This window comes from Syngnathoides biaculeatus, chromosome 2, assembly GCF_019802595.1.
Source record: "Syngnathoides biaculeatus isolate LvHL_M chromosome 2, ASM1980259v1, whole genome shotgun sequence".
Taxonomy (NCBI): Eukaryota; Metazoa; Chordata; class Actinopteri; order Syngnathiformes; family Syngnathidae; genus Syngnathoides; species Syngnathoides biaculeatus.
This window is the reverse complement of record NC_084641.1, coordinates 32,099,947-32,172,035: the sequence shown is the minus strand read 5'-3', so window position 1 is coordinate 32,172,035 and position 72,089 is coordinate 32,099,947. Positions and strand designations below refer to the sequence as shown.

The 72,089-nt window shown below is 40.7% G+C and overlaps 3 protein-coding genes, 1 long non-coding RNA gene and 1 pseudogene across 4 annotated transcripts in view; 2 read left to right on the top strand and 3 right to left on the bottom strand.

Moving 5' to 3' along the window:
- The first annotated feature begins 1,757 nt into the window (after nt 1–1,757).
- Nucleotides 1,758–9,019, top strand: LOC133507387 (uncharacterized). Its single transcript, XR_009796808.1, has 3 exons — nt 1,758–1,844; nt 4,122–4,353; nt 8,641–9,019. It is a non-coding gene; the product is annotated as an uncharacterized LOC133507387 (long non-coding RNA).
- Nucleotides 9,020–13,951: 4,932 nt separating this feature from the next.
- Nucleotides 13,952–14,941, top strand: LOC133495791 (probable RNA-binding protein 46; annotated as a pseudogene).
- Nucleotides 14,942–22,043: 7,102 nt separating this feature from the next.
- On the bottom strand, nt 22,044–38,102 carry tm9sf4 (transmembrane 9 superfamily protein member 4). The gene is made up of 18 exons (XM_061801048.1): nt 37,983–38,102; nt 34,927–35,037; nt 34,123–34,222; nt 33,883–34,039; nt 33,541–33,685; nt 32,987–33,110; nt 32,796–32,917; nt 30,790–30,901; nt 30,447–30,517; nt 30,200–30,332; nt 29,903–29,984; nt 29,725–29,800; nt 27,540–27,623; nt 26,933–27,108; nt 26,757–26,820; nt 26,481–26,600; nt 25,497–25,586; nt 22,044–24,603 (listed from the first exon to the last, which is right to left on the bottom strand). The coding sequence occupies exons 1-18, from the start codon at nt 37,998–38,000 to the stop codon at nt 24,454–24,456; spliced, it is 1,935 nt and encodes a 644-aa protein (XP_061657032.1). The 5' UTR covers nt 38,001–38,102; the 3' UTR covers nt 22,044–24,453.
- A 1,151-nt stretch (nt 38,103–39,253) lies between these two features.
- On the bottom strand, nt 39,254–61,028 carry hck (HCK proto-oncogene, Src family tyrosine kinase). The gene is made up of 13 exons (XM_061801035.1): nt 60,833–61,028; nt 53,601–53,729; nt 52,830–52,863; nt 51,460–51,553; nt 51,261–51,356; nt 50,143–50,246; nt 48,866–49,015; nt 48,439–48,591; nt 48,162–48,344; nt 44,190–44,266; nt 43,764–43,917; nt 43,417–43,548; nt 39,254–40,690 (listed from the first exon to the last, which is right to left on the bottom strand). Exons 2-13 carry the CDS (start codon nt 53,718–53,720, stop codon nt 40,488–40,490), a joined length of 1,500 nt encoding a protein of 499 aa, XP_061657019.1. The 5' UTR covers nt 53,721–53,729; nt 60,833–61,028; the 3' UTR covers nt 39,254–40,487.
- Nucleotides 61,029–64,788: 3,760 nt separating this feature from the next.
- The window catches only part of rbbp8l (retinoblastoma binding protein 8-like), a 14,819-nt gene continuing 7,518 nt past the window's right edge, over nt 64,789–72,089 (bottom strand). The window contains exons 8-16 of the mRNA XM_061810725.1: nt 70,714–70,789; nt 70,475–70,637; nt 70,338–70,406; nt 69,314–69,378; nt 67,013–67,751; nt 66,805–66,907; nt 66,682–66,734; nt 66,226–66,403; nt 64,789–66,144 (exon numbers count right to left, since the gene is read on the bottom strand). Of these exons, the coding sequence (XP_061666709.1) occupies nt 66,083–66,144; nt 66,226–66,403; nt 66,682–66,734; nt 66,805–66,907; nt 67,013–67,751; nt 69,314–69,378; nt 70,338–70,406; nt 70,475–70,637; nt 70,714–70,789 (1,508 nt within the window). The 3' untranslated portion in view covers nt 64,789–66,082. The remainder of the gene's footprint in view (nt 66,145–66,225; nt 66,404–66,681; nt 66,735–66,804; nt 66,908–67,012; nt 67,752–69,313; nt 69,379–70,337; nt 70,407–70,474; nt 70,638–70,713; nt 70,790–72,089) is intronic.

Below are 72,089 nucleotides of genomic sequence, written 5' to 3'. Positions count from 1 at the left end.
CCAAATAGTGGAGCACAGAGTTCAAAGCAAATATGGTGAAGCATATACTGTAGTTGTTATGTTGGACACAAATGGAATAAGGTAGCAGCAGAAGTCAGCCCCACGAGTGCATTTTAAATCCAGGTTTAAAACATTTCCTTTTTCTCAAGCTTTTCAAAGTATTTCCATTTTTAAATGATATTTCGTGCACTGTACGACAGTTCAATCATATTTCTATTTTTCCACCTCTATTTTAAATGTTTATAAACATTTTTTCTTGACATCAAGAGATCATTTTCTGATATCCTTGTCATAAAAAAATTGTAATTTAACAATGCCAGTTGACAGCTGGGATAGGCCCAAAACCCTGGTGAAGATAAGCGGCTAAGAAAATGGATGGATGGAAAATCATTATGTGTGTAGCCATCTTAATAATAATAATAATAATAATACTGTATACCAAAGTCAAAATCCTGATCGTTGCTTTAAGACAGCAATTGTGAGCAATTTTTGAAATAAATTCTAAATTCACACTCACTTCAAGCAGAACTAATGACAATATTTAGTCGACAATAATTTTTTTTACAGTGATGAATTATGCATATCAAATCATCTTATTTTCAAAGCCACATTGCTTCAGAAGAGCTGCTTTCAATTATCTCTGGGCAGAATCTGCATTAACTGCTTTAACAGCCACATGAGGTATACCAGCAAAAATCTCACGGGTAATGAACAGTTTAATTACATTTTTATGATTGTACACAAGCCTTATAATCCTCTGCAGTCTCTCCTTGCTCCAATTTATTTATTTATTTATTTATTTTTAAACCATTCAGGTATCTGCCATTAATTACTGCTAATCTTGGAGAGTACTTCTGACAGCAGTGCGATTTTCATCTAACTGAGGCTTTACAGGGCTTGGAAAGAACCAATATATTCCTTAATGTGTTTATTGCTTTTGAACTCAATCAATTTTAAGACACTCAGTGAATACTTAGAGAAAAAACATGCTTCATGAAGAGCAAGACCTGACATACACCCTAAATTCAAAACCACGGTGGTTTGTCATTAGTCATGCTCAGTGGACTCAAGAAAAAAAAAAACGCTAATTAGCGCCTTGCTAATATTACTACAGTACTGCTATTTTCTGGTCCATACTCTTCAGCTCTTTTTAATACAAGATGTTTATGTCATGAACAAGGTTGGACCATGGCTAAGAGGGGTGTGGCCTGGGCACCGCTTCGAGCGGTTTCATCTCTGACACCTGTCGGCGGTCACAGCTGTGTCACTGGAGGCACTGTGATTAGACAATGTATTTAAGTTGGAGTTTTGTCAGTTCATTTAGTATGCTTTCCCACGTCCAGGGATACTCCGCCACTGCGCCATTATAGCCCAGTCACCCTTTTGGTTATGCTCTTTAGTTGACTCATAGTTATCGGACATTGTTTCTTGTGTTTTGGATCCTGCCTTCTTGGACAGTGTTGTTGTGCACAACTTTCGTTTAGAATAAAACCCACAGAACATCATGTCCTCATCTTGGAGTCCTGCGTTTAAGTCCGCCCGTGCACCGTAGGTTCATGACAGTTTAAGTGTTAGATAGACCACACAACAGTCATGGAAAAGGATAATATCATAGTATTGTCATGATCCTGCTGCTCCAGCCCGGGCTGTGCGGGTGTCCGCGGTTGCTCTGATTGGGAGGTGCACACCTGCGCCTCATGCACCCTGATTATGCTGTGTATTTATATGACCCCGATGACAACTGGCCGGCGCCAGTTCGTTGACCTTCATGTCCTGTTCCAGCACTCGTATCCCTGATCGACAACCCGTGTTTATCGACCTTCGCCTGTTCTCCGGCTAACCTTGTAAGCCTGACTCTTTGATACTTCTGCCTGCTTTGATTGTTTTCCTGTGTACCAACTCCTGCCTGCCCGCTCACCTGCTCTCTTCGCCCGACTTCCCAACTACTGCTGCTGCACCGGACTGCCTGCTCGATCCCCGACCTCGGCATATAATAAACGTTTCTCCTTGAACTACCTTGCATCGTCCGAGTACTGTATTTGGGTCCTACGCTCGTTCCGATGGGATGTGACAAGTATTGCCTAAATCACTCGGTAGTCCATTGAGATTCCATTGATATCATCGCTGTATTGTTGTTCACAGCACACAAAAGTCACATTTTTTGTGTACAAACTAGAGGAGCCAGTAAAACGTGACAAAAGTCAAAGTAGAAAAAAATTGGGCGATTTTGGGTCCACTTAACGAGCATTATCAGAATTTGAAGAACTTACTAAAGGTTGGCATTAAAAGAAAGTGTGTGTGTATATATATATATATACAGTTTTTAATAACCCCACTTTGACCCAAGGAAAGGGGAGTACGTACAGTACGGCAATAATTCTCTGATGCATTTTTTTCCATATAGTGTACAGGTACACTTCTCATCCTCCGTTATTGGCTTCTAACTGAATAAAATATCACATTAGCCGGCAATATACATAAGCAGCAGTCGGATTCCAATTTTGCACATGTAGTAAATCACAATGAAAAATGTTTCTGCCAAGCACCCCCTCAATGGTATCGCTGCGGATACTGTGTAAGAATTGTTATACCGAGGAAGTGTTTAACATGTGTAAGCAAAATATCAGCAAAACGGAACCAGCAGATGCTTCTTGGTGAAACGGCGTTAGATGCAAATTCGCTTCACCTTCATGGAAATGACATTTGGTTTTTATAAAGAGCCATAAATCCAGTTTATTTCTGAAGTTTATACTTGATGGCTCGGATTAAAAGCCAGACGACACCCTGAGCTGCTTGCTAATCAATCACAGATTGTCAATGAAGCATTGAATAGAAATGTATTCGATAACAGTACAAAAGTCTTTGAAAGTTTGGTGAACCAAAGGCCTGACCACCGTCGTAAATTTAGATATGGAGATGCACGGCGACATCAGAGGAAGGAAAACGTTTTGTACACAGGACAGCAAGGCATTAGATGGCCCTTGATAAGAAATCTTTATAAAATATTATCGGCCAAAGCGCAAAAATGTTACTTTATACTATTGCTCTTACGAGTCATTTATTTATTTTCATTTCATTTTTGTATTTTGTCTTCCTTTTGTGCTGACATGGCAATTCCCTCTACTAAAACCATTGTGGATGCATATACACGTACACATACAGTATTAAACTCTCCCAGTGTACATGCTGTCAGTGTTTCCCAAACATTATACTGAAGTCATGGTGATCTTGTTTCAGTTAACTCATCAACTTATTTACTCAGTGTGGAATATCTGTGCCTGTTTAGCTGAAAAAAGTACTTTTTTTATGAATGATAATGTCATGATCCTGGCGGTCCAGCCCTAGCTGCGCAGGTGCTCACGCGGTCACGCTGATTGGGAGGCACACATCTGCGCCTCATGCTGGCTGATTGGCCCTGGTGTATATAGGACCATGGGGACGACTGGTCCGGGCAAGATCGTTGCGGTTCATGCCCCGTTCCAGCATTCCCGTATCTCTGATCGTATTCCCGTGTGCGCCGACCTGCGCCTGTCCTCTGACCAACCCCGTAAACCCAACTCCTTTGATACTCCAGCCTGCTTTGATTGATCTCCCGTGTACCAACTCCTGCCTGCCCGCTGACCTGCTCTCTACGCCCGACGTCATGACTACCGCTGCTGCACCTGACTGCCTGCCTGATCCCGACTGTGGAACAATATACGTTTTTCCCAAATTACCTCTGCGTCTTCCGTGTACTCCTGGATTTGGGTCCTACCTCCATTCCGAAGGGTCGTGACAGAACGATCTGGCCAAAACAGGACCTAGCAGGAAAGACCCGGCGTCGCCAGGACCGACGCAAGGTAGACCAACTCAAGACCAACTGCCGGAATACCAAGCCTGTCCGATCCGGGTAGGCTCCATGACCTTCTCCCCTTCCATGTCACACGCTCCGCCGGCAGGCTATGAATACATCGTGACCACGACCCGATCAGCACCTCACATTCTGTTGATCTCTGATTTTTCGGACTACGTGGAAGACCGTGATTTATATGACCGGCTGCCTGACAACGACTCGCATTATTTCGACTATGAATCTCTTTGCCCAATCTTTAATCCCAGTCATTTTTTTTCACCTCCGGTAGGTCCGAGTCCTCCAAACCGTTTGAGGGAACTCGCTTGGCCATCTACCTGGGACCTCCGCGTGGCGGCCAGAGGAGACACCCAGGCCAGGCGCTCCCTTGTGCGTCCCACTGCGCGGCAACAAAGATGCCGTCTTCGTCCACCCACTCCTCACCGACAACGGTTAAACCGACAGACCTGCAGCTGGTGGCGAAGCTTCCAGGCCAGAGGGAGGAGGGGCCGCCAAATCACGAGGTATTCTACCGTGAAATGCAGGCGGAGTTAGACCGGCAGAGTGCCAAACTGGCGGCTCTCACAGCCCAGGTCCGGCAAGGATTAGAGAACCAGCCGAGCTACGCTGACGTTGCGAATGCTACTGACTCGCTGCTGACTCAGCTTCACGCTGCAGTGGCTATGGATCCGCTACCAAGCAAGGCTCATGTCGCTGTGGGAACGGATCTGCCACCTCGCCACGCCCACGTCGCAGTTTTGGCTGTTCCGAGCAGGGCTCACGTGGCAGTGGAGACCGATCCGCACATTATGGAAGTATATTGCTGGCACAATAATAATACTAAAAAATGTCAAGCGAATTAGGCCAAATCTCCGGTGGCCTATCAAAAGTCACTCGTCTGGCCTAAAGGGAGCGACCACAACCACACGTGATCTCCAGCAGCCTCCTGCGTCTGAGCCGTGTTACGAGAGGCTGTCTCAACTGGTTGCCAGCCAATTGCAGGCCACATGGAGACAAACAGCCACATTCACAATCACATCGAGGGGCAATTTAGAGGGTCCAATTAATGTTGCATGTTTTTGGGAAGTGGGAGGAAACCAGAGAGCCCGGACTAAACCCATGCAGGCACGGGGAGAACATGCAAATTCCACACAGGTGCGTCCATATATATATATATATATATATATATATATATATATATATATATATATTTGAACACCCTGCTATATTAAAAGTTCTCCCACTTAGAAATCACAGAGGGAGGGGTCTGAAATTTTCATCATGGGTGCATGTCCACTGTGAGAGCGATATTCTAAAAAGAAAAATCCAGAAATCACAATGTATGATTTTCTCATTATTTATTTGTGCGTTACAGCTGCAAATAAGTATTTGAACACCTGAGAAAACCAATGTTAATATTTGGTACAGTAGCTTTTGTTTGCAATAACATGTCAAACGTTTCCTGTAGTTGTTCACCAGGTTTGCACACACTGCCTTGATATGCTTCTTACGGAGCCACTCCTTGGTTTTCCTGGCTGTGTGCTTTGGGTCATTGTCATTTTGAAAGATCCAGCCACGACCCATCTTCAATGCTCTGACTGAGGAAAAGAGGTTTTTCCCCAAAATCTCACAATACTTGGCCGTGGTTATCTCTCCTTAATACAGTGCAGTCGTCCTGTCCCATGTACAGAAAAACACCCCCAAAGCATGATGCTACCACCCGCATCCTTCACAGGAGGGATGGTGTTTTTGGGATGGAACTCATCATTGTCTTCCTCCAAACACAATTTTGACCAAAGAGTTCCATTTTGGTCTCATCTGACCACAAAACTTTCTTCCATGACTCCTCTATATCATCCAAATGGTCATTGGCAAACTTCAGATGGGCCATGACATGTGTTGGTTTAAGCAAGAGAACCTTCCGTGCCATGCATGATTTAAAACCATGATGTTTTGGTGTATTACCAACAGTCACCTTGGAAACGGTGGTCCCAGCGCTTTTCAGGTCATTGACAAAGTGCTGTCGTGTAGCCCTGGGCTGATTCCATACCTTTCTAAGGATCATTGAGACCCCACGAGGTGATATTCTTGCATGGGGCTCCACTCCGATTGAGATTGACCGTCATGATTAGCTTCTTCCATTTTGTAATGATTGCTCCAACAGTGGACCATTTTTCACCAACCTGCATGGCAATTTCTCCATAGCCCTTTCCAGCCGTGTGGAGTTGTACAATTTTGTCTCTGGTGTCTTTGGACAGCTCTTTGGTCTTGGCCATGTTACAAGTTTGAGTTTTACAGATTGTATGGGGTGGACAGATATCTTTATGCAGCTAACGACCTCACTCTGATTCAGGATAATACATGGAGTGCAGGTGGACTTTTAAAGGCGGACTAACAGGTCTTTGAGAGTCAGAATTCTACCTAGTAGACAAGTGTTCAAATACTTATTTGCAGCTGTAACACACAAATAAATAATTAGAAAATCATACATTGTGATTTCTGGATTTTTCTTTTTAGATTATCTCTCGCACAGTGGACATGCATCTACGATGAAAATTTCAGACCCCTCCATGATTTCTAAGTGTGAGAACTTGCAATATACAGGGTGTTCAAATACTTACTTTTTTCACTGTATAAACCATTAACAAAGGCGTAACCCAACAGTCACCTTGGAAACGGTAGCCCCAGCTCTTTTCAGGTCATTGACCAAGTCCTGTCATGTAGTCCTGGGCTGATTCCTCACCTTTCTAAGGAAAGGTCTCAATGACACCCCACGAGGTGATATCATGCATAGGGCTCCACTCCGATTGGGATTGACCGTCATGTTTTGTTTCTTCCATTTTGTAATGATTGCTCCAACAGTGGAACTTTTTTCACCAAGTTGCTTGGCAATTTCTCCATAGCCTTTTCCAGCCATGTGGAGTTGTACGATTTTGTCTCTGGTGTCTTTGGACAGGTCTTTGGTCTTGGCCATGTTACAAGTTTGAGTCTTACTGATTGTATTGGGTGGACAGGTGTCTTTAAGCAGCTAACGACCTCACACAGGTGCATCAGGTGCATCTTATTCAGGATAATACATGGAGTGGAGGTGGACTTTTAAAGGCGGACTAACAGGTCTTTGAGGGTCAGAATTCTCGCTGATAGACAGGTGTCATACAGATATATATATATTAAACTCTGCTACAGACCCCTCACATGAAGGCAAATGAAAAAAATCTGGTATTTAATAGTTTTTATTTTATGGTCTGTGGTGGGGTCCGATAATTTCAGCACAGAACACCACACACAAAGATTTTGTCCATCAATGATCTCGAAATGTGGTAATGGTCCCAACATGACTCAAAAGGCGAAAAGAAAAATGAGTTCCTCTGTCTACACTTGTACTAAAGTGCGACGGCAGCTTACTCACTAAGTCACTCTTTCCTGAAATTCGGCTACGTAGGTTCTGATGAACAAAATTCAACAAAGCGATACCTCTAAACCCGTTGATTTTGCACATGGTGAAGGAACAAACATTCAAAGATTCACCGAGATATTAAAAACAATTGAAAAATGTTCCCAGGTCCAGATCCCCAACCAAATTTAAAAGGTTTTCCCTACAGCTAATGTCTCGTGTAAATGTTTGGATAATTCTCCCAATCGGAGTGAACCAAACTGCAAACTAAAAACATGATGCAGGCATTCTTTGGACTTCAAACATGAAGGTTTCAGTCTGTCTGTCTTACATCTCTTTCTGTTTTAATTTAAAGTTACCCACCAAGTTAAACTTTTGTTTCTTTTCATCCATCTCTCATCCTTTCAAAATCTATCCATCACAATCTGCCAGCCTAAAAGCACCTGCTGTTGTTCTCATGGCGACAGGGGTCAAGGGTGGGTGCGAGCGTGGCCTATTTTTAACAATGCGCCGAAGACAACAACTTACAACCTCACCATCTGGAAACCATATCGCTAGTCTGTGTCAAAAAAGTTTACTTGCAGGGAAAAGTAAACTTGGAAATAAACACATTTATTTGAAATCCATCACTCCATTTTCTAAAGAGTTTGGCCTGTTTAGGATCGGGTGAGAAAACAACTGCTTTGTAGTTCCATGATTGAAGGTTGTCTTCTGTAAATGCAGATTTCACGTTTAATACAGTATTTCATTGCTAAATCTCAACTGATCTCATCATCATTATTCAGTCAGCACTGTTCTTTTTAATTTGTCAATTTCATTGATTCCCAAGGAGGACATCGCGGTGGCTGGGCAGCTGTGTGACGTCAGCAAAGAGGGTTATATATATATATATATATATATATATATATATATATATATATATAATAAGAAGAGGTCTGTTCGACAGCTAAACTGCTTTTTGTAAAATTTCATATCAAGTCAGAAATGATGTTTCATGTCTGTGCAATTTATAGAGAGACACATTTCCCCAATTTTTGTCTGGATATGTGCAACGAATGACAGCAAAGATTCGAATTCCGATTTTGAACAAAAATGAGGAGTGTATTCTGGTAATTATGTAGGCTACTCACATGGCTGATGCTTCACCTATTTTTCGTTTTCATCAAAGACCATGTATTTGTAAGTGAAATACTGTCATGGTCCTGCTTGTCCAGCTCTGGCTGGGCGGGTCCCCGCACACCGGCGTTGATTAGGAGGCGCACACCTGCGCCTCATCCTCATTGATTAACCCCTGTATTTATAGGAGCCAGGGGACGACTGGTCTATGCCAGATCGTCGCAACTCATGCCCCGTTCTTGCACTCCCGTATTCTTGATCGTGAACCCTGGTGTACTGACCTCCGCCTGTCCTCCGACAGACCCCGTAAGCTTGACGTCTTTGATACTCCTGCCTTCTCTGATCGATCTCCCGTATACCGACCCGTGCCTGCCCGCGGACCTGCTCTGTATGCCCAACGTCCTAACTTCCGATGCTCCACTTGACTTTCTGCCTGATCCCCGACTTTGGACGAATAAACACTTTTCCCAAACTGCCTCTGCGTCTCTGGAGTCCTGCATTTGGGTCCTCCCCGCATCAATGGGTCGTGATAGAATGCTCTGGCCAAACCAGGACCAAGCAGGAAAGACCCAGCGTTGCCGGGACCGACGCGAGGTAAACCGACTGCCGAAGGACCAAGCCTGTCCTATCCGGGTCGGCTCCATGATGTTGTTTGCGTCTTCCAGTCATTCAGACAAGATTCTGAGACCCGATGAAACTTTTTGGCTTTAGTTTTAAACAGAAACCATGCACTTGTTATTGTTGTGCTCATGAAAGATTCTCTTTGCTACTGATGTAGAAAACAATGCTGGAAAAATTGTGACTTAAATTGTAATCATTATTTTTACACAAGGAAAAAAAAATTAAACGAACCAGTGCAAGGTAACTAAATGCATTGAAGTCTGGCCACATTGGTAATTATGAACGATGTGGAGATATTGCATTAGGTTAGCAAAAGTCTTTGCAAGGCGCATTAATTTTTGTATGTTGGAAATCATCATGAAATGCGTTTTAAATTGAATACAAAATGTGCATTTTCGCCCATGCATCCAGATTTTAGGAAAACCGGGCGCATTGAAACTGCAAATTTGTATAAAATGTATAATAAATAAATATAAAAAAAACAGCTGACTTGAGAAGGACGGTTTCAGTTTGGGGCATGGGAGGCAGTGCCCCAACTGATCCAGTAGATGGCGCTATATTTCCTTTTTTTCTTCATAAAACATTCGACTGAAATATTGTACTTTCATCGAAGTGTCATTATTCTTTTTAGAATGTTTAAGTAGCTAGATAATAATGTAAGTGTAGTCCAGGAAAAAGCAATATATCTCTATTTAATATACTGTAATTCAAAGGCGGGTGGGACTGGGGTTCAGCTGGAAAACGTCGGCCTCACAGTTCTGAAGTCCTGGGTTAAATCCCGGGCCCGCCTGTGTGGAGTTTGCAGGTTCTCGTGGGTTTTCTCCAGCCACTCCAGTTTCCTCTTACATTCCAAAAACATGCAACAATAATTGGAAACTCTAACTTGCCCCTCAGTGTGATTGTGAGTGCGGCTGTTTATCTCTATGTGCTCTGCGATTGGCTGGCAACCAGTTCAGGGTGTACCCCTGCCTCCTGCCCGCTGACACCTAGATAGGCACCAGCACTCCCGCGACCCTCGTGAGGATCAGCAGAAAAGAAAATCGATGGATGGACAACTCTATGATATTGTGGCATCGAGTCATCTTCATGCAGCAGTGTTGATTTGATCCTTTGATGCAGCCCAGCGTGCCATTCTGAAAACACACAAAGACTCAGAGAAACTAATAAACAGCCGCAAATGCTCACGCTATGCATACAAAATGAACATTAAGTTTGATTGTTGCATCATATTTGTTCATCCATTCAAAATGTGTGGTTTCCCCAGCCGTGATTTAGGATTTTGTAGGTGAGGAGAAGGAACAAGTTTAATTTACCATCTTACTGCAAACAGCTTTAGATTAGCTGCGGCAAAACCATTTCATTTCCCTGCTGAAAGAAAAAGTGTCCTTGTCAAAGCGATCTGCCGGAGCAAGTCAAAGTCTTTTTTCAGCGAGGCGTTCTGTCAATTTCAATGTCAAACACCCACTTGGCTTTCAGTTATGTGCTCTTGGTCAAGGCTGATCTCACTCAATAGATCCACGAGAAATGTGCTGCAAAATTTGACATTCAACTGGGAATTCAATCAGAAAAAAGTGGGAGTTGTCCTTTTGCTCAAACTTAAATATAAAGCAGTCATTAAGCCGTCGCTCTGACTTTTGACTCTCTCGTAGGCTCAAACGTGTAGATGCTCATGTAGAGGTCGTGCACGTGACGCCAGTTTGCACGACGCCATATTGCCGGTCAAACCTAGCTGCTTGGCAGTGCTGGCGTCGTTGAACTGGAGCAGATTTTTCAAATTACCCAAGACCTGTTGTGCTGTTGGTTGTCACAATGGACGAGACAGTTCTTCAAATAGATCACTCTATGGAATACAAGCTGAAAAGACAAGAAAAGATCAATGGATTTCGGCAATTAAACGGGATGGACGTTGCCCGACGAAATACATATGCATTTCATTTCAGATAGGAATTATTCTTCTCAATCTCAAATAACCAAGGAGTATTTATAATGGCAAGTTGACTCATTTGAGAACAAAGTGTATTTAAAAAAAAAAAAACCATCTGTCACAGAGAGGTTTACAGAGGTTAACGTGTGGCTGCAATACACTTCTGTGTACAGAGGAGACAACTCCCTGTCCAAATTTTTTTTTCCAATTATAGTTAATGAAGGCAAGTTTGTATGAAACCACAGTCATTTATTTAAATATTGGTATTTGTATTGAAAATATCTGAGTGGGTCCATCACCATGTGGGATTTATTCTTGATTGAGAACAATATCCAGCAACGAAGTATTTGTATGTGTCCAGACTTTTCTACGCTTTCAAACCCTTCTGTGTAAATCTCGACAACTTACTCACCAGATACATGTGTAGATCTTAGTTGTCCAGGACAAGCGGAAGCGGGTTAACAGTCCACTTTCTTATCCGCGAAAACATCGACTTCGGCATTAAATATGGATTCTCTAAGCCAAGTGTCTCTCGTTTTCCATGTACCTTCATTTATTATCACCTAAGTGTTTAAAGGTATCGGACAAAACTCTGGGCGTAATGCTATAAGACATATTTTCGTTTCGTCTCAATGGCATTAACTTGCAAAAATGCTTTGTTTGACCATCAATAATATGGCGATGTCACGTGATTTTATGAACTTGGTGCACGAGCTCTATAGTTCAATAATTTATCTAAACTGGAAAAAACGGCTGGAAAAATGGCAAAAGGAACAAACATAATTGTCCAACTTCTTTTATGGCAACCATTTTCCGAGCAGACGTCATTTAAAGCAAACTAGTCACGTCGGTGTATCAATACAAAATATGAGTGACAACACATGAGAAGAATTGCCTCAGGCGAAAGCCATGAGGGAAATCAGATCAATCCATTTTGGTAATTGTATGATGATAAATGATTGGTGCCGCACACTCAATTAGGTTTAGTCCTCAAAAACCATTAAGTAGATCCCCTGAGTGTGTTAAATAATGGGTACATTTCTATTGTTATCACCTACCATTACGATCACAAGCTCGTTTTGTTTTTATTTGTGTTACCAGTTACTTACTGTAACAAATTGTACATGCTCTTGTACTGCCGTAAAAGTACAAATAAGCTTCGCATCCACCTGCTGCCTTCCATAGACTACAACAGAATAAGTCACGTGCGGCCACGTCATCAACGTGTTTGTCTGGCACGTTGGATGTCCACATCAGGAGGATGAGCTGATCTTGAAATTGAAAGACATTTTAAAAAATCTGTGGGACTTAAGAGTACTGAACTAAAATGTAAACAATGAAAATGGCGATATGCTCTATATACACAATGTACCGTATTTGCTAACATCACAAAGCTTCAAAATTTACCTTCAATGAAGTATGTATGGACTGGGTATCTGGCTGGAGTCAGATTAAAAATGAAATGAAACTTCCCTTCCTATATTGCAAACCCTATAATTCACAATTTATTGACGCTGGCTATCAAATGAGTAAAGTGACATCACAGTAAAATTATCAGCACGATTTTTGTATTCAAGTAAACAGACATTACATTATTGTGACTACATTCACATTAACATTATTCTGTTTGTGTAGTACAGTATATCTTTTTTGTGACATATGTGTCTTTTATGGTGTCTTCCGAGATCTTTTTTCCAATGTAAACTTTGTCTCCCGTGCAATTCTGAACATGATGAGCAGTGTCGTGTAGAACAGCGGTCGGGAACCTATGGCTTGCGAGCAGTGTTGGGCACGTTATTTTGAAAAAGTAATTAGTTATTGTTACTACAAATATGTTCATCTGAGATATTACGCTGTGGCGACCCCTAACGGGACAACCCGAAAGAAACTTACTTTACTAGTTACTAATTCCAAAAAGTAACTGGGTTACTAATTGAGTTACTCCACTGTAAAAGTTACTAGTTACCAGCAAAAGTAACTAGTGCGTTAGCATTTGATATTGAACAACCACAGATTTGAAGTACTGGCCGATTTGTTCTTTTGAGGAAAGATGCTCAAGTAATATTTTTTATGCATACCTGTATAAAAAGTAATCAAGTTATCCATCCATCCATCCATCCATCCATCCATTCTTAGCTGCTTATCCTCACAAGGGTCGTGGGGAGTGCTGGAGCCTAGCTTAACTGTCAACGGGCAGGAGGCAGGGTACACCCTGGACTGGTTGCCAACAAATTGTAGGGCGCATAGAGACAAACAGTCACACTCACAATCACACCTTGGGGTAATTTAGAGCGTCCAATTAATGTTGCATGTTTTGAGGTGTGGGAGGAAACCAGAGTGCCCGGAGAAAACCCACGCAGGCACGTGGAAAAGATGCAAACTCCACACAGGCGGGGCCGGGATCGAACCCTGGACCTCAGAACTGTGAGGCCAGCGGTTTACAGCCACATCACTGTGTCGCCCCAAAATAATATCCATCCATTTTCTTTTGCCGCTTATCCTCACGAGGGTCATAGGGAGTTTTGGAGCCTATCCCAGTCATCATCGGGCAGGAGGCTTGGGTACACCCTGAACTGGTTGCCAGCCAATCGCAGGGCACATCGAGACAGACAGCAGTCGTACTCACAATCATACCTAGGGGCAATTTATAGTGTCCAATTAATACTGTATGTTTTTGGGATGTGGGAGGAAACTGGAGTGCCCGGAGAAAACTCACACAGGCACGGGGAGAATATGCAAACTCCACACAGGCGGGGCCGGGATCGAACCCTGGACCTCAGAACTGTGAGGCCAACGCTTTATAGCCATATCACTGTGCCACCCCAAAATAATATTTTCAAATAAATTCAATTCAAACCAGTTTCCATATTTCACCAGATAGGGAGTCTGAGTTTGCGATAGAGTTCTAATAACCTAAGTAACACAAATTTGTACCTAATTCAGAACGAGCCATATTTTATCACTAATCTACAGCAACACAATACCTGAAGAAAAACTTTAAACACTTAAAAGAACTTAACTAACTTCTATCGAAGAATTCGGTTGATTTTTTTTTTCATAATTTTGAATGATTATTTGTGCTTATGAAGGGCCGTGTACACTATTACTATTGCAAAAATCCAATTTTATTGGTAATGACCAAGAGTTGGCTGAACACATCGCAGCATCCTCAGTGGGGTTCACTCCTCTGACTGGCATGGAAAAGTCCAGGAAGGAACAGTCCATTCTGTTGGCCTTGGTGAAACTTATGAACGAGACAGGATATGATCTTATACAGATGAATGGACAGAGGAAGTATGGCGGACCACCATTAAGTGAGTGGAAATTCAAAACAGATGTTCTGAGCTCCCTGTTTGCATACGTAATTTATACCTTTACTCAGGTGATGGAGTTTTTGAAAACCTAAGAACTGACTAATGTCTCTATCTACAGACTGGGAGGGTCCCATCCCACGCTTTGACTACGAGGTCTTTGTTGGCAAGATTCCGAGACACATGTATGAAGATGACCTTGTCCCTCCCTTCGAGACAGCTGGATCAATCTACGAGATGAAATAGTTCAGTGGACAAAACCGTGGCTACACCTGTGTCATGTACGCCAACCAGTAATGCCCAACTTTTAGCATGTAGAAGCTACAAGGAGAATGATAAGAACGACTATGACTGTGTTCCAGGGAGGAAGCCCAAAAAGCTATCAAGAAGCTGAATAACTATGAGGTTTGCTGAGGAAAATTCATCGGTGTTTGCCACTCTCTGAATAAATGCAGCCTCTTCCTTGGCTGCATTCCCAAAAGAGAAGAGTAAGGGAGGAGATCATTGAGGAGGTCAAAGAGGTACACACAAAGACATCTTTGTCTGTGAATGACTGTCGCATGGTCCTCACATCAAAATCACATTGGCCCTCCTTGGTAACAGAGGGCCTTCCGGATGTCACCATGCTTCCAAGCTACGCTGGCAAAAGGCAAGGCTTCGCTTTTTTGGAGTATGAGACCCACAAGGTGGTGGCATTCGCTTGTAAGGTGTTGATGGCGTATAAGTTTTCGTCTCAGCCAACATAAGCAGTTGCACTCACGTGTTCCTGGGATGTTTTCCATTTTCCCCTGTAGAAGTAGTCACGTGGGGTGCATGCTGGGATACATGACGTCGCGAAGCATGCCGTTTCATTTCCATTTGTGTGTTTGTGTAAACACCCCAAAATGGCTCGTTTTAAGAGACAACCTTATGACGCAGACTTAAAACTCAAGGCGATCATTCACGCAGTTGAACACGGGAATAGAGCAGCGGCGAGAGAATTTAACATTAACAAATCAATGGTGTGGAAGTGGAGGAAGCAACAAGATGATGTGCGCCAAGTAAAGAAGACCAAACAGAGTTACTGAGGGGGAACAAAGTTAGGTGGCGACAGTTGGAAGACAAACTGGAACAATGGGTTGTTGAACAGAGATCAGCAACTAAAAGCAACAGTACAATCACTATTCGAATGTATGCAACAGTGCTACCACATGAACTTAACATCAATGAATTTAGAGCCGGTCCTTCTTAGTGCTTTCGGTTTATGAAAAGACATAATCTCTCCATTCGCACATGAAGCTTCATGGCAACTGCCAAAGGACTACCAAGAAAAGCTGGCCACTTTTCACGCATACTGCACAAACAAGATAACTGAAAAATAAGATGCGGCTAGAGCACATCATCAACATGGACAAAGTTCCACTCACCTTTGATATTCCTGTGAACCATATTGTGGATAAAAAGGGAGTACGTACAGTGAATGCTGCCACCACAAGGAGTGAGAAGTCATTCTTCACTATAGTTCTCGCCTGCCAGGCTAATGGCCAGAAACCTCCACCCATGGTTATTTTCAAGAGGAAGACTTTGTTAAAAGAAAACTTTCCAGCCATGTTTACTGAGTAGAAGAAAGGTTCCCCTCCACTATGTGATAAAAATTTTGCACTACATGTTAATACCTTGCTGTTGTTCAAAGATAAACTGTGTCACAAAAATACTACGTCACTGACTTTACCTCAGGGAAAATAATAAAACAGCTCTTTATTCACTTTGGGAGTGAACGGAGTCGTCAGAACGCTGGTTTGTAATCGATTAATAATGTTTGACTGACCGATCTAACTGTTTTGTTACATTCCCTTTACCGCCGTGCCATCTAATGCAGAGGTCTCAAACTGGCGGCCTGGGGCCCATATGCGGCCCGTGAGATAATATTTTGTGGCCCCCACCTTAACATGAAAGTTTAACGTTGGTGCAACCCTCCAACTTGCAGCTGCTTCAACCTGCTCAGTTCGGCTCTGCTGTCAATTGTCTGGAGTTGTATTGCTGTGTGAACAACTTGCCGCCACCACCACATTAAAAGCTCTTCTCTCTGCTGGGTCCAGATGGGAGGTTCCTGCTGGTCTACAAGGTAATGATGACATGAGCATTCATTCATCCATTCCTTCGCGAGTCTTTTTTTTAAATGCACCTAGCTTGCGGCAGATTCCAGCTATGTGCATTCTCCCCTCCAGACCTCTAGCACACCCACCAAGCATAATCTGGACATGTGTGTAGAATCGCCATCCGCCGGCTCATTTTTCCTTGCAAGAACTGTGAATGGTATAGAAATCTATTTGGAAAATATAGCACATTTCAAATAGGAAAATAATTCCGCTAGCAGATGTGTCGTTGCGAGTGCGACGTGCGCATCACTCTGCAAAACGTGCTACACTTTGAAGAAGCATGTGCATTTGTTAAAATTTTGTATGAAATAAATCCAACAAAAGTCATTTCATCAGAATACTGTGCTTATGACTGAATGCTCGTTTTGAAGTCAATAGAAAAGAGTATCTGCCGTTCTGTATCAATGGTGTCCTCCCAACGCTTGCTGCACAGACCGCGGATGAGTCACTTTGACATACTTTACGACCGACAGAGATCAAATAAAAAAAATAACATTCAAAATCCAAGTCATTGCTGAGCCGTTTTGATGACTGAAGTTCTTTTAAGGAGCACCGCTTTCGAAAAAAATTCCAAGCCACCAGAAAAACACTTGAAGAGGAAATATCTGATCGCAGAGTTGGGAAAAAACTACTCCCACTGGTATTTTTCACCAATCAACCTAATGTTTTGTGACATTCATTGCATGTGTTTGTGTACATGGGTGGTGATGCTGCTGACACAAGAAGTCTTCATACCAGACATGTTATGTGTGCAGCTGGATGTCACTAAAGAGCGAGATGCAGAATGCGCACTGTGGAATCTTGGTAACACATACACACATACAGATTGCTTCCTTTAAGCGATAATCGGGCAGTTTCAACATTTTTTTCCCCAACAGAGCCCCGATTATTGGATGTCTTTAAAACAGCTTTTCCCCTAGCATGGAGACATATTTTGAATCACTCAATTGTAACCAGCCACCGATAGTCAAATGTACCCCTAAACATATATAATGAAATAATTAGAGTTTGGTCTCAATTTACCTGTTATTTTCTGGTAATTGAATGGCAACAGGTGGACACATAGACACATACAGTTTTTATTGTACCCTGTGCCATTTTGTCAAAGACCAGTTAATTGTTGTCTGTCACTATATGTCGCTGACATGGAAATTTCACTCACAAGTTTAATTTGTTATGTGACCAAGCTTCAATTTCTTCATATTGGACTTCAAATCAATTTATCTCATTGAAATGAATTGAAATGCCATTAATCTTTGTAGGATAGGGAAGAAGGTGACTTGGTCGTGGAGCCCCAAAATACAGGAAGTCATACAAGGAAAGATATTAGCGAAGAAAAAGTGGGACACTGAGAGGACTGAGGAATACATTGAGATGCGACGTAGGGCAAAGGTAGAGGTGGCGAAGGCTAAACAAGAGGCATATGACGACATGTACACCAGGTTGGACACGAAAGGAGAAAAGGATCTCTACAGCTTGGCCACAGAGGGAGAGAGATGAGAAGGATGTGCAGCATGTAAAGGTGATTCAGGATAGTGATGGAAATGTGTTTACTGGTGCCAGTAGTGTGCTAAGTAGATGGAAAGAGTACTTTGAGAAGTTAATGAATGAAGAGAATGGGAGAGAAGGAAGAGTAGAGGCGGCAAGTCTGATGGACCAGGAAGTGGCAATGATTAGTAAGGGGGAAGTTAGAAAGGCACTGAACAGAATGAAAATTGGAAAGACAGTTGGTCCTGATGACATACCAGTGGAGGTATGGAAGCAATTTTGAGAGGTGGCTGTGGAGTTTTTCACCAACTTATTCAACAGAACACTAGCAGGCGAAAAGATGCCTGAAGAATGGAGGAAAAGTATACTCGTTCCCATTTTTAAGAACAAAGGCGATGTTCAGAGCTATAGGAATTATTGAGGAATAAAGTTGATGAACCACACAATGAAGTTATGAGAAAGCGTATTGGAGGCTAGACTCAGGACAGAAGTAAGTATCTGTGAGCAACAGTATTGTTTCATGCCTAGAAAGAGTACCAGAGGTGAATTATTTGCCTTGAAGATGGTTGTGGAAAAGTACAGAGGTCAGAAGGAGCTACATTGTGTCTTTGTGGATCTAGGGAAAGCCTATGACAGAATACCAAGAGAGGAACTGTGGTACTGCATGGATTAGTCTGGTCTGGTGGAGAAATATGTTAGAATCGTACAGGACAGGTGGCACAGTGGTTTAGCTGGAAAGCGTTGGCCTCACAGTTCTGAGGTCCTGGGTTAAATCCTGGACACGCCTGTGTGGAGTCTGCATGTTCCCCCTGTACCTGCGGGCACTCCGGTTTCCTTCCAAATCCCAAAAACATGTAACATTTATTGGACACTCTAAATTGCCTCCCGGTGTGATTGTGAGTGTGGCTGTTTGTCTCGATGTGCCCTGCAATTAGCTGGCAACCACTTCAGGGTGTACCCCATCCATTGACAGCTGGGATAGGCTCCAGCACTCCAGGGACCCTTGTGAGGATAAGTGTCAAAGAAAATGGATGGATAGTACAAGACATGTACGGGGGCAGAAGAACAGTGGTGAGATGTGCCGTAGGAGTGACAGAAGAATTTAAGGTGCAGGTGGGACTGCATCAGGGATCAGCTCTGAGCCCCTTCCTATTTGCTGTGGTAGTGGATAGGCTGACAGATGAGGTTAGATTGGAATCCCCTTGGACCATGATGTCCGCAGATGATATTGTGATTTGCGCGGCGCGAACACTAGCGCGGTGTGAAGAGGGGCGGGTTAAAAAAAGACTTCCTGGTAAAAATCACTGAGACATGGCAGTAACACAGCAGCAACACGCTAGCAAAGCGCTAACGTTAGCGCAGCGCTAACTGGGCCGGTAAAAGTCACTTCCTCGGCACATATATTCCTGTCTCACTCTTACCTTTTCCGATCAAGTGCCCCCTTCCGGTCGTTAGAAAAAAATGCACAAATTTGCCACATCAATGCATAAGCCGCAGGGTTGAAAGTGTGTGAAAAATGTCGCGGCCTATAGGCCAAAAATTAAGGTAATATACATAATACGTTGCAGACAAGGATTTACAGTTTGCACATCTTATCCAGGTCCATTTAGATATGGGAAATGTGTACAGTACATTCAGATAGCCTGAACACGTTCTACAAAAAACTATGATTATTATTGCATTGTTATTATCTTTCAAGAGACTTCCACATGGAAATAATGGTATCAGATTAGGTTTGGCTTCTTGTATCATGCATCCATTGTAGTGTCAATTACCAATTGCAGCTCTTCAGAATGTAATTACGAGTATTCAGAAAGATATTGTTGATGTCTACAATGTTCATATATATATTGATAAATATGAAGTCCCAACGACAGTACTCTGACCTCTTTTTGTCAAAAGGTCAGGAGAGAATTAAATATTACAAGCGCGCCATCTAGCGGTAATGTTGATGTAGCTATCTCCTTTAATGGGTGCCATGCACACTCTGGTGCCGCTAGGTTTTTAAGAGCAGGCTGACTGTTAAAAAAAACATTAAGACCAACCTACGTTCACGAATAACGGATGGGAGTCTCAAAGGCTGCATGAAGTTTAATCTAATGACGATCAAACAGACGACAAAGCCATCAGCAAAGAAGTCACATTAATGGTAAGTACTTACAGTATGTCATCATCGGTTAGCGACAACATGTTATTTAAATGAATTTAGAGACTTATTGTACTCTTAAAGTGTTGGTCTTAAAATGGACGAATACACTTGATTTTAGTTTTGAAAATACTCTATGGCTCTTTTGGAATTATATTTTAAAATATTTGCTGTTTATGGCTCTCAGCCTAAAAGGTTCCCGACCCCTGCTGTAGAAAATGGTTGGAAAATATTGTACAGTGCAGTGTGCCCTTGCTTGTTCCCGGTTCACCGTTGGTGGTTCGCATATTCGCGGATTTTGGTCTCTTTTAATTTCATTTACTGTATTCTCATGCCCCTCTTCGACCCGTCACCTTATCGTGGTGGAGGGGTTTTTGTGTCCCAATGATCCTACGAGCTAAGTTGTCTTGGTCTTCATGCCCCTGGTAGGGTCACCCACGTCAAACAGGTCCTAGGTGAGGAACCAGAGAAAGTACAACTCCAAAACCCCTACGATGAGTACAAAAACTGGATCTTGGTTTCCCTTGACCGTACGCGGGTCACCAGGACCCCCCTCTGGAGCTAGGCCTGGAGGTGGGTCTCGAAGGCAAGCGCCTGGTGGGTGGGCCTGCACCCATGGGGCTCGAAGGAGCAGGAGATCGACAGACGGATCGGTGCAGCGTCTGCAGTGATGTGGACTTTGTATCTGTCCGTGGTGGTAAAGAGGGAGCTAAGTCGAAAGGCGAAGCTCTCAATTTACCAGTTGATCTACGTTCCTACCCTCATCTATGGTGATGAGCTGTGGGTCGTGACCGAAAGAACAAGGTCCTGGATACAAGCGACCGAAATGAGTTTCCTCTGCAGAGAGAGGGGGGAAAGGCTCAGTCATCCTGGAGGGGCTCAGTGTCGAGCCACTGCTCCTCCGCATTGAGAGGAGCCAGATGAGGTGACTGGGGCACTTGATCCGGATGCCTCCCGGACGTCTCCCTGGTGAGGTGTTCTGGGCATGTCCCACCGGAAAGAGACCCCGAGGACGACCTAGGACACGCTGGAGAGACTATGTCTATGGGCTGGCTTGGGAACACCTCGGGATCCCTCTGGAAGAGATGGAAGAAGTGGCTGGGGAAAGTGACCCGACCCCGAAAAGCGGTAGATAATGGAGGGATTGATGGATTCTCATGATTACAATGGTCTTAAATTCTCTTCTAAACACACGTGCTGCCACATTAGCCGTGGCGCCTTACAATGTGGGGTTCCTTTTATGCACACTGACTTCGAATGAGTACAAATGTTGGCATTTAACTTTTAAACACATTGTTAACATGCATGCCAGCACATGTTTTAGTATGTATGTGAGCGACCATATGATGGTGTTCATAAGGCAGTGCGGAACAATTGCATTTCACATCTGTAAGCAAAAGAAGCTTACATTGTGATTAACACAGCCTGTGTAGACAAGTCATTACTGACGAGGTTGTCCACATTCATGGTGTCACATCGACACTAAAATTATCAGACCACAGTAAACAGAATAGCACAACTAGAAAATAATACAAATGGAAGAATGACTCACAAAATAGTGGACACAAAATATGCACTTTAAACGTGATTTACATCCTCTCAGTATCCTTTGCGGCATGCCGGTGCAGCACTTCGGACGTCCATCGTGATTACAGCTGGTGCCAAGGACAAAAAGGTCATCCTGGTCTCAGCTGTGATTGAGCAAAATCATTTTAATAGTGTTGAAGGGCTAATTTACAATCATGGCAAAAAAAAAAAAAGGGGGGGGGGCTGAGGGATGTAGTTCAAGTACACAGGGAGGCTGTGTCGTTATTGCAGTATTCAAAGTATGTCAGTGCACATAGCATCGGGGCCCAGTCCATCTGTTCATCTGCGTCCCTCTTTGGACAAGTAAGACTTGCAACACTAATGCTTTCATTGATCACAAAGACTTTCCATTCCTCAACAAAGGGTTGTTATTCTGGATCTGATGACATTGTTTAAAACACGATACTTCGTCGACTTGGTGTGAGCTCTGTCCACATTTATTAAAGCCATATGAAAAGAAAAGGAAAAAAGAAAGATTCTCAGATTTGTACTTTATACTTGAAATGCAGTTAGTGACAGCCAGAAAGTATCCCACCAAAGATAAATAGAAACCTGATAGAAAATGGGATTATTCCAGTTATCCAGACTAAACAAGTGCATTTTTCACACAAATAAATGTACAATGATGTATTTATGTCCAACCTTTGTTGACTTCTCAAGTAGTCACAAACACAGAAAACGGTGAACGTGCTACAGTAAAGATTAAAGTAGATAAGCATTAAACTCTTTCCTTTTATCTTGACTTTCATTCATGAGCCAGTCAAATCCCAAATGACCAAAATTCGAGGCTTGCAACACTTAACAAATTGGCACATGGTGCTGAGCATATGGTGCGCACGCACGGCTCTCCTGTTCTGCTCAGAGCTGCTGTTAAATAGGTTGTTAAATCAAATGTGCCAGGTTAATGCAATAAATATATCTACTTTGCGTTGACGTACAAAACAAATGGGATACTGCGATTTAATTCCACAAGAGTCTGGCCATGTTTACTCTGCCTGGAAGCACTTGATTGCCCTCTAGCGATGAACGACACCTATTGCACCATGATGCAATAGATATGAGGTACAGCATAACTATATGGAGCACATATTTACTTCAATAGCAGAAAATAAAGTAGATTAAGCAGTGATCTGAGAAGCCTAGGAAAGCGCAAGGAATGGCATGACACGTTTTATTTCTTTTTCCTGTAACTGTAGTATAGCAGTGGTCTTAAGTGTTATATACCTAATTGGACAGTCTATGTGGTGAGTCCGGGTGTTTTTTTTTCTCAATGTCTCCAACTTTGTTTGGCGGGCATAAAGCACAAGAACCAACAAACTGATGTCGCTTAAACTATTACCACACAAGCCTCATTTTTATTCACAGGACAGTAAGAAAAAGTGGCTCCAGACTCTTGAAGAGCAAATTAGTCAAGAGTCAATAAGTTGCTACGCCCTATAAAATGTCAAAACATAATTGTGTGGTATTTAATTGTTATTAATATATATTATTCAATTATTGTGATTTAGTCAAAAATCAGACATTTATGATAGTTTTATACATAAATTTCAGAGATTCCCAAGGTTTTACATAATTTTCCTTCCCACTTTACTACAAGAGGTCCCAGTAGCACACTTGAGAATCATGTTTACTCCACCCCGAGGCCACAACATTTGAGATGACACACAAACATTCATTTAAAAAAAATATGACTACTCATTTTAAATAGTGTTCAAATTTTTTTGATTTTTTTCCTCCATTAACTGTAAACTGAATTGAACTGCTTTCCACAATACAGTATTCTAATTTTAGATACACCTCTACTTCTGTTGTACATCACACAGGTATGGAAGTGTTTCAATTTCAGGGGGGCCTTACTGCCTTACTCAAGGGCACCTCAGCAGTTAGATGAGCTACTGCTGCCCGCATGTAACTTTTCTATATACACATCCAACAGAAAATACTTGGAAAGAGAGTAAGCTCCAATAAAATTTAATTAATTGCCACCAGATGTGGGGAAATTTGTACCTTTATTTTAATCCAAAACCACAGGGAAGAGAAAAAGGTTCCTGGCTTAAAAATACTGCACCCATCATTTAATAAGCATAAAAACGAATTTTCAGGTTACAGCTGGGATGATTCAGATGTGTATTAACGTCTTAAACACAATATCAATATGCATTTTGAATAAATCCCAGGCCACTGCTTTCACAAAAAAAGTTCAATCATCAGGCAATACACCAATATATTTGGTACATTGAGTTCCTTTAGAAGGGAAAAGGGGATTTCTTGATGCAGTTGTGATTTAAGTGGCTACACAAAATATATGGAAACATGATTTAAAAAATGAGAGCATTTAATATATGCATTCGGTGTGAGAATGGAGATCAATCTGTTCAACATAAAACACCAACACACTACAACCACAGTTCACCTCTCTTTGTGTAAAGTCTCTCAAATGAAAGAGGTGGAAATAAAGAAACCGGGAATATTTGGGTGAAAACAGATCCAAGGTCAACAGTCTTTCCAACATGACTGGTGATAGCAAAACTAAAACTAAATACATGGATAAATTAAATCAAGGGGGGAGACAAAATGTGCAGAAATCCATTGTTTGGCCCAGTGTTTTGTGCAAGGTGAACCAGCGAAAGATGCAAACAGTCCCAGTAGAGGAAACATCCTCTGCTCCCCCCTGCCTAAAAAAAAAAAAAAAAAAAAAAAAAAAAAAAAGCTGGGATGGGCAAGGAAGGAGACTCCGTGTTATACCCAATCCGGTCATTGGGTGTAACTTTTATACTCTGAAAAAAGCAACACGTTTGCTTCTCCCACCACAACACAAGTCAGTGTTGGTTGTACAATAAAAACATAAAAAAAAAAAAAAAGTGACAAAAAAAAAAAGATGACAGCAGCAGCAACTGACTCAGTCGATCTTGACTGCAGCGTAGATCTTCCTGATGAAGACGTAGGCGGCGTAGAAGCCGATTGTGCCCGTCAGAAGCCAGAAGGAAAGCACCATCAGGGTGGTGTAGCCAAAGTACAACAGCGATGGGATGAACTCTACAATGTCCAGCTGCAGAGGAACCAAGAGGGGACGAGCCATCAGATCACAATTTTTTATCTTTTGTTTGTCTTGTTAAAATTGCTATCCCTGAAGCTCACTTTAGTGAGATGCCACCATCCACATGCATCTAATGGACAACTACTGCACAGCTTATTTTGACAGTGTTACTGATTAAATGTCTTTATTTTAATTAAGTAGTAGTAGTCTGTGACAGGTTGGATAGGATTAGAAATTAGCTCATTAGAGGGACAGCCAAAATTGGATGTTTTGGAGAAGAGAGAGCAGAGTGAAATGGTTTGGACATGTTTAGAGGTGAGAGAGTCAGTATGTTGGTGGAAGGGTGCTGAGGATGGAGCTGCCAGGCAGAAGAGCGAGAGGAAGACCAAAGAAAAGGTTGATGGATGTCATGAGGGAGGACATGAGAACAGTGGGTGTTAAGAGAGGAGGATTCTCGAGATAGGATTAGATGGAAAAAGATGACACTGAACAGGAGAAGCAATATCAAATATAGATGGGCGAATGATCAAAGTTTAAACTCTGGAGTCGGACTCACCTTTAGAGGCATAGATTCAAGATAATATTTGTCATTTTCAAATTGTCTGACCCTTGCTCAGCATATTGTGCAAGACCTGTGTTTGCGGCAAGACCTTTGGACTCGTTGCCAGTCAAACGCAATGAAGACGCAAGCAAACAAGCATTCAACCAGACACCTCCGGACAATTTAAAGTATTCAATGCAATTATGCATAGCTTTTGGAATATGGAGGGACGTCTGTGCACCATGAGAAGCCTCTCACAACCACAGGAAGAACCTGCAAACTCCATACTGGTGTTCCAACAGAGGTTCAAATCCAGGGTCCATTGCATTCTCCATTTACAGTACAGCATCCTGTGACCTTTTACCTTGTTGACAAAGTAGAAGATGGCGTACACGAGAACATAGAACGCTGACCCTCCCGAAACCAGGAAGGTTCTCCACCACCATCGGTAGTCCTTTTTTGAGTGTTAAAGACACAAACAAATACATTGTAAAAGTTGCAGATGATGACAGCAAGATCTGCACTATGCGCATTCCAGAACAATGCTGTAAACAAACAAGTACTGTATTTTCCACCCCCCTATAAAGCACACTGCTTTATAAGGCGCACCTTCAATGGATGGCCTATTTTAAAACTTTTTTTTTCATATATAAGGTGCACTGCAATATAAGACGCATGGAATAGACGCTACAGTAGAGGTTGGGGTTATGTTGTGCATCCCATTAGATGGAGTTGAACTAAAGGCTCAATATTGATCCATATATAAGGTGCATAGGATTGTAAGGCGCACTGACGGATTTTGAGAAAATTAAAGGCTTTTAGGTGCGCCTTACAGTGCGGAAAATACAGTACTACTCACAGATTTCATCTTGAAAATTCACTTGAAAGCAGAAGATTTTTCACCAGTAATGTACATTTAGGAGATTTGTTTCTTATCTCAAAATGCCTTTAAATTCTAAGATTTCTTTGTGTCTCATACAAGAGACAAAATTGGCACAACATGCAGTTCTGGGCTGAACTGATGAATGAAATAATCTACCAGTACTATATTTCCTCAAATATATACCTCCGCTCTAATACAGTAGATGCATACATTAATCGGCGGGTGCTTTGCCCCCAGGGCCAGCTAAATGCCTTATGTGTGTTTTTCTTCCGAGCTAAGAATATAAATGACTGGCGGTGTCACTCAGTGACGACTGGTTAACTATCAAAAATATAACTATATAAAAATCTAACTTAAATGTGTAATTATTTATCTTCTGAATAATATTTATGAACTAAATACTGTCCAAATTAACTTATTTAAATCATTCTTTTTAGAGAAGTAAAAAAAATGAACAAAACATACCTCTGCACACAGCTGGAAATAAACCATGACAATGCTGATCTGAGAGCAGGAGACCACCAATATGATGAAGACCAGAAACAGGAAGCCAAAGAGATAATAGAATTGATTCTCCCAGATGGCCTAAAGATGGTCAAATGCACATGCACGGATATCAGTGTACATTATTGTCAAGTAGTGCTTAGCATATACTACTCTCCAATCTGTATGAAAAACAAACACTAAAATGTACATAGAGAGAAGACTGACTTTTTAATGTACAACAGTTATCACACTTACACTGAAAATAAAGAATAGCTCGATGAACATGGCACCAAATGGTAGGATCCCGGCCATCAGGATTCTAATGAAAGGGGGAGAAAATTAAACATTGCAGGCTAAAGTGACGGGCCTTGAATCAGCCATCTAAAGAGGAGGAAAAATGACATTCTGTATTGGAGTTGTTCAGCACTCACCCCACGAACTTGTTCATGTACCAGCGCTGCTCTGGGACCTGCCGAGGGATCTGGTTAGTGCGCACGGGGTTGTCATAGGGCTGCTTGCGGAAACCGAAGTAGTAGCCCAGATAGACCAAGGGCATGGAAATACCAAACCACATACACAGCAGAGCAAGCATGGTTGGGAAGGGCACCTGAAGATCCAGGAATAGTAATTAAATGAGACACTTCCATACAGAAACATCCAGTACCCTCTCTCTCACAATAAAGCAGCGATTGTTCCTTTTGTCTTCAGGTAGTTTAACCTAATTTGGATCTCGTGTTTATATTCTATCAACAAGTTGATGGCATCTGGAATTTTGAGTGACTGTGCTAACACTTCATAGTGATGCACCAATATTAAAATGTTTGTCCAAAAGCGAAAACACGTAAACCAAGGCTGAAAAATTTAATACTGAAAGAAATTATTCTTCCAGTTATTAATAGGAATTCATGCATGGCTCTGTCTGTTTACTAACCTAACTAAAAATTTGGACTATTTTTGGACGGACAGTTTCAATGGCCGAAAACATCATTATTATTAGCGTTATAATGTGCAGATCATTTGCATTACATGTTCACTCACCGCGCCAGAGGAGTGTTCTCCCCAAATGAAACAGTTGAGGATGAAGCAAATTCCAAACACCACAGCTGGATATAAAGTTGCAGTCTACAGGAGAGAAAAAAAAGACCTTTTCAGATGTCCAAGCAACGTTTCATAATTGGCCTTTGCTTGCTTCTGTGAGATGTTAAGACCATAATTCTTAACGCGAGGGCCAAGCACCACTGTGAGGGTTGTGAAAAGCTTTCAAGAATTTACGTCTAGTGGACACTTGTGAAATTGTCATTATTTTGTGATATTACAGAAATAAGACAAAGATAGATCATTTCAAAGGTTTTTCCATCATTAAAGTGAACTATAACTTTGCATACCTCAGTTGGGTTGCACAAGTGTAACTGGGGATGTGGCTGTTTTCAGAATTGACAGTTGAAGCCAGAAGTTTAAATACATTGTGCAAAAAGACATTTTATTTTTTTTGGATCACTGTCTGAAGTAAAATCAGAATAAACCGTTCCTGTTTCAGTTCAGTCAGGATCACCCAAATATAAAATTTTGTTAAATGCCAAAATAATGATAGAGAGAATTTACAAAGAGAATTCTAGACTTTCTTCGAGGTTACAAGTTAACATACACAAAAAGTACGATGTCTTTAAATGAACATGGGGAACCCCAGATGATAAAGTCATGGTTTTAGAATATCCTGATAGATTGATTGACTAGTCACTCACATTTGACGATTACGTTTGCGCCTGCGCACCATTGCACTCGCAAATCTGCAAAGTCGAGCATGAAAAATCACGCACGTAAAATTTGTTACGAGTAGAAAAAAATAGATATTGAAAGAAGTCGCTTGTGTTGTGTATTTTTTGCATTAATTTATGTGTTTTTTTCATAAACGTTAACAAAACAAGCCTGCTCCTGAACAATCAGTATTCACCCGGAAACAGGAAATGCAAATGAACCGTACTGAGCATGTCTGGAAGTGATGCCAAAAGCGCATGTTCTGAGCTTCTTCACGTACTGCCAGCCCATTTACATTGAAAGTCATCAACATCATGAGCCAAGCCAAAGGAAATTCAATTACACCAGGGTTGCTCAATGTGTTGATCGTGTGATGGCGTGCCCCAAAAAAATCTGCGCACCCCTGAATTACAATGAAAACATTTCTGGGATAAAACTCAGGTAATGTTTCAGTATCTAATTATAATAAGTATGAGATTGTGATTTACTTTGACTTGATCCAAGTTCTAATATTAGACTAGTCTGTCTATATATTTAAACGAGAACGGTAATTTTCTCCCGTGGTACCGTGTTATCTTGAAGTATAAAACATTTCCCCTCTCCATGCTTTAGGAAGATATAGATAATCTACTGCTACCTTTCATACCCGACTGCAGTACAGTACCAGTTTGAGGTTTATGGTTCCAAACTGCTCCAACGCATAGTAAGATTTGGCACTATCCATGGACAAATCAAAAAGTGGGAGACCTGCTACTACCAATACTGATAAAAATCCCAAACCCCGAGAGCAGGCATTCGTACAATGGCTGGAAATGTCGATCGGAGTGCCGCACTGAACTCTCAACAAAAGCTTGATGATTCAAGCGTTACTTCGGAAAGTGACAAAGTTTTATCCATACCAATTCCAGATTGTCCAGACGTTCAAAGTGGATGAATATGATGCCTAATATTTTTTTGTGAATAAGCCTTGTGACACTTTTTCCATCTTAGCCTATCTCCTGCATCTTCCTCTCTAACCGCAACTGCCCTCATGTCTTCCCTCACCACATCCATAAACCTTCTCTTTGGTCTTCCTCTCGCTCTTTTGCCTGACAGCTACATCCACAGCACACTTCTACCAACATACTCACTCTCTTGCCTCTGAACATGTCCAAACCATCGAAGTCTGCTCTCTCGAATCCCAAGTCTCCTTCTCCCCTTTCCTACCAGAAGACACACCAAGTACTCGCCTGCCTATCTCTCTGATTACCTTGCCTGTCGTAGTCCAGTCTACCGGGAGCTTCTGTTGTCCATCGAGAGCCTTTCTCACCTCTTTCCGAAAGGCCGCAAAACATTCTTCCTTTTCTCAGCTTCCACTACATGGTTCTCTGCTCTATCTTTGTCTTCTTAATCTTCCTACCCACCACCAGAGTCATCCTACACACCACCATCCTATGCTGTCGAATAATAAGCAAATCTAAACACTCACACAAAATGCTCCTTTCCTCCACCGATGGCCTTTCAGTGTGCGGTAGAGTCGTCCAGCAAAGTAGCCTCCAAATACACTACAAAAGAAACAAACCAACAACAACAAAAAAAATTTAAACACTGGATTACTTGATTCTTGGAATCTCCTTGGTGAGGATCCAAGACTTAATGGCTCTCACCCCATAAACATGAAGAGAAAGCATGCAGTGGTCATCAGAGCTCCTCTACTCGACGGCGATAACATGCCCAACATGGCAACAACTACCCAGAGAGAGAGGGGGAATACGACAAACATTTGTTGTATGAGTGGCAGAGTTATACAAAGGTGGTATTTTACTCTTAGCATTAAGGATGTTTGCAAGTTACTCAGAACTTATGAACATATGTACATGAATGTATCATATGTAATTATTATAATTGCTGCTGTAAAAGCTATGATTACCGATGAAAAACGCAATTAAAAAAAAAACACTCACAGATGACAATAAGGATCATGCAAAAAAGCTGGACTCCTGAACCCAGAAGTGAGCTGAGAATCATGGGATACTGAGGAGGCCTGAAGACATCACCGTGGACATTCTTCCATCCTGACTCTTCCATTGTGTCTTCCTGATTGTGTGCAGAATAATAAAAGTCACATGGCAGCGCACAATAAGTCAAACTGTCAAATGGTTACAGCATCCTGGTCAAGCAAGTTGAAGAATCACATTACACGAGACTTACTATATCATCCTCTCTGTTGTAATTTGCAATGTCCTTTCTTAAGGTTCTAATGATGATCATACTGAGGATACCTGAAAGAATGAACACACACTTATGTAAAGCATTTCACTGAGGTGAACTTTTGGATGAGTAACGAAAAATCACTCAGCTGATTTCAGAAGAATTTCTATACGTATAACCTTAGAAATGATGAAGTATCAAAGTAACCTACAGAAACAAATGCTATGAGATGTCCCCCATGGTTCTACAGTACACACACCTACAACCTTTGCTGCACAATGATTTCAATAATGGGACTGTTGATCAAACAACAACACATTTGAGCATGATTTTATAACCATACCCGACAAGAAGAAGACAACCACCACAGAGTTAACAATGGAAAACCAATGGATCTGCACGTCGCTCATGGTCAGGTAGGTGTCCCATCGAGAAGCCCATTTCACCTCACTCTCCTGCACAGGTCACAAGGCACTCAGATGGCTTTACGTAAAGGCGAAGTCCAGTCGTTGCATTAACAATGTATCAGATAGGTCATGTCATATGTAATGTCCCTTGAAAATTTGAGGTTAATCCGGTATCATTTAATGGTGTTTTGAGAAGATTTTTATCAAAAATTACGAATTTTTATGGGCGCCGCCATTTTAGCGAGTCACATGACCTACGTGCGCAGATGTGACATATTACATGCGCAAACAAAGGCTCGCTTATGTTGTGACACAATTATGGCCAGCACTGATTTCTCGAATTTATCCTCATCTGATGAAGAAATAGCAGTATCAATTGATTGGGAAGATACAGATTAGAACCTACATACATTTAGTGTCTCCTGATAGTCGACTGGTTACAATTCGCTTTCTGAAATTCAAACGGCTACAATTTGCTGTATAAAATTCACCATCTAAATTTTAGGTGAAGACAAAATATTTCAGTACTGAGCAACTTTTTTGGAAGTATTCGTCCGTCTTCCCGATCAACCGATACTGCTTTTTCTTCATCAGATGAGAATAAATCTGAGAAATCATCGCTGGCCATAACTGTATCACATTAGCGAGCCTTTTTTTTCCGCACCTAATACGTCACATCCGCGCATGTAGGTCATGTGACTCGCCAAAATGGCGGTGCCCATGAAAATTCGTAATTGCTGATAAAAAATCTCCTCAAAACACCATAAATGATATCGAATTAACCTCAAATTTTCAAGGTATAGTACATATGACATGACCTATCTGATACATTGTTAATTAAACGACCGGACTTCCCCTCTCAGGTAACTGCAAATTTCAAAATGCTGGATTAAAGTACAGAGGTGGCCTTGGGAAAATGACAATTATTACATTGATTCCTGTATGTTAACTCCCTCACACGTTTGTGATTTTATAAATTTGCCAAAATATCCCACCACCGCCATCTCCTGATGTCGGTGAAGGGAAGTTGTAATGGTGCCAAAATTAGATGGATACATTCTAGCACTGGCCTAAAAGACAAAAGAAAGACAACTGAAGCACCCCCCCCCAAATTTACATTAATGACACCTGGGTTATGTTATCCATTTTACCTGCATTGGTAAAGGTGGATGCAGTTGTATGGTGATGTGGGCAATCCTTATCCAGTCACTCAAACTTGAAAAATGTACGGGTGTGGTCTGTCATGCCTGCAGATTTAAAGTTACGGGTGTGGTCCACCAGTCACGCCCGCAGTTTTAAGTTGCGGGTGTGTGTTCTGTTCGTAATTATGAGTGTACCCCTTTAAGAGCGGAGGGGGCAGTGGCAGCTAAACTAGGAAGTAGAAGTATGGTGAGCAGCAGCTCTTGTTTAGAGACTGTGTTCAAAAAAAAAAAAAAAAGCCAGGCTGTGTGGTCACTGCGCTGAATCGGTTTTCATGTGCGCTGTGAGAGCGTGCGACAAGTGTGCAAATGCGCAGTGGCGCAGCTTAGAGGGAACATGGGTCAAGACTACACAAAATAAGCGACATCTTTCAATATCGATGTATTTCTACTTGTCACAAATTTTACGGGCGTGACTTTATGCTAGACTCTGCAGATTTGCCAGTGCAATGGTGCGGGGGCGCATATGCGCCCGTCAAATCAAAGTGACTGCTTGTCCCATTAAAACTTATAGTAATTAATTACCATGGCACTTCTAGTTAATCTTTATATTCTTAAAGTAGCTCAAAAGTAATATCCATTAACTAGCTTACACAGAGTAAGAATTAGAGTCCAAAGCAAATTGTGGGTTCAGCGGCCTTCAGTACTTTGGATATCGACATAGCTGGAAAAAAAACAAAGGGCATCTCACCCATAAGCGGGAATGGATTTTGTTTTCAAGAATAATTGCAACAGTCACTGACCTCCCAGTGCACAGAATACGTGAAGAGGACCTCGTTCTCGGTTGTGGGGTCAATCTCCTGTGCAGAAGAGCCGCTGGCCTCTGGCAAGGTGCAAGTCTTCTCTTTTGGCACAGCCTTCAGATCTACCAATGTATACAGGTGAAGTGCTCATGTGGACTCAAACAAACCCAAAAAGAAGTGCTGACACCTACCCTCTACTTTTACACTTTGGGGTATGACCTCAAATCGCACCACTCTATAGTTGTGCTGCTCCCCCTCCTCCAGCTTCTGCCTGTGGAAGTACAGGATGAAGGAAAGGTGGTTGTGGAGATAAAACTGTGAGGGAGAGGAGAAAAGGTACAGAATTAGTGTCTCGTATGCTCTACTCATTGGTATAGTCATTTACTTTGGGGGGGGGGGTTCTGAAACCAGAATAGTAAAAAAACATTTTGATACTAAATTCTCCAAGTTTAAAAGGCTCTATTAGAAGTTGAAATATTTTATACAACTACATCCGTGAACGGACTTGTATGAGTGCACACTGCAGCCTTTAGACAAAGAGCATGTATAATAAAACAGTTAAGTAATGAGAATAGAAGCAAGTTGGGCAGTGGTTGGAATTTAAATTAAGACAAGAAATGTATGCATTATTAAACACAAACCAGAGTAATTGACCATCCAACCAGAATATCACAGAGGAAACCACCTCTAACAAGCAAACAGTGACATACAGCACTCTGTATCCCAAAAGGCAGATTTGACTTACCTTGTTGTTGTCGACAAAGCCCAGTCTGTAGCCATGTTCAAACTGGATATCTTTAACAATATCCTTTTTAAGCTCCTCTTCAGCTCCTGCTTCTCTATTGAGATACACTTCCAACCTCGTGGCTACTGGCAGATTATCTGCAATACTAAATGAGTATAGCAAGATGTTGGTAGTTTAATTTGTTAATGAGATATTACGAATATGATATTCAGATGCTGCGAACTACCGTAGTGTGCAGTTTTGATGTGTCAGATATCATTATAGTTATTGTAACAATGTAGTGTAGTAGTTCTGCTTGTTTGGCAGTACGAGCTCTGGCAATAGGTAGGGAGAAATGCTCACAGGTGAACATAATATTCCTCTTGTATTCGCTCTGCAAACAACTTGCTCTCTTCTTTGCTGAGTTTTTTTTTGTCACACACCACCTCACACTTCTTATCCTTGTTCATTTCGACATTGAATGGGGTGTTCACAATACGGTCCCCACGCAAGACCTCCCCTGCAAAACAAAACATATTTGTGAGTTTTGTGACTCAAACAGATCACTCGGTAAAGACTAGGATGGCTTTGGCCACTATTTACCCAGGTTTTCTCCTTTGTAGACAATAGAAGAAGGCTGACAATATGGTAGGGAGTAGTATTCATAGGGAAGTTGGGTATGAGTGCTGGTCATTTTCACAGCCTGTAAAACAAAAGAAGGAACTTTAAGGCAGTTCAAATTATGTAACAAATTAAAGTTGACAACAAAACAGTTTTTGTCCATCATGAGTTGTAGTAAATTACCCAAAACTTTGGTCATTTGTTTGCTACATAGAAGTTAATTTTCTTGAATCACACAGTGTTAAATTGTTGTCAAATAGTCGTTTGTATGTACTCTTGCTGGCAAACAGTTCAGGGTCTCACTGTAGTAGCCTCGCCATTCTGCACTATTTGAATATCTGTTCTTTAGTAGCATTGGCAACATTTATACAATTGACATGGTCCCAGATTATCACACTACTAGTCACTTTGAACTGCATCTATTTCTTGTCCTCTCTAAACTCTTTGCACAACAGTCATTGTGCCGGATTATTCTATTAGTCATTTTAAATTGCTTTAATTTCTAGAGGACTCCATCTTTTTGCACAATTGTCCAAAAAAAAAAAAAAAAAAATTAAAAAAGTGTACCGCCACTATCACATAACTAGTAACCTACCTAGTAACTAGTAAGTCTCAAATGTATTCTGTCAGTTGACTGACAGTTGACGTACTAGAGCAACTTCAACTACCCGGAGACAAACTCCTAGTATGTTTTTCAAACACTTGGAAAATAAAGAGCATTCTGATTCTGTGGAAAAGGAAGAAGCATGCATAATGCAGCATGAAGCATGTTGCAAGTGTTTCTACCTTAATATCTACAATAGCCCCTTCTTGGAAATCTTGGGGGGCAACACCAGGAACGTAGAAGGGCACCACCACAGGCAATAAGGAAAAGAGCAGCAAGGCCCACCACGTCTCCTGGAACAGACATGACTAGTGATGTCAGGTTACCAATCAACTATAATAAAACAATCAGCATTTCTTCAGTGTAGACTACAAATAGCTATGCTGGTGCAAACAATCAAGAAAAACAGACCAAATCAGTGATGTATAATGCAACTATGTTAATCAGTCCCAAAGCTCTTTGGGAACTGATTAAGGAGCTAATTGAACAATGCTGTAAACAAACAAAATGTAAAGCCACAGCAGACTTTACACCCTTCTGGTTGGCTTGATGGATACCAGCAGATATTTAGCATTTTTTGCTAATCGGCTTTAATGTCCTAACTTGCCAACTCGATCAATGACATCATCGATTGGCTCCGCAAGAAATTCTTGCCGCGTCGCTGTCGTGCACACTTTATCTGAATCAAAAGGCCAATTTATTTTTTAAATAGTATTTTTAGATAGTTTTTTTCGTGTCCTCTGACATACTGTAAATATCCGACAGCCAATAAAGTTAAAAAAAAAAATGTCGGCGGCATCGGAGTGAGAAGACGGCTAAGAGAGATGAGCGGATCCAACTACATAAATTTGCTCTTTCACAATTGCATTGTCAGACTACTGCAATAAAATGGTGTATTCAGAGACCACCACATCTCATTTTTTACAGCAACCGGTTTAAACTCGTCACCTTGTCAATTGCTTGAACATTATCTTTTGCAGTGCATTCTGACACCTGAATGACCCTTCCGAACAGTTTTATGGTGACTGTTATTTTGATCCCTGTATTTAACATACAGAATTAGCTTTTTGTGCACCGTATTGTCTGTGCTTTCATCCATGATGAGGGTGTGCGAATATGGAATGTTAACATTACACAGTGTCTCATCCTGCACTATTTGAGTGATTTAATTCACAAATTCCAAGACAAAACTTTTGCTAAGTCAGCTTTCTAGTATACTCATGTACTTCGGTGGCTGGGAGAATATTGTCGATGAGAATTTGAACTTGATCTGGGTTCGATTTCTTTACCACTGTCAAATCGTTCCTTTTCTCTGTCTTTGGCAAGCTCCCTCAACAAAGTACCGATCCGAATTCCCATCTTACATCTGTAAAATATTCTAACTGGTTTCAAATGACTTGTGATAAATATGACACTTGAGGTAGTCCAGCTTCCACTCTGTCCAAACATTTCCTTCCGAAAACCTGCTTGGTACTTTGGCTTTACAACATATTTTACAAATCAGACACTTTTATTACTCAAAAAAGAAAAAATCTCATCCAGTTTCATCGCTTTTTATCCCATTTGTGTATACTCCAACAGTAATTGCATTTTAAAATAACAGCATTGTTTTTTTTGCTCTACTTTCGCCATTATTAGAGAGTAAACATAAGCAGCGTGTCTATATCATCTTCATTCTACGTTGCCCAGACCACTTTACTAACTAAAGGGGGCCCAGGCCCAAAGTTCGAAAAACACTGTGTTACATAGCCTAAAAAGCTAGAGAGAGTACGTGTGGCTGTGTGTAAACATGCTGCTGTCCTGCTGAATACAAGATCTTACCAGAGCAGTGATTTCCTACTTTTATGCCAACTCAAACAAAAATGTCACAAAATATAGATACATTAATTGCTGTATGTACTTACTGCCATCTAATAGAAGACAATTTGTTGTCAGTATGCCTCACTGGCATAAATAGATGAATAAACATACATTATCTATTTTAAATATATATATTTTTAAACAATTAGGTACACAAGCATATACTCATACTCATTTATTATAAATGTTCTTTCCTTTTTGTGTGGCTTAAAATCTGCTTGTATATATGTTTTGATGTCTTTATGAAGCATTTTGAATTATCTTGTTGAATTGTGCTATACAATTAAAGTTGACTTACCTAAATATATATATTTTTGAGCAGTTACACAAATATGCGCTGTAAATGAACAAATACTTTCTACAGACTTATTGCTCCATCTTGTTATCAAATTGGTGATAGGTTAATTGTTTTTTTAAACTCGCTGATCACCCAAACAATCATAATCGTGCAAAGCTTCGTTGTGAATTTAGGTTTCACTGACAATGGCAATAAAACGATTGTGACTCTCAGTGAGAAACAACAGCTAACATTGGACTAGGCTCTAGGAACGTGTTTTTGGCAGCTCCAGAATAAAAATGTGAATGAAAAGATAAACTAAAAAACATTTGTTGAAGTTACATTCTCTACAAATGCAAATTGGTGTAGTATTTACCAACTGACTTATTTGATATGCAATACTGGGTACTGGTGATCCAAACTTCAAACAACATATGGTGTTTTGAACGGTTATGTTAAAATAACAGGGCTCCAACTCAACTACATTAGCCCAAAACACTAATGATGCAATGGTGGTAAGAAGCATGATAACATGATTTCAAAATGCATTTTATTGTAGCTCAACTGTCTATATTTTTAAGGTGAGTAGCTTCAGTGCAGTGAAGCTCTCATTTTACGTAGAATACCTTGCAGCTTAGTTCACGCGGTTTACCAAGTAGTTTGTTGGAACACCTTTCAGCAACAACTGACGTGCTGAACCGGCAGCAACTTTAGTGATGCATCCTGGGATGCTAACAGCTAACCGGGAGCCCAAGTTCGACTGCCTGGTTCGCCTTGAAATATCAATGAATGAATGACAGCTTGACAAAAACGTCCCAGACCTCCTCTAATTTTTCACCATAGTCCGATTTACCTGACAAATACACCAGATCCATTTTAGCAGCCACGATCAAGGAGGCTAAGCGACGTTTGCTAACTACCAGGAAGTTAGCAAGAGCCTCAACCTCAAACAAAAGTCAAAGCGCTTTCAATCAAACAGTTATGTCCAGAGTAAAATTGATAGACATGTGACTACATGTGACCACTTCCAATGTCTTAAAATTGAAGGAGACATCTAGGACTGTGTAGTTGCAAGAAAAAAATAATCGTTTCTGCACTCACCATCACCGCGGCAGCCATTTTGAATACGTGTCATTCGTGACGTCACATTAAGACTGGATTTTTTTGTTTACTTCCTGTCCACTACAACCAGTTTAATGAAAACTTGTGTATTGTACTTTCGAATGAAAACAATTCAAAACACAGTAGGTAAAAAGTTTGATATATGCTTTGTATTAAATAATATCATACCAAGGAGTATTTGTGCGGCAGAAAATGAAAAAAAACCCCGAATATGAACATAGGTAGATACGACACGCCTCTTTTGAACTACGCACCTATGGCATGGCTTAGCTAGTGGGGGCTATCATGGCATCGCAGAGTTAGTGGGGGCAATCGCGTCTGTGCATAACGACATTAAGATGTTGCATATTCATTGTGCCGCATACCGTTGCACACCCCATAAAATAACCTTTCAAAGGTAAAAATGTCCATAAAACAAGCAAAGTGATAAAGTTAGAGTTGGAATGTCATTAACAGTATTTTTTATCCATCCATACATTTTCTTTGCCACTTATCCTCAAAAGGGTTGCGGTGGTGCTGGAGCCTATCCTAACTATCTTCGGGTAGGAGCTGGTTGCCAGCCAATCATGAGTCATTTAATTATAATTAAACTAAATTTGCACCCATTATTTCTGTTTTTAAGTAATGTTGGTTTAACCTGAATGAACTTTATGTCAGTGGCCAATCCTGGAATGCCCCTTAGAGGTCATCGATGTGCTAGCGTTCATCTAAAATGTTAAAGAATACTTTTGAAGTGCAAAAGTATATACAGAAATAAACAAGTCATTAAAACAGATACATTGCCCCATCCTGTGATCAGATCAGTGATTGGTTATCTTTTTTTTTTAAACTCACTGATTGGTGATCGGCCACAAACATCCTGATCGTGTAAAGCCTATGAACACTCCAGCGTTTCCTCGTAGTTGGTAAACTTTTTCTGTGGCCTGTTGCTTTTTCTGTTGCTGCTGCAAAGGGTCAGTATGTTCTTTATTTTTGTAAAAGTTAGTCAAGAGTGACCTATGCCAAAGGTTGCACTGAACCACATTTCTTAAGCATTGTTAGAATTCAAACAACCCATTATTTAAACACTTCCCGGTCATTTCAACTGAAAAAAGAAGCCAAAGTACTGAAGCAACAACGAGAATCTGAAGACACCAAAATCTTTGCAGGCTGTTAAAATGCAAGAAAGGGAAGGAAATTTATTAAAGAAAAAAATCAGTCCGTGAGTCCAGACACAGATACGTGGCAAAAACTTTTCTTCATATTCAAATACTTTATTTGAAAACACAAAGTTTATTGAACCGCCACTAATTAAAAAGCAAGGTGATTTAAAAACATCTGGGTTCTTGATTCTTTACAAACATTCTAAAAAGACCATTGAAAACTCACATATTATCTTTTAGTTTTTCACTTAAACTCTCATTCACTGCCAGCCTTAGTTAACAGGAATATTTGCCCTCTAAAGCTGTCAATGGCAGTGAATGTGATGTATAAGGGGAGCAATTCATTATGAGAAGTTAAGATGTAAATAAGTTATTTTCTCAAAGAGCAAAATAAAGGCTAACTAACCCTAACCCAAATCAATGACTAGTAAGGAGTAATTTTAACCTAAAAACAAACTATACATCAACACAGGAAAAGGCACAAAGACAAAGAAACACTGAAAGACCCGAGTAAATAAAAATAGTCATGACATTAATAATTTTTTTCAAATGAGTCCTGTAATTTGCACACCACATCACAACTCTCATGATGTACAGTATTTAAATCAAACAAAAAAGCAGTTTGTAAATTGGGTCCCCTTATTTTTCGATGACTGTCATGCACTCCACAAAGATGGTGTGCATGCTGCAGTAAAATCATTTAATTTTTCCTTAGTTTTTAAAATGGTACAATACCTTTTTCTTGTTGTTTTTAATCAAACAATGACAGAACATACTTGCTGTGTTGAGCATTATGAAGTTGAATGCTCAGTTTTTATTCAACAGTACTGTGAGGTATTCATGTACATATACATTTATTGTCTCATACATTAAATTGTATCATTATTTTTCCAGTGGAGTCGATTTTTATTGATGGAAATTTTCCTTTTATAACACCCATTTAAGTGTCTTTCGACAAGTGCTTATTGTTGTAAAAAAAAAGTCCTCATTCTTTCCAAAGTTTGGATCAACTAGGTATCTTTGACGATTCATTACTGTTTTTTTCTAATTCATACTCCCATACAATTTTAATCTATTAAAAATGTGCACTAATTGTGGTCACAGTCCATTCTTGAGACCTTGGCCTGTGACAACACAGTCTCGAGTTTAAAATAAAAGACAAAAAGAAATTGCATTGCTGATTCAAAGTGGTGCTCTTTTGGAGGAAATTGTGTCCACAGCCTGCTGAGACATCCGTTCATTGAGGGTTACATGGATAAGGACATATGGGAAAATACTATACAGTATAACGTTTTTATACAAATATTACATCATAAGACTGCACAGTAACGATGTCTTTGAGTCATGGTTGCTGCTGGTACTGGCTCTCTGTGGCTGTGTAGAAATCCTCCAGGACACTCTGCAGGTAATCAAAGGTTGGACGGTCATCTGGTTTGTTCTTCCAACACTCGAGCATGATGTCATAGAGTTCCTTGGGACAACGGTCCTGACGCTGCATCCGGTAGCCCTTCTCCAGTGAACGGATCACCTCTGGGTTGGTCATTCCTGAAAATAAAATAAAATCACCTCTGTTACTGGTGGGATTTGGTGAATAACAACCTCTTGAGCATTAAAAGGACTCAAAGTAGATATCTTTGTTTTATTTTGAAATATATTAAATATTTTTAAAGATGAGGTTGCATGGTGGTGCAGCTGTAGAGCGTTGGCCTGACAGTTCTGAGGACTGGGGTTCAAATACCGCCCTGCCTTTATGGAGCTTGCATGTACTCCCTGTGACTGCGTGGATTTTCTCCGGGCACTTTGGTTTGCTCCCACGTCCCATGAACATGCATTCTTTGGAGATGCTAAATTGCCCATTGGTGGCTGTTTGTCTCTATGTGCCCTGCGATTGGCTGGCAATTAGTTCTAGGTGTACCCTCCCTCCGGCCTAATGGGAGCTGGTATTGGCTCCAGCACTCCTGCGACCCTCATGAGGATAAATGGCTCAAAAATGCATGGATGAGGGTTTAAAGATAAGTGCTGACAACTTATACAAAGACTTATAACAATATAGTGCTGACATTTTTAGCTCTATCTTGAGTATCTTTTTCAGCATTTGAGTTTTCCACTTTTTGTGAGCGGTGTTAAAACAAGTGACATGTTACATCACAAGCAGGAATGAGGGTGTTTACTTTTTAGCGTGAGTTCCCTCACCCAACTTATGAGTACACGTTTCATTTGGCTATGCAGCTAAGTTGTGCGTTAGCTGTGCGTAACTTCCATAACAAGGCGCATTTACAGTGAAGAAAATAGGCATTTGAACACCCTGCTATATTGCACGTTCTCCCACTTAGAAATCATGGAGGGGTCTGAATTTTTGATCGTACGTGCATGTCCACTGTGAGAGAGATAATCCAAAAAGAAAAATCCAGAAATTACAATGTATGATTTTTAAACAATTTATTTGTGTGACACAGCTCCAAATAAGTATTTGAACACCTGTCTATCAGCGAGAATTCAATTTACAAAACAGTTCAAAGACATTTTTTAAGATCCCAAAAATGAGACAATAACAAAAGCGATGGTATGACTTTTTAAATACATCAACATCACAAGCCGACTCTGAAGTCCACATTTTATGATGAATATTTTGTAAACTTTCACCGGAGACAATATGGCTTTACGGGTCACTCTATCCTAGTTGACTGGGCAGTTGACTGTCTAACTACCTGGGCTTCCTCCTACCATCTCGCTGTTATCAGGTCCCACAGTCACTTGTGACATTATCTCACCGACAACAAGTTCAGTTGTGTGGTTGTTTTTATGATTACAATCCACAATAACAATTCCATTTTTAAGTTGAGTTTAAAGATGATTTTAAATCGTACAAGCTATCACGTCCTCAGTATTTTTCATTTAATTTAACACAGCCACTTGACATGCCCACAGCCTATGAGAAGTTGCCCTAGTTATTCCAAATTTGAGAGCTGATTTTATATCCTGTAAGTCACTGATGGTGTAGTGCAGGGGTGCTCAATGCGTTGATCGATCCCGAGGCAGTCTTGGTGGATGCTGGGACCACATGCCAAAAAAAAAAAAGTCAGCCAATGTTCCCTCTAAACTGCGTGCATGCGCAATTGTACACTGCTGATGCAGTCTCTTCGCAGATATTCTGCGTTGCCGGCAAAAAAAAATAATTCAATTCAATTCAATTGAAAGTACAACATACAACTATTCAGTTTGTGGCATTTTGCAATGTGATTCAATGAGTGAGGGATGACTGGTTATTACATTGAATGGCACAATTCACATATGTACTGTAAAAAATGAAAAAAACCCACTGGTTTCTTTTGGGCAGCACATGGAACTTTCTCTACCAACAACCGCTGCTCAACCACACTTTCTTTTTCCTAGTTTACCTTACCCCCTCCCCCCATCCCCGCTCTTAAAGACGTACACTCATAATTGCAAATGTAACAGTGCTTACGCAACCCATCAATGTGTTTTATAATGACAGCGTCCACGACCCCTGCTTTAGTTCGCAACCCAGTCTGGGCGACGTAGAGCAAAGACGAGCTACACATGCTGCTTATGTTTACGTTCGATATTAATGGAGAAAGTTAAAAAATAAATGATGTTGTTTTAAGATGCAATGACTGTCAGAGTATGTGAATAATTGAAGAAAAAGTGGTTAAACTGGATGAGATTTTGTCTTTTCTAGTGGGAAAGGTCTGGTCTGAAGCCAAAGTAGAAAGTGCAAGATTAGCTGGTGTGTAATGTTAAAATTCCACTTTGACACAGCCTGATCCAGGATGAAAGCACAGACAATACACTGCACAAAATACTAATTCTCTATTTTAAATGTACATATATATTTATATGTACTATAATATATCACATAACATTTAATAATATAACATTGGGACCATAAAATCCGAAGGAAGTAGTATACATAGTGTAGTGTCTGTGTTTGACACAAGCATGTGACTTTGAGGTAGGGGATCATAGGGTGACGTTCGATATCTGCAAATCTGTTTGTGAGTGCCTGGCAGTGAGCTGTAGCCAACAGCTGCTTTTGCACGAGTTTACAGTACTGTTCTCCCGTCGTTCCATAAAAGACCTCAGGTCGATTTTCACACACGTGAAAGCATTATTGTGAGTACATGCATATTTCTGAAAAAACCCCAACGAAAAACAGTCTCTTCACGAAACACTGTGTTGTAGCGGCTCGGACGATGAATTGCTGCATAATGAGGAAACACTAAATACTGCATCGACGCTGAAGTTGTTACCTGGGTATGGTGTGCGTCCATAACTGATGATCTCCGTCAGCAAAATACCAAAAGACCAGACGTCTGACTTAATAGTGAAACAGCCGTAGTTAATGGCTTCAGGGGCCGTCCATTTAATGGGGAATCTTGCTCCTGGAGAACCACAAAAATTGCATTCATGCTTGTAATCCACATGTATTCATGCATTCATAGCAAACCTCAGAGTGAGGATCAGCCATTTCGCAAATCTCTCTCTTCCTTAAAACTGAGTATACCTGGCTGCTGCTGGAATTTCATTACTAATCTTCTGGATTCCTACTTAGTTAAAATAATAATAATAATAATAACAATATTGTTGTATGTCCAACCTTCCCTTGCTGTGTATTCATTGTCTTCAATGATGCGGGCGAGGCCAAAGTCAGCAATTTTGCAGACTAAAGCCTTATTGACCAGGATGTTGGCGGCCCTCAAGTCTCGGTGGATGTAGTTCCTCTGCTCAATGTAGGCCATGCCCTCTGCAATCTTGAAATAAACCAGTCACAGTAAAAGAATCAGAAAAAAATTCTTAGGAGGTTCTGCATCAAGCAGAACAGTGTGATTCAGTCAAGTGCAGAACAATTTTCAATAAGTGTTAGCATAATTTTGTAAACAACAAAGGGGAATTGGGACCAAAATACTGGTGGTATGGTTCCAATAATCGGATACAACCCATATGTACACGCCAAAATGAATTGTAAATATGCTTTAATTATAGTAGATGGCTGAATCGCTAAATGTGAGTGAGAGACTTTCACCTGGGCAGAGAAGTCAATGAGCTTGGGAAGTGGGATGCGATTGCCTTCGTCACTCTTCAGGAAGTCTAATAAGCTACCTGCACGCACAAGTATGGGCAAACATGTTGAAGAAAAAGCATGCAAACTGGGCTTCACGTGCTTAATTCTCATCACTGTCTTCTTGAGGGATGATTCATTGTGATTGAACATTTTTCCCGAGAAGGAACAAGTTTGAAGACTCTAATGTCAAATAAAATCGAACAATATTTGTTTTCAGGATTTGGTGTTTTGGTTTGTTAGTTAGCAGGATTGCAAAACTAACCACACACCGATTTACAAGAAACTTTCTGAAGAGGTAGTTAGTCCCTTTGAGGCTGAAGGGCTCATTATATTTTGGTGCAAAGCAGGATAAATAATGTAGCAGTTAAAGTTGTTTTCTTTTCGTCACAACAAAACCATCCTCCTTGGACTACAATATAATTTATAGAGTTCCGTTTGTCCATTCCTAATGGTTATTTCCATGAGGAGGACTGCTTAAATGAAGTTCCATCCATCCATCCATCCATCCATCCATCCATCCATCCATCCATCCATCCATTTTCTTAGCCGCTTATCTTCACAAGGGTCACGGGAGTGCTGGAGCTGTCCAGCTGTCAACGGGCAGGAGGCAGGGCACACCATGAACTGGTTGCCAGCCAATTGCAGGGCACATGGAGACAGACAACGGTCGCACTCACAATCACACCTGGGGGCAATTTAGAGTCTCCAATTCACGTTTCATGTTTGTGGGATGTGGATGACACCGGAGTGCCTGGAGAAAACCCAGGCAGGCATGGGGAGAACATTCAAACTCCACCCAGGCGACGCCGGGATTGAAGTCTGGACCCAATGACGTAGAATAAAAACTACACTGCGCACAGACCCCTTTCACATAGTAATTGGGCTTCAACTTCTGGTCAGGGCAAAACATTGCTTTGGGTACTATTTCACATGAAAGATGACATCCTTTGACATCCTTACAATTGTACATTGTGAAACATAATAACATCAAATTTAATTGGAATACATTGGGTTTAGCCTTTTTGGTGTCAATATGGTTAATTAAGTTGCATTGTTGGCTGTCAAAACCGTGCAGGTGGTTGCAAAGAAGTAACTTTCCACCCGTAAGTGTGTGTTAGTTTAACCTTCAGAATTATTATAATTATGAATGTGGAAAATGTATACTTACAGTGCAGATTAATGTGTTTGGAGTATATGATTTAGGTGTATAAGAGGCTTCTATCACTGATAATATATTTCAGTATCGCAGGCGTATATCACAGACCGATCACTTCTTCTATATCACAGTCACTGATATATATTTCAGAATCACTGTCTATCACAATTATTATTTATCGCAGGTTGTATACTGGTGAATATAAATGATGTTACCAACGTATCTCAATATGTGTACGCTAAAGGTTTCATTTCAAATTCATAGAGAATAATCTCTATTCAAGGGTATCAACTGAGTATGTGTTGTTGCGGGTGTTGTGACGGCGGGCTTAGTGCAGGTGGGCCTGTGTATTGATGTGTAGGTGAGACAGACTTCGCATGCGTGTTGTGTGCTAAGACCCAATGAAGCGCTATAAAAGCGAATCGATGCTCCATGTTATTACTACTCCTGCCATTGAGCTTCGAAGGTGCGATGCGAGAAGGGAGTTAACCTCAAGGAGGACAACCTCAGCCCAGGAGAAGACAACATCTCCCCAGCGTCTCCCGACCACGGCTAGGTGACTGGAGCAGTAACAGTGAACAATGTGTATACAGTATGTGAAGACGAAGTGGGACAGTGAGATGACTGAGGAGAGGCGAAAGGAATACATTGAGATGCGACGTAGGGCAAAGGTAGAGGTGGCGAAGGCTAAACAAGAGGGATATGACAACATGTACACCAGGTTGGACACGAAAGAAGGAGAAAAGGATCTCTACAGGTTGGCCAGACAGAGGGATAATGATGGGAAAGATGTACAGCAGGTAAGTGTGATTAAGGATAGAGATGGAAATCTGTTGACTGGTGCCAGTCGTGCACTGAATAGATGGAAAGAATACTTAGAGAAGTTGATGAATGAAGAAAATGAGAGAGAAGGAAGAGTCGAAGAGGCATGTGTGAAGGATCAGCAAGTGGCAATAATTAGCAAGGGGGACGTTCGAAAGGCACTACAAAGGATAAAAAATGGAAAGGCAGTTAGTCCTGATGAAATACCGGTGGAGGTATGGAAGACCAACTTATTCAACAGTATACTAGCGGGCGAGAAGATGCGTGAAAATTGAGGAAAAGTGTGCTCGTTCCCATTTTTAGGAACACAGGGAGAGCTGTGGCAACTATAGAGGAATAAAGTTGATGAGCCACACAATGAAGTTATGGGAAAGAGTAGTGGAGGATAGACTCAGGTCAGAAGTCAGTATCTACGAGCAACAGTATGGTTTCATGCATAGAAAGAGTACCACAGATGCACTATTTGCCGAGAGGATGCTAATTGAAAAGTACAGAGAAGGTCAGAAACACTAAGTCTTTGTGGATCTAGAGAAAGCCTATGACAGATTACTAAGAAATATGTTAGAATAGTACAGGACATGTATGAGGGCAGCAGAACAGTAGTGAGGTGTGCTGTAGGTGTGACAGAAGAATTTAAAGTGGAGGTGGGACTGCATCAGGGATCAGGTCTGAGCCCCTGGAAGATGCACGAGATACACTTAGATGGAAAAAGATGACACGCTGTGGCGCCCCATAACAGGACAAGCCAAAGGAAAAAAGAAGATACAGTTCATGTGTGGAATTTATTGATAACATTTCTGAGCTTGTTGATCCTTTTGTACAAAAAATGTCCGAAAAATTCCTTGTAATTTGTGGAATACATCAATTGAAATGCCTGCTACACAAAGACGAGAGGTGGAAGTGGCAGTTGACTTGTGTGGCATGGAGAATATTATTAAGGTCTGTGCCTCCTATGACATATATATGTGTCAATTTATCTTCTGAAGTTTCCTGGGCATGCTGCAAATGTTTACATTGTATTCATGTTTCTTGGGACCCAAGTATTTAGATTTATCGCATTGTTTTCCATCACAATGCACATATGTTTACCTTGCTTTTTGCCCTGACCGGAAGTCAAAGCCTATTGACCATTGCGGCAGACACAGTGTAGTCTACTTTTTAATCTACGTCATTGCCTGGACCTCAGAACTTTGAGGCCAACACCTTACAGATGCGTTACCGTGCCTCCTTAGATGGAATTACAAACAAATTTGTCAATCTCACTTTTACTAGAGAAATTTAGTATTCAATATTAGTTAAATCTTGTTGTAGTGTTCGGAACTACTAATATATATATATATATATATATATATATATATATATATATATATATATATATATAAAACTAGGAAGTTGAACATTTCTGACTTTTTGACCAAAAGCGTACAAACACTCGGTTTTAGGGTACACGGGATCGAAGCCAGGAAATTTATATTGCAATAAAGAAATCTGACTGCACAATGAGATTGTCCACAAAAAATGTAGACTAAGTGTAGAACTGTAATTACAATATAATTTTAATATTTATGTGTTATCCTAAGCACCTGCCTTTCTCATGTGTTTTGCTACTACTCTGCCTAATCAGTGAAAAAAAATTATGGAACATATCACCAAAAATATTGAGTTTGTTATCAAGATATACACTAATTTTAAGCATAATTGACGACTTTATAATGTACCTGTAATCATATTAAATGACAGACTTATTTAAGGTGGTGAGGTCACATCACATAAGTTCCAAAAGAGATAATTTACCCAGCAGTCGAGAACACAGCACAAATGCTATTCTGGTTGAGCATTGAGTGACAGGATGTTACATGGTGGACATGTACAATCAATGTAGCGTTTGTAATAGATTTCTCTGTTTGGGTTTAAACGAGAGATAAAGCCATGTTCAAGCCTTCGAGTACACATACCTTTTTCCATTAATTCGGTGATAATATAAATAGGCTCCTCCTTGGTGACCACAGCATTGAGTCGCACCAATTTGTCGTGCTGTAAAGTCTTCATCAGGTTGGCCTCAGCCATGAAGGCTTCAACTGACATACTTCCAGGTTTCATGGTCTTCACTGCTACCTTGGTGTGTTTGTTGTAAGTAGCTGAGCACAAAACATTTAATGTAACACATCAAAATGCTACGCTCCTAAAGACAACACCAGCAGTGTAGAAAAAAGTTGCTTGAATGTTTTGTACCTAGCCAGACTTCTCCAAATTGGCCAGCACCAAGCCTCTTCTCCAGCTTAAGTGATGACCTTGGGATCTCCCAGGCATCTTTCTCCCAGGGTTTCTCAGGTTTTGGACTCAGGCAAGGGTTGGTCAGGGTTTGGCAAAGGCCATCGCCCTGCTCTGGGGGGGGAATAGTTGGAGTTTGATGATCTGAAGCAATGTATCTTCTTTTTTTTCAATGTAAACTAAAATATACCTCTGCCTCAAAGGTTTTATAGTTAAGGTCAGATGAGACTTCATTTTGCATCCCCAAGTATAACAGATATTGTAACCACAATATGACTTTTTTTTACATTCACGGGCTTAAGAATGAAGCACAGTATTGTCCTGATTTTATAAATTTGACAACTCTGCAGGACTATATTAAAAACTCAGTCGGCCCCAAGTCACTCACTCTTGTAATGCTTGACCATGTCCTGCAGTGTGCTGAATGTGATCCGTGGAGAGATGTAGAATCCTCCGCTGTCCAGCATACGGATTTTATAATGTTTAACAGTGTCACCAGACGGGCCGTCACTGTCCCTGACAGACAGAGAGAAGCTTCCTGTGGTGAAGGAGAATGAAGGAAAAGCTGTTACTGTGACAAGTGTGGCTTTTTAGTACTCATGTAAATATTTTTCAACAGTGCTTTGCCTGCTTCCTTGCACTGGTGTTCAGCTATCCCATAAAACCAAACATTTTGTTCCTAAAATAAGTGAGGAAAAAAATCTGCTCCTGGAATTAGTATGCATTGACTTCATAAGATTCCATCTATCCACCCATCCATTTTCTGATCCGTTTATCCTCAGGAGGGTCGCGAGAGTGCTGGCTCCTGTCATTGGGCAGGAGGCAGGGTAAACCCTGAGCTGGTCACTAGCCAATCGTCGGGCACATGGAGACAGACAACAGTCACACTCACAATAACACCTAGGCCCAATTTAGAGTCTTTCCAATTAATGCATGCTTTGGGGATGTGGGAGGAAACCGGAGTGCCTAGAGCAAACCCACGTAGAACATGCAAACTCCACACAGGCGGGGCCGGGATTTGAACCCCAGTCCTCAGAACTGTGAGGCCAATGCTCTCCAGCTCTTCCACCATCCCACCTCGATAAGATTCGTATACTGTAATAGGATTTTGAATCATAAAACAAAACCTTTTTCTTTGGAGAAAATTCAAAATGGTCTTACAGTAAGGACAAAAAATGTTTTCACAAGTAATAATAGTAGCAAGACAGGGGTGTCACACTCATTTTTGTCGCGGCCCACATTGTACTTAGAGTTTCCCTCAGAAGGCTGTTACGACTGTGAAAACATGAAAATCTTTCACCACCTCATATTTACACATTAAATTTATGAAGTAATTTTGGAATAAGAAATCAAGGGTAATGCGTTTTTTAGCTATTGCTGTTTGGTCACACAAACATGCAATATCTCAATGTTATAATTTATGATATGACAATTTTAAATTTTGGTACAGATTTGAACGAAAATCCAAAAAAGTTGATACACATGATTTTCCTTCGCAGGCCACATAAAATCATGAGGAGGGCTGGACCTGGCCGCTAGACCATGAGTTTGACTCCTCTGTAGTAAGTTTTGAATGTATTGATTGCCTACTCTGCACAATTTAGTCCCAAAACAAAATGGGATGAAAGTCTGGGCTCTACTAAATTTGGAATATCCTCAACTCACCTTTGTTGGTCTCGCTGTCTCGAATCATGAACGATCCAACTTTGTTCCCGGGGGCCAGCAGCTGCCTTTCGGCATCTCTGCGGCTAATGCCCTTAAAGAACCACCTCGACAACAGGAAACAGCCATTAGAGCGGAAACCACATGTCAGTTCAAAGCGAGGTTCTCTTTCCTTTCGAGCAGTTTTGTCCTTCTACTTTACTTTCGTGCCATACTAAATTAATCAAATCAAATAAAATTACATTTCACCGTCACGTTCTTGAAACATGTAGCTGAATACAGAACAAGAAATACAAATACTGTACATATAGTTAATTTTACAATAAATATTGGGATTAAGTGAAACGAGCCAGGATTTGTAATATAGTGACAAAACAAATAGCACATTATGATTCCATTATCAGCCATACATGCTCATGAAATAACATACCCTGACCATGTTAAATGTGGTTTACTAGTGTTGTAAATGTATTTACATCCATCCATACATCCATTTTTTTTGCTGCTTATCCTCATGAGGGTCGCAGGGAGCACTGGAGCCTATCCCAGCTGTCAACGAGCAGGAGGTAGGGTACACCCTGGACTGGTTGCCAGCCAATCACAAGGTACATCGAGACAAACAGCCGCACTCACAATCACACCGAGGGGCAATTTAGAGAATCCCTTTGTGACTTTTACATTTTTCACACAATCAATAGACTGTCCAACAAACCCTCCCAAAAATGACTTTCTTGGAGAGCAATATAACATGTTAGTCACACGTATGGCAAGGTTTCAGGTCACCCATCCTACAACCCATTAACTGAGCCCCACTTCCTTTTTTTGATTAGAATTGGGGGATGGTCAAGACTTGAAAAAAAAGTCAACTCATCTTAAATATTTTTTTACATTCAAATATGGACCTGGATTAGTACAGTATGCTTGAATTTCTTAAATGGTGCAGCAAACATTTTCTACTTATGCACGTTGTACTTGAATTTATACGCCGAGACGTTATCACGGCTTAGAGTGAATGGCAACGAAAGGCACGCTTCTTCCTTATTACACACACACAATGTACTGATTTTGAGGTGTAGCGTTCGAATAATTTGGTCCTATTGCTGCTTTGACTGTCTACTTACTCCTCTGCCTCCAGGGTATCTTTAGCAACATAATTGCTGGGGATGAAGCCTTCTTGACCTATACTGATCGACTTTGCTCGCCACCACTCCCCTGATCTATGGAGAAAGGCAAACAAGAATATTTATTGACCTGAAATTAATTTATGTCAATCAGTCCAACAAGAAAGAAAACTAATGTCACTGATGACTGTCTACTCACTCCTCCAAAATTTTAAGTTTGTCTCCCTTCTTGAAGCCAAGGTCTCCATCATGAATGGCATCGTAATCGTACAGTGCTATCGCAATGTTGTCTCCTGCAGCAACAGGGGAGAAGGAGAGAAATTCATCTTCAAATCTGGATATTTAAGCGCTCCAGGAAGAAAATCCACCCTCAAGATTTGTTTCATTGCAGTGTACATACATGTCACCCCCAGGTCCATTTATTAAAATGCCTTGAGAAAATAACTTGTGCTGAACTATTTAGTGTGACCTCCTCTTATACTTAGTTTAAGCCGACCTGCCTCTGTTAATCATAAATGGAATGGGAACTTATTTAGCCTCATTATTGCAGAAGTATAGTGTCTAGGTCTGAAATGTTGATGCTGTCTGAAATCATTCCAACAAGAACTAACAGACCCATCCATCCATTTTCTGAGCTCCTCACAAGGGCTGTGTGAGCCTATCCCAGCTAATTTTGGCCTTAGTAAGATTAAGGCAAGAAGGTACAACAGAAGCTACCTAGAGTAAAATAATTCACGCTTCAGTGTCACCATACACATCTCTTCTTATCAAGTTAAGGTAATGTTCTTGTTCAAAATTTTACTCAACAGTAGATGACATATTTTTACATGTTGTAACAAGTAAAAGTGTACGTATACATGTATACATAGCTATTGAATTTGTTATTATCCCTCCATTATTAGAATTAAGATTTACTCACATTAGTTACAGCAGATGTGTCAAACTCAAAGCCCTGGGTCCAGATACGGCCCACCACATTGTTTTTTTGTGGCCCACCAAAGCGAATCATGTGCATCAAGTTCCATGATTCTCGCTAAAATAATCACCAAAACTTAAAATTCTCATGTGTAATAAATGTTAAAATATTGAAAGCACTTTTTGTTACCAAACCACTTTATACAATAATTGAACAAACTATCATCCTTGACTTTTGATTTCTTTCTGTTGTGTATGCATAATAATATGATGAGGTAACACACAGTCAATACTGAGGGTAACCATAACAATGTAGCTCACGACAAATATGACTTAATGTTTTTATTGTACTCCTGTTATGCTCTTGTCACTTAAATATGCAACTGAACATATTTCTTCAATGTTACTGAATATTTTAGGCCCAAGGTCTGTTCCACAATGATATAGGATGTCATCCTTTGGCCTAAACAACTATCTTTCCTTTGTGTGTTGAAAATGCTTACTGCTTGTGTGTATTGCCCTACGCGGTGCTGGGCAATATTGCACTTGTGCTAGTCCACGCTATGCAGGTGTGATATAGTACGTTGCAGAAGATGCAAATACCAAGGGTGGCTATAAAGGAGAGGAAGTGTGTCAAGAGAGATTGGAACAAACCATCTGTTATGTTGGCAATGGATGGCATTTTGCCCTGTGGACAAACAAAAGAGAGCCATCAAACATCAGGGTGTTGTTGGTAGTGTTTCACTTGCTAAGTATATAAAAAGCTGCCAGGAAGCAAAAGAAGCAGTGTGTGCGATCATGGTGCATTTACAGGTTGACTGATCTTAGATATTGCTTAACAGGGAGGTTTTAATCACGCATCTCCTGCCTTCTTGATGCTCTGCTTCTGCTTTCATCACTTCTTCTTTCTTCACTTTGGGTGAAAGACAGGAAGCGATGGCCAGAGGAACCACACTTGATAGAAAGCAGCAGCACAGCACTGCTACCCATGACATACATACGTTAAAACTCTGTCCAATATCCAAATTCCAAACATGCAACACTGGACATTAATCTAGCCATTCTCAAAATTTCAGTGCAACAACCAATTCATACGAACTAACTTGTTTTCATAAAAAGCAGGGTTAAGAGTAAGCGTGGGAAATTCCCATCGGCATCAAAAGGGAAGGGCTGTATCTTTCTCAAGGACATTTGACAAGCCTGGAGGGAAGTTGGAAGTTACCCAACAACTGTCCAACTGTACTCTGCCATATATATATATACACACACACACACACATGTACATATACATACACACAACACACACACATGTATATGCAGCAAGCACAGAGCATGGGAATGTTACCCGGTGACGCGAAATATAAAAGAAGAAATACTGAATCTCGTGTTCGATTTGACTAAATTCCTTTCAAAGTGTTTGCTTACAGTTTTAGAATTTTCCACCGTGGGATCTTTCACATAGTGGGTTGTCAGTGCACTTTTCTGTCCCTCACTGCTCCCTTTCCGAAGATGCTCCCGGTCCTTCTTTGAGCACACGCAGCCCATGGTGCTGTCCTGGTGGAGGAGGAGAGCAGAAGAGACACTTTTAGATCCCATCAAATAGACTCCTATGCACGATTTTAGATGTTGGCATTTATTATAAGCAGAATACAGTCACTGTGATTTGACGGGCGCACCAGTGCAAATACTTACAGTAAGCTATATGTGATGCAAATACAGTTGGAGGGATTTTTCTTTTCAACCATCCTACAATATAGTGCATTTTTTGGTGATGTGTCTAAAATGTTACTGGGAGGCATAAAACCAGAATGTCACAGGATATAATACATGGAGGACAAATACTCTTTTTGACATATCTGGATCCCACATAGTGGATATATCTGGAACGTGCCTTGCTTGACATTTTCATTGAGTACAGCTGTGTAAGAGTGAGGCCCCGTAGCTCAGTGGTTAGAACACTGGCTTGGTAAACCAGGGGTTGTGGGTTCGTATCCCACTGGGGCCTCCACTCCCTGAAAAGGGTTGCGTCAGGAAGGGCATCCGGCGTAAAAATTGTGCCAAACATATATGCGCGTTCTGAGATGGCACCCTGTGGCGACCCCGAAAGGGACAAGCCGAAAGAAAATTTTACAGCTGTGTAAGAGCATGGCCAATCTGCTTGGATATCGTTGTCATCCACATGTTTGCATGAAACCAGGGCTTGACACTAACACTCGATACCCAGGTACATTTCGGCAGTGGTGGGTAACACAGTCACTCCCACTAAGCCATCTTGGTGTGTTGCACAAAGAGGAAACCCGAGGATACTGAAACGAAACTTATTTTGAATGAAAAGTTGGAGGCAGGTTGAGAATGACTCATATATGGCCCAGAAAATTGGATCACGGTGAAAGTCTTGCCACGTATTGCCTGCAGAGAAGTTAAGGGGTTTTCTTTCGGGGTCAGAATGAGTAACTTAATAGTAGAAAGAATAAAGGATCATGAATGGACTAGAAAGGATTCATAAATGATGGATCGTGACTAAACGGCCAACATGGCGGGGTTCATTATAGGACGCTGTGAAATCTCTCTTACTTATGAAGTAGACAAAGCATGCATGCTTTGAGGAAGAAAGGTCGACTTTTCACAGACTATGAGAGGATGTACGATGATTATGTTAAATATGAATTATGTGCTTGTTAATTAAAGGTAGAGGTTGAAGGTTTTTGCCTAACAGATGAATGCTTGCTCATGTTGTGTTTACAAACTGCAACGAACAAACCACTAAGCTCTCCCTTTGAAGTTTGTGAGAAAGCTAGTTTTGTGTTAACATGATCAATTTAGATATCGTCCAAGCTGGATGAGGCAATAGGTTTGATAGTTGGAAATCAACATGAAGGAAGTATCGACTTCAGATATTGTCAACTTCAGTTCCTTGTGAAGACAAATCTAGTGTAAAACAAAAGACAGTCGAGCTGTTTAATATTTCTATTTTCTTTTTCCTGGTTTACTACCACTGGCCTCCACCAATCACCTAAATCAGAAGGAAGTTCTTAGACCTGTTTCACCTAATGCCTGACCGCCTTTTACCATCTGAAGAACATATCTAGGGTGAAGGTTTGCACATGTCGAGCACATCAGGAGAAGCTCATCCAAGCTTTAATCTCAAGTAGACTTGACTATTGTAATGGTATTCTGACTGGGCTCCCCAAAAAGAGATTAAACAGCCACATCTCGTTCAGAATGCTCCAGCTCGGGGTGTGACCGGAACAAAGCGGTCAGAGCATATAACTCCAATTCCAGTCTTTACACTGGCTTCCACTCAGTTTCACAATAGATTTTAACGTTCTGCTACTGTTATATAAATCATCACTTGGTTTAGGTCCTGAATACATGAAAGAAATGCTAATGGAATCCAAACACAGTAGAGATCTGAGATCGACTGACTCAGGTCTAATAACAGAATGCAGAGTCCAAAGCAAACATGGTCAAGCAACATTTACCAATTACACTGAAAAAAAATATGAATAAGTTGCCAACAGAGGTGACATCAGCCCCGTTTCTTTTTTCTCGTGTCTTAGAATGGTTCTACTTTTCAGTGATATTTCTTGCACTGAAAGGTGTTTTAATTGTACTTTTTCAAATGCTTTTATTTATGTATTTGAATGATTTTAATCCAGTAAAGCGCATTAAGTTACCTTATGTATGAAATGTGCTACACAAATATATTTGCTTTCTTTTGTTTGCTTTGCTAATGCAGAAGTTGGTCGCTCATAATCTAACATCAAAACTAACATTATCTAACAACAAAACTGTGGCTAGTGAAAATGCTGAATGGTGAGAAACCCTGGGAAACCATGAGCCACAGTGGCTGGTGGGCAAAAAAGTTGATGACAAGCCCTGAATACGACCACGCTGAAACAGCGCTGAGGCATCAAGTGAATGTGACGAGATGAGACTATAGAGCTCGTGCACCTACGTCACCGAAGTCACGTGACTAGCCATGCTGCCGGTCAAGCAAAGCATTGTTCAATGCTAAATCGGTTGGAGATGACACAAAAATATGTCTTATAGCACGCTGCCCAGAGCCTTGTCCGATACCATTAGACATTTAGAAGGTGAAAATAAACAAAGGTACGTGGAAAAATTAGATAAACTTGGCATCGAGGTCCCGTATTTAATGCTGTCGTATTTAAGGCAATGTTTTTGCTGATAAGAAAGTGGACTGTTAACCCACTTCCGCTTGTATTGGACAACTAGATCTACGCATGTATCTGGTGAGTAAGTCGTCGACATTTACATGGAAAAGTTTGAAAGCGTATAAAAGTCTGGACGCATACAAATACTTAGTTGCTGGATCTGTTTTCAATCAGGAATAAATCCCACATAGTGATGGGTTGAAGGCTCGTGAACGCGGAAGTGTGTTCGGTGACACGTTAACCTTTGCCGGAATCCATTAATCTTTTCAGCTCATATTAAATACAAATACCAATATTTAAATAAATGACCCCTGGTTTTATACAAACTTGCATTCAGTAACTATGATTAAAAAAAAAAAGACTACAGATTTTCGGCTTGTGAACGCGGAAGTGTGTTCGGCGACACATTAACAATTGCTGGAATCCATCGATCTTTTCAGCTCATATTCAATACAAATGCCAATATTTAAATAAATTACCCCTGGTTTTACACAAATCGCCACAGAACGTACATGGAAGCGATTGCGGCCACACTTAACCTCCGTAAACCTCTGCGACAAAAATTTTTTTTAATACGCATTCTTCTCAAATGACCCAATTTGGCATTATAAATTCTTGGTAATTTCAGATTAAAAAGAAGAATTCCTACATGAAATGAAGCGTGTTTGTATTTTGGTTGGGCACCATCCATCATGTTTAATTGCTGAAATCCATTGATATTTTCCAGTCTTTTCAGATGGTGTTACATAGAATGATCTCTTTGATTAATGTATCTGTCTCGTCTGTTGTGACAACCAACAGCACAACAGGTCTCGGGCAATTTGAAAATTCTGCTCTGGTGCAACAGCTCCCCCAGTGGAGAGCAGCTTAGTTTGACCGGCAATATGGCGCTGGGATATAGAATTGTATATTACAGGGTGAAATAATATAGTCCAATATAGAACTTACTCACGTTGTGCTCTACCATAATGTGTTACCTCTTTCTTAGCTTTGGATCTTACACAGTATCTGACTAATGCATGCATGAATGTTAGCTGGCATTTCATTCACTGTTCTTTCAGCTATTTGGTGGTCGGTATACAAATCATGAAGGCTGTAACTGCCCATTCACCCCCATGGTTCAACACATTTTGGGTACCAAATGAAATGAGTGCCTCACTTCACTCCGACTGATTCACCCATTGCTCCCACTTAGCTGAGATACTTGATGTGAAAAAAAATCCATGAGCGGTCCCTGCGTCCTCAGATATCATGATTTGTCATCCTTCACCCAACTAGGAAGTCAGAGACATGTAAATAATTCCAGCTGTGGAATGTTTATCGTAAAACTTTGATAGAAAGATTTTTTTACATAGTATGATAGTGTTGGAGACCGTATTAAACAGAACTACATCACTTAATACAACAAAAATATATACAATCAAGTAGCTAAGATTTTTGTCTGAAAATATGCAGAACTGCCAAATGGCAAATTATCTCGCTTTATTGTAAGTGTCAGAAATTAAGCTAATTTAGTTGACGTTTGGCGGCATGGTGGCTCAGCTGGAAACCGTTGGCCTCATGGTTCTGAGGTCCTGGGTTCAATCCCGTCCCCGCCTGTGTGGAGTTTGGACGTTCTCCCTGTGTCGGTTGTGGTTCGTCTCAGGGCACTCCGGTTTCCTTCCAAAAACATGCAACATTAATTGGACACTCTAAATTGCCGCTAGGTGTGATTGTGAGTGCGGCTCTTTGTCTCTATGTGCCCTGCAATTGGCTGGCAACCAGTTCAGGTTGTACTCCGCCTCCTGCCCGTTGACAGCTGGGATAGGCTCCAGCACCCCCCATGATCCTTTTGAGGATAAACGGCTGAGAAAATGGATGGATAATTGAAGCTTTGTTTGCCATAAAACCAAAACTTATTTTCATCCATTGCTGTAAATATTAGAGAAAAGAATATTGTATTACAAATCACCATAATTATCTCGGAAGCAGTTTTACTGTTGACATTGGGAAGAGTGCAAAATTTACATTTTTTGAATGAGATATGTAGCATCTTTTAAAATGTTTCCATCGATGAGTGGAAACTTTTGGAACTGTGAGGGAGGAGTGACAGCTCCAGATTTTTTCCTAGACTTTACACCGATTTGATCAGGCTTATCGATATTGGCCTTTAATTGGTATTTGTGCCGATCAGATGATCGGCTTCAATGTCATAATTCGCACATTTGATCAATGATGTCGTTGATTGGCTCTGCAAAAGACATTTACTCCGCGTAATCGTCACGCACAGTAATCTGAATCCAAAAACTAGTTTATTTTTATATTGCAGACTTTGTATTTTTTCACATCTTTTGACGTAGTACAGTTAATATCTGATAGCCAATAGTTACTTAAAAAAAACAGACAACATATACTGCCTGGCTCAGACTGCAAGACAAATTTGCTCTTTCATGATTCCACTGTCAGACTACTCCAATAAAATCATCCCGTCAACTCAAAACACTCGGTACCATGGCGACAACAACAAAAGTAGATTGTGCCAACTGTATAATATGACGAAAAAATGGGGGAAATGTATGTTGTTGGTCACCGGTGCTCAGGACAAAAACTTTCAGTCAAGGCTTGCTTGAGGTATCTTCACATACTTTTCATATGATACTGCTCGCAACCAGGCAACAAAACGTGATGTACCCTAGCAAGTTAGTGCTAGCGCTAGTACCAGCAGTTGTGTGGAAACATGCTGGCATTCTGTCGAATCATGCTCAAAAGTTTTGGTGTGGATGAAGTAGGCCTAATTAGATTACAGTGAAGAAATTTCATTACATTAAGTTGGCACTCAATATTTCTGCAAAGTTGATTGATTAGATTTAATGATCTGACCAGAGCAGTGATTTCCCACTTTTACGGAGCCAAGGCACATTTTTTACAGTTAAAAATCTCACCGCACACCAACAAACAAACATGTCATAAAACGTAGATACAATCATTTGTGTATGTACTGTAAGTACTACCATCTAATAGAAGGCAATGGTAATAAAGTGGCAGGGGGGAAATGGTTTCAAGTGATCCTAACCCAGGAAGTGAAAAAGTCCTATCAGTGGACATCCAAGTGAAGAAACTTAAAACGGAAGAACACAATGAGAGAGATTAGGTGGACTTGAAATGAACCTGTATATGAATGATTATAGTATAGGAATTATAGCACACTGGATGACTGACATATTATCTGCACGGTTGCAAATCTATCAACAGAAAAGTGGAGTGAAATAACTCCCTCTTCCCATATTTCAGCAGGTTTATGATACCTCCCCTGCAAATGAGGAAAACGTCTTTGCCCCATGAATATTTGTCACATACCGATTTTTTTCGGATTTATATACTGTATCTACATATATATTCTGATTTCTGTGAATGATTAAATGAAAAAAAATTAATTATTGCCAATCTTTATAGATGCACCCGATTGTATTGTTGTAGATATTGTTAACAACACATTCATTTTGAAATCAGAAGTCATAAAAAATCATACCGTGGAAATACGAAAGCACACAACTATTGTTTGGTTTATGACATAAATCAAACATGCAACATGCAACCAAATCCCTTTGTAACATAAACTTTGTTACAATGGGATTTGCTCCAACAAAAATGTAACATTTGTTAAAAGTGAGGAAGAAAATTATAATTTTTCTGCCAATGTGAAAAATAAAAAAGTAAAAGTAGTAAACAGCCGATTTGCTTTCAAGGGCCATAAACTGTTAAAGTCTGACCTTTGACCTCTGCCACAAAATTGATGATTGAATGAATCATGTTTACAAGTCAGTCTTTTGCAATGTGTTATATGCAACACATAAGAAGGAATGTCAACATGAGAGTTTGGTCTTCATTTGGTGTGTTTCTGTGCTAAAATGTAGACTGAACCATAAAATGTGGTGTTGACATTTTCAAACTGTAGTTTATGGAACAATCTCCTGTTGGAATTCCACAGTTTGTAATGTGGAGGATTAAACAATGACCTTTGCCTTTCTAATTCTATATTTTCACAGCACACAGAGCATCTATCCCAATAAATATAGCTTCATGTATGCATTTTCAGTTTAATCCTCCAAGGATTAAAATGGGTTTGAGATAGATACTACCGCATTTATACTGAACTTGGCTTCCTACTGGATGAGATATTTATTCGGTCGTGACTACATTTTAACGGTGAAAAAATACTTCAAACCCTTCAGTGGAACAGAAAGTCCATTTTAGACTGAGCCATTATTCTCAGACTTTTAAAAAACGCAATTGCTTTAAAAATGTGATATCACCAATCGGATACGTGCACGCTTCGCCTATTGTTGTCACTTGAAAATTCAATTTATTTAATCAACTCAATGTGTCAATGTTAATGATGCAAAAATTATTATAATTTCATTCCTTTAGGACATTGTCTTCCTCTGCGTTGCTTCGACCGTGACGTCACACATTTGAACAAACAAACAAAAAACGACTCACCGCCGCTTCAGACGACGACTTGAACGAGATTGTGATATTTCAGTCAGAAAATATTCCTCATTTCGTTGGAGATGCGTCCATTATTAGGGAGCGTACTAGAGAATGAGGAGCGCAGAAGCAAGTGAGACTTTGGCAGGAGGAAGTTGCGCGTGTGCTGCTAAGCTTGAGCGAGCTGACGAAAGGGGAACCATGCGTGCAGCCGCTTCTCCGAATACAACACTTGTTGTATTGAAAGTACACGCCTGGGTTAAAAAAGAAAAACGCTTCTACTCGTATAGAAGGCACCATTCCTTTTTCGAAATATCTGTAGTTGAGCTCAGTGAGTTTCAATGTTATAAATTTGTCTGTTTTGCTCTTAAGAAGCTCGCTACTTTACCATCAAATCTTCTTCCTCACTGTCCTCAAGTCTTCCCTCATTACATTCTGTAAAAGGTGGATCTCAATAAAATAGAATAGAAGGTCAAAATGTCCATTTATTACAGTACACATACAGTATTAGATTCTGTAAACACTTGGAATAATACTTTGGGCAAATTCATGCCAATTTTCTACAATAATTTTTTTTTTTGCCGTGGTTTGGGTGGTTCTGTACAATTTCTTTGCAATTAATTCAACGAAACATAATGCCGACCCTGCTAGTAAAATAGTTATTTTCAAATTGGTGAGCATGAAAGATCGCTACTGAAGTCTCAGTGCAGTTGAATTATTGAGTTCAATACATTTGGATTGATCTTTAAAAACTATTTGTTTGAAAAGAAAATACACAGAATTTGTATTGAACTCATGCAATAAAGTTTAATTGTTTTAGCACAATGTTCCAATGTGCAAAATGTCAGTGTCTTAAAATCACAAGAGATATAGTTTTTTAGAAATAAAACCTCTGTATCGTTTTTGATTAACACTTAGGCCTTCTATGCAACGAGATTTTTAAAGTCCAACTGACACCAAAAACGTGATTTTTAACATGTTTTTAATTGGAAAAAAAGGCAGCCGTAATGGACTCATCCGTTTTTTCACCACACGTGACTTTGACGAATATGGCTCTTTGTAACTCCTGCCATGAAAATCCTCTTGAGGGATTTGTTTTGTAGAAGAAGAATGAAGTGACATTATTTGCAGACGGTCACTTATGGGTTCCTGTGTTTATACCAGTTTTACCTGCGGGAAGGTAGCTCTTTGTTCCTTCGTATTAGCCAAAATGTCGGCTTGTTGTATTGCTGGATATTGCTCGAACACTCGGGAGGATGGATTTAGTCTTCACACGTTTCCAAAAGACCTGGTTCATTGTGATAAATGGATTGCACAGGTGCAAAGGACAAGAGCTTTGTGGCTTCCAAATGATGGGTTGGTGTGGATAGCGCTATTAAAAAAAATAATAGTTGGGGGGGTCGACGCCGCTGCCATCGACGTTGTTCATCGCTGCCGCGGAGGTGGAACGAGCAGGGAGGTGGTTTGGCTGCGCATAGGTCCTCCTGAGTACCCTACTTACTGTCATGCATACTGTCAGAGAGTATGTTGCCAGTTAGAAGTGATCCGCATAACATCAAAATATGGCTCAAAATGATAAGGTAATATTGCCCCAGTCACTTCACTTGATTGTGAGATGTTCTCTTCTTTGAAAAACGTTGTCGTCTCTCGCGGCTGAGAATGCTACATACTGTCATCCTGTCGGGGAGTCTATTTTTTGTTAGAAGTGATCCACATATCATCTAAATATGGCTCAAAACGGTAGGGTAATATTACCCTGTTCACTTCACTCGATTGTGAGATGCTCTCTTCTTCGAAATAGCTTCCGTGTCAGAAGGGGCGTCGGAAAAATCCGAAAATCGCTGTTGTTCCTCTCCCATAGCAGGTGCCATTACGTGTTTTCAATGGCGAATGTCCCACTCTGACGTCTGCTGATGACGTTGCAGGCAATATGGCTACCACTTGGATCTCGAGTAAGACTTCCGCAACTTTGCGCATGGGTGACATACTCTTTGCTCATATTTATTTTTTGTATAGACATTGAAGTGAATAATGCTATATGTATTTTGCATTACAATATCTATTTTACTATGTTTATAGGGGTGACAGTTGGGCTTTAATGGTGGTCATGATGGTGGTAATCATGTCTACCTCACAAATCTGTGGCTCCTCCCACATTCCCAAAACATTCACTTTAGGTTCAAGATTTCAAATGGTTCATTTGTAAATGTGTGTAAATGTTTGTTTACAATATGGTCATAAAATAGTGATGCTATTCTCTAGTTCGCCATGTGTGAACGAGGACAAAAATAACAGACAAAAACAAACTCGATCAGGCCTTGACACAAAGATTCACTCTTTGAGTTGTCAATTGATACTTGGGACATTTATGTAAAGTGTGCTCGGGACATACTGTAAATTGCTAGTTTACACTGCATTCCAGGGAGCAAAAAAATTTAAATTTTAACTACGATTGAGTACTTACATGGTTGGACCACTTGTTTTCAAATGATGCCTTGACAGCTATCTCTGGGGTCAGGCCACTGTGTGTGTATGTTTGTTTGTGTAGTGTGTGTGTGGGGGGGGTATCGGGGGGCTCGGGGTGGGGGTGGGGGAACACTGCCACAACAGCAGCTCACCAATGACATATGAGAGAAAACCACCAGCTCTCAAGCATAATCCTTAATCAGCAGCCAGGATTAGAAGTTCCCCTGAAACCCGACTGAGATATGGGTGAAAGGGGGATGAGGATATAAATTAAATGGGATGAGCAAAACGGAGAGGAAGGGGAAAAGCAGCGGAAGGTAGAATTGAAGAGTTTTAAAATCCTGGAGAGATAATAGACGATGAGTTGAGGGGATAAAGAATTGAGGCCCTGCAGCTGTTTACCACTGCTGATGACCTTCTGTTCCCGTAACCACAATGAACCTGTTAAGTCAATGCTGACTGCAGTCACCAACACTACAATTTATTAGTAGTCTTATGATTAGCACTAACATTAAGAGTGAGAGTAGCAGTAACTATCCATCACCACCCCATATGAAATCTTGGAAACATTCAATTATGGGAGTGTAACTGTATTTTGCATTTCAGAACACCCAAAAATGTTCACACTGCTCCAGACTATTGTATTAACTCTGCATTACATGTTTAGCTTTTTCTTAAGCTTTGTGTGACTTTTTTGCAACCTCCATTTCAAAAAAGAGAATAGCGTGAAAGCACTGGATGATTTTTGAAATAATGCCAATTTACCTTCTAAGCAGTGAAACTGCAGCTTCATCATTTATTTTCATCTTTTAGGGTTAACTTCATTTTACACTTGAGTGGTAATTATATTGTTGACAATTTTGTGATTTGCATTTAGTTAAGCTTGTTATATTTTTTCAATATATCTTCATGTTATATGATACCTTGTGTTTTTTGTCCTTTTGAAAATAGATCAACAGCTTACATGGATTTTTTTCAACCTTTGGTAGACACTTTTTAAATAACATTGGCTAAAAATAATCCATTGTCACTTGCAATTCACTTGTAGCGTATAACAGGCTTATTAGGAAAGATTTTTAACGGCTGTGGTTTCTGGTCCCACCAGGCTTTGTTCCTCTGGACAACAATTTTAAGGAACCAAAAGTCCTGATGAGGCTGAGCACAGAGATGATCTCCTTTCAGCTAAATTACTCGACTATTTGAGAAACTTGACGGTCAAAAATTGTCACACAGATTTTGCATAATCCCCTTCCCACAGTAGAAGTTAGGAAAATTAGTAAGTACTTCTGTTTCCCAACTCTTGTTTACATAGTGTACATTATGTTGCATTTTTGATGACAAAGAATCTACCCGGAAACCCACATTTCAGCGCATCTAGATAATTATTATTTTTTTGTATGTTATAGTTCTTATTGCCTGGATCACAGTAAATAGATAGACAAACACAATAAGTTTGCTATACATGTTTAGTTAACTGAAATACAACAGGAAAAAGTCGTCGATTCATATACAGGTTCATGACACACACAAATGTTTTTAAAAAAGTGCAAATGTACTACATAAGGGAGCTAAAAAATAATGACTACTTTCATTGAATTAAAAAATAAAGTAAAGTGAGCATTGTCAAGGTAGACAACAGCCGCAGCTACTTTACAGTCTATTATTAAACCAACAGTGTAACTCAATTTATCACACGCACCCTTCCGCATGAGCACATTGCTGTCACAGCTGTAAGTGGAAAGTTAGTTGTTGCAAAATATGTGCATTTTGAAAATGAAAAAGAGGAAGGGGAAGTTATCTTACTCCTTTTTTTCCCCTTTGTTGGGCCACTTAAGATGCTAAAAGCGACAAGAGGGAGAATTTATGGTTAACAAAAAAAAAAAAAAAACACCTGACACCAATGCCAGGAAAGTGAAGTAGTTATAAACGTGCTTCATGAACAAGATTACAGTGTGTATTTTTTATACACCATCTCTTGGTTAGTTGAGATATAGCAAAATTAAAAATAGAGTAATTATTTGATAATTACTGTGTAATATAAATGTTACAACATGCTAGCGCAAGAAGTTGAACCCCCAATGTATGTGCCATTAGTGGATGAATTGGGAAAAAGATTTTGAGAAGTGTGTATGTAGAAGAGCGCTATGCAAGAGAAAGCCCATTTATCATTGAAGATTATTTAATAGACAGAAGTCACCAATGACACCACTTCCGAATTTGGTATGAATACCATATAATACTTACCTGTGCAAATGACAATTCAAGAGTTAAGTTGCAGACTCATTGCTGGCATTCAATTTACAGTGTTTCAGTTTCATTGCCCTTGTTACCATAAGGTAACTGTCTGCTGTCATTTGGGTTTTCTGGCGCTGAGAAAACAACCCAGCGTAAGTCACGAAGAAACAATTTGCAAGCACCTCCAGAGTCCGTTACTCTTGAGACACTCGGGGATTGGCATGCTTTGTTGTCATTGCTTTTACTACGGATAGCCGCTTTGGGTGGGGGATGAATATTTGCATGCTGCTTGAGGATTGCCTTTAACTAACTGTAGAATTCTCACTTGATTTTGGGTCTTTCCCACTGGCTGAGGTATTGTTTACATGCAATTTCAGAGACAGTTTCCAGTTCAGGAAAGTTTAACCCTAAATACTTTGGAAAAGGCTAAAAGTCTTTTAAGACTTTAATGGTCAAATGCTTAGTGTTAATAGTTTGCGTCTCCCCAATTCTGAGTCAAATCTTCTGTTTCCTCGGAAGAGTTTTTTTTCCCCCAATGTGATAGCACTCAAGTCCACTACGTCAGCTGGAGGACTTCTCAAGAGCTCTCAAGGTGATCTTGACCTTCTTTGCCTTTCCCATGGCTGTGAGGGAAATAGAAGATAATTTAAAGACCTCGCCCATGACAGCGAGAAGCTTACTTAAGACTTAAAAGTGATGTTTACCATCTGTCTCTGAGTCTTGGTCCATTTCTTTGTCCATAAATAACTTCTTCCTTTTGTAGCTATGGTTGGTCTCCTGTTCTGACACCTTCTCCTCCTCCTCGTCGTCTTCATCTTCCTCTTCCTCCCCCTCCTCTACCTGTTCCTCTGAGTTTGCTGGCTCGACTGCTGGTGGGGATGACTGTGATGAGGCAGATATATTAATTTTCAGGTTGAAACAGTTGCAAAAAGAGTTGCCTGTTGCCAAAACATGGGTATAGTGAAAACAATTTGCTGATGAATGTGCACAGAAAAGGCAAGGGACATGTGCATATGGAGAAGCAATAACGTTACTCGTAGCATTTGTACAAGCTTTTTATCCATTGTATTTCGGGCATGCCAAAAAAACATTTTATGTGTAACTGCTTTCTCTCAACATGTTTTCATGCAAAAAGTGGACTGGTCTCAGCATTGTCTTACCTTTCCTTTTGTTGCTAAGGGGTCTTGCTTTTGAAGGGTCTCCACCACAACTACTGCTCCAGAAACAAGACATTATTGAGTTATATCAAACTTGACACACCCCTCCACACAAAAAGTGTTTACCTGGCCGTAATGATATAGTGAGGGCAGGCACCTTCTTCCCATTGCTCTGCTCTGTCATTCCGTTTGCCTCTTTATTCTGCTCCATATATTCTTTTACCACCTGCTGGGTTAACCATGATACAATCATGACCATGATATGACAGACCAGATGATGTCCACGTGTTTTCGTTTGTCATTATTTTCATTGTTCAGTGGCTGGTCTAGGTACCTTGTGTTTTTGTTGCATGACTTCTTCCTGTTGTGTGACCGCAGGTAAAGGTGGTGGCAAAGATGGGGAAGCAGAAGGTGACACCACTTCGCCATGTTTGGGAAGACTCTGCATCAATTCCTTGTCAAGTTTTGTGTCTACACCCTCTTCCTCTTGTGAGAACAGAGAAAGCTCATGATTTGGTGTTTGGCTTGATTTGGACTTTCCTCTATCGGACAGATCTAAAGGACCATCGCAGAGATCTTTAAGTCCGTCCCTAGAAACCTTTTCGGTGCTGGATGTTTGTATGCCCTTCTTCTCCTGGGACTTACCCAGAATTTCTGTGTGCTCTGAGAGATTCTTCACCCTGAATACTACGGTCGGCTCTTTAATGGGGCCTTGAAAGCTACTATGCTTGTGCCACTGAGACCCATAAACATGATCTTGATTGCTGGAGAGGCCTGTGTGCTGGCTGGTTGCAACCAAGTTGGGAAATCGAGGAAGATTCAATTTGAGATAAGGGTGCCTCACTAAGTTTGTACCTGAAGCGGCCATTGAAGCCCAAGCAGAAGATTCAGGTAGACCCCAAGGAAAGGGAACAGGACTGCTCTTGATTGGTTGAGGACGGCAAGGGACGGGGGCCTTGAGGGCACGTCTGGTTGGATTCATATCGGCATTGAGCGAGGGAGAGGAGGTCTTCATAAGAAGAGCTTGAGCAGGGATTGGGGACGGCTGGTCCAGTGTTCCCGCGATATGAGATCTAAAGCAAAATACCATTTGTGAGAGGATTGAACCAGACCAAAAAATTTTCCATCAAAATTTTCAGGATATTTGAAAGAAAGGATACAGTGAAATGATTCAATAACTTCTCTTGGTCTTGACAGAAGTACAAGTTGTCTTAATTTATTAATACTGCTCATCTCCATAACATATTTTCCATTCCATTCCATTTTCCAAGCCACTCCAAGGGTCACGGGAGCACACACCAGCTAACTTCGGGCGAAAACTACACCCGCAACTGTTCACCAGTCAATCGCAGGGCACATATCAACTGGATCACTGAGTGGGAATCGATCCCATCCCGCCTACACAAAAGTCAGGCATCACCATCAGTGACTCTTTTCTCTATAACATCATTCATGTTAATACAATCGACACAGGATGACCATTCAATCAGTCAAGCGGTGTGAGTTTCGCTCTGGCTGTAGAACAGTAGACCAGCTCTACACCCTCAGCATGGTCCTGGAGAACACATGCATGGGAGTTCTATATGCATGGGACTTCTATAAATGTTCGAGGTGCAGCCAATGTGTGGATGGGGTCTGGTTTGGTAGCCTCGGAATTAAAAGTCTCTTTTTTTTCCAGATAACGTGGTTCTTTTTGCAACAATCTTCAATTCTCGTTGACGTGTTTCGAAATCGATTGTATAAAGACAGAGGAGACTTGGCACTTCCAAATCTGAGGCCTCCGGTCATCAGTCAGAAAAGGGTGAAGTGCCCTCTCCATATCAGGGATGAGATCCTGTTGCAAGTGGAGTTCAAGTATTTTGTGATCTTTTTCACATTTGAGGGAAGGAAACAGGTGGATTGGTGCAAGATTTGCAGCTATGTGGGCTCTGTATCGATCTGTCGTGGACATTAAGGAGCTGAGTTGAAAGGTGAAGCTCTTGATTTACCATTCGAACTACAGTACCACTCTCGCACAGCTGTGGGTCGTGATGAACGAAAGGACAAGACTTTTTTGTCATTCTGATCTGGCGCTTACATGGGCCACGAAATTTAATCACAACAGCCGTGATGTGCAGATTAAACGTCATGTGAATTCTTAAAATGGAGATCGGTCATTTATTTAGCACACTAGTCGAGATTGTGTTTTCACTTTTATTCAAGCAACAGCTTCATAAAATCAAGTTACAAGTAATTAAAATCATCTCCATCAGAGACCAACTCTGGTCTACCATGTTTCAAGCTTGTAAACGATGACATCAGAACACATTTAACAGAACATGTGCAGACATAGCACAGTCGAACACCATTCCAATTCATGGCTTAAATGACAAAAAATTTACTTATAATGGATTTGGCAAAAGGAATATTCCACCCCATGAATCTGAATAAAACTCCATCCGGATTCAGCCTCTTTATTCCGTGTGCATGTATGAGGCCTTTTTTTCTGCTAATAAGATGATTATAACTGGAATATAAGATGTGAACCCAGTTGTGTGCTGGTTACTGCTCTGTATGTAGTGCCTTCAGATAACTTCTGTTGGAAATCGCTGCGATTTAATAAAACAAAATCAAAAACTGCACTGAAATGAATTACCTCCTCTCTCCTTGTGTTGCGCCATTGTCCGTCTTCCAGGATGGTGAAGTCAAAGTTGAGACAATCTTTAGAAGGGCAAAATACAAGCAATTACTAATATAGGCGTATATATCTATCAATCTGAGCCTGTTATCCTCACAACAGCCGCGGGAGTGCTGGAGCCAATCCCAGCTGGCAGCAGACGGGATACACCCTGAACTGGCTGCCAGCCAATCACAGGCCACATGGAGACAGACAACAATTGCACTCACAATCACACCTAGGGGCAATTTAGAGTGTCCAATTAATGCATATTTTGGGGATGTGGAAGGAAACTGGAGTGCCCAGAGAAAACCCACACAGGCACATGGAGAACATGCAAACACCACACAGACACGGCTGGGATTGAACCCTGGATCTCAGAACTGTGAGGCCAACGCTTTACAGTTGCTTCACCGTGCAGCATTTTATATATATTTTTCCATCCATCAATCGATCCATCCATGCATTTTCTAATCTGCTTATCCTCACGAGGGTCACTGGTGCTGGAACCTATCCCAGTTGTCAGTGGGCAGGGTACAGCCTGAACTGGTTGCCAGCCAAGCACAGGGCACATAGAGACAAAGAACAGCCACACTCACAATCACACCTAGGGGCAATTTAGAGTGTCCAATTAATGTTGCATGCTTTCGGGATGTGGGAGGAAACCGGAGTGCCTGGAGAAAACCCACGTAGGCACCGGGAGAACATGCAAACTCCACACAGGCGGGTCTGGGATTGAACCTGGGACCTCAGAACTGTGGGGCCAACACTTTCCAGCTGCTCCACTGTGCCGCCTACATATATTTTTATTCGGTATATTTTTTTTACACTATATTCCTTGCATCCTTGTGTGGATAGCGTGCCGACTTTCCAACTATCCTGCAGCTAATATCTTTCATGCTAGCAAAAGGTTGACCCTAACAATGACATTGACATCAAATCCTGGTCAGAGATATGCAATATGTGTGGGACAGTACAGGGACAGTGTAAAAAATAAACTTACAAAGTGGCTTGGTTTGGTCATTTCTTGCAGCTGTCTAAATTCAGACTCTGTTAGATCGAAAACAAACAGCTAATAATTTAGAACATGAAAATTATGAGAGAGAAAGCTTTCCTTGACTGTTGAGAAATGTTTCCAGCCTTACCATCGGCCCTTTGGTTAGTGTCTATTTTCAGTCCAACATTGCCATCTATTGGCTGGTCTGAGGTGCCCCTCCCAGTTGCCATGCCGATAAGAGACACCGGTCCAGAGGAAGGTGAAAGGTCAGGGGAAATGTTTGGTTTGGCTTCCAAAGGTGTGTTGCTGTATGATGAGAGGTCACTGTTAAATCTGTTGAACACACCCTCAGGGATTTTTATTGCTGTCAGCATGTACTCACTTTAGGGCTTCTTTGAGATTCTCGATCTCATCTCGTAGTCTCCTGTTCTCCTTTTTTAGACAATTAGTCTCTCCAGCTATGACAAACCAGCAGTAGGGAATGAATGCTCGTGTGTATGTGTGTTTGTGTGCATCTTTTGTGCATACTTGTTAAATTGTCATAAAATAGTCATTTTCCAATGTTTGACACTGATCACACGAGTTAAAGATTGAGCAATTTTAAAAAGAATGTAAACATACAGCCAGACTTCTGATCGTGCTCTTCATTTGACAAATGCAGTTTAAAGGTAGGGCTGGAATTAAAAATGACGTCTGTACAAAAAAGATCCTTGCAAAATAGACTCAGTAGTCATTTTTGGCCCGTTTTCTGATGACGGTGTTCAAATTTCAGATAGATTTGGGCCTGCCACATTTAGCTGGAATTCTGCATGATTTCCGCATCAACAAGATTACTTTTTTGCCTACTTATTCTTTATACCAGTATGTGATGTTGGTTGCTTCACAAATCAATATTTTTATTCTATGTCCACTTTGTCTGTTATTTTTATACAATATTGACCCAAGAAAGAAAAGTGAAAATCTAAAGCTGAAAATGTGAGAGATGTGCTGAAACTCCACCTACTGTCTCATTCTACAGAAGCAAGGCCTGCAACATAACATTTGCCCATATTGAAAGTCAGGATGATATATTTTTAGACAATAATAAGTGAAAATAGTGAGATTACCTACATTTGAGTAGGCTTTTTTTGTTAAAATCGATTCCTTCATCCTTTCGGATGGAAGCCTCATGGACCATATGGAATGTGCAAATTTATTTCTGCTTAATACACCTCATTGTATTTATAGAATCACTCATAGCTGTCAGACTTGAAGAAGAATTTCGGAAGATGATGGTTTTATTCATCAAACGACCGTAGACTTTGAAGCGCACGGCTGGAACCCAATGCCGTATTCTACCATTTTTGACTGATGACAGAAAATTTGTGTATTAGCATAAATTAGCAAATTTCTTTTCGCATATTGAATTAGCGATTGAACATAATTTTGGGGTGCTGTTGATATAAGTGTACAACGGTATATGATAACAATATAAGGACAATCCCAACTTGTACAAAGTGGTTATGGAAACTCAAGCAAGATGGTGTTTCTTTTTTTTAAATTCATCCATCCATTTTCTTGGGCACCCATCCTCACAAGGGTTGTGGGGAGTGCTGGAGCCTATCCCAGCTGTCAATGGGCAGGAGGCGGGGTACACCCCGAACCGGTTGCCAGCCAATCACAGGGCACACAGAAACAAACAGCCGCACTCACAATTACACCTAGGGGCAATTTACAGTGTCCAAATAATGTTGCATGTTTTTGGGATGTGGGAAGAAA

Excerpts from the sequence above, each read along its gene's own strand:
- hck (XM_061801035.1), bottom strand. The coding sequence starts at position 53,720 with ATGGGCTGCGTGTGCTCAAAGAAGGACCGGGAGCATCTTCGGAAAGGG. Across the intron at positions 43,549-43,763 it reads TGAATACACAGCAAGGGAAG|GAGCAAGATTCCCCATTAAA; the intron begins GTTGGACATACA and ends GTGGTTCTCCAG. Across the intron at positions 40,691-43,416 it reads TGGACGCACACCATACCCAG|GAATGACCAACCCAGAGGTG; the intron begins GTAACAACTTCA and ends TTTTATTTTCAG.
- tm9sf4 (XM_061801048.1), bottom strand. Across the intron at positions 26,601-26,756 it reads AGCTATTCTTTATTTTCAGT|GCCATCTGGGAGAATCAATT; the intron begins GTAAGTGTGATA and ends GACCATCTTTAG. Across the intron at positions 25,587-26,480 it reads ATTTCCAGCTGTGTGCAGAG|GACTACCGATGGTGGTGGAG; the intron begins GTATGTTTTGTT and ends CACTCAAAAAAG.